This window comes from Cryptomeria japonica, chromosome 9, assembly GCF_030272615.1.
Source record: "Cryptomeria japonica chromosome 9, Sugi_1.0, whole genome shotgun sequence".
Taxonomy (NCBI): Eukaryota; Viridiplantae; Streptophyta; class Pinopsida; order Cupressales; family Cupressaceae; genus Cryptomeria; species Cryptomeria japonica.
Window position 1 is genome coordinate 145,321,043 of NC_081413.1, and position 72,089 is coordinate 145,393,131.

The following is a 72,089-nucleotide window of genomic DNA, read 5'->3' on the forward strand; positions in this document are numbered from 1 at the left end:
TAGACCCTCAATTAAAGGAAGAGCTTGACTATCAGGGTACTCATGAGACATCCATTGGTGAAAATCGTCAAATTGGTTATCCAATTTCAAAATTTGTTCTACAGAAACCTCATGGAGAGCTTCTTCATCATTAGGAGGATTAGAGGAATTACCCATGTCCTCGTTAAAAAGGCTATTCAAATTAGGTTCCATCTCCTTAGTAGTTAAACCTCGGAAAGACTTAATTCTATGGCTTCGTCTAACGGGAATAGTGTAAGTAGGGCTTATTGTTGTAAAACTCATGCACTAGAGAAGGAGAGAAAATTTTGATTTTAGAGGTAGCATTTTTTAGTAAAATCAGCCAATCTTCTGGATTTAAGCTGTTAAATGCAATCACGACAGTCTCTCGAAATTTCGGAAAAAATGTCCGGGACCGTGGCGCTCAGAGTGCAACACGGTCCTTGCAACTTTTTTCAAAATTTGCAGGGATGAAAGGTATGATGATTTTAAAGCCAATTTGAAAAAATTGAGTGATTTTACGATCTGTAGATAGGCCAAATTAAAGTTGCAATCTCAAAATTGAACCCTACCCAGATTGTCGAAAAATGCAAAATTTGAATTTTGAAAAAGAGAGGGAAACTGAAATTTTGAATTTTATGATTTTAGAGGGAATGTCAAGAGCAATGCAAATTTTGAAATTTAAAAATTGACTCAATTTCACGCAAAATTCAATTTTGAAAGCGGAAATCAAAGTTGTTGTAATTAAGCACTTAATTTCAAAAGTCACAAAATGCAAGAATTTGAATAAAGCACTGAAATTTTTAATGAATGTTAACGCACTTTTCAGATTTAGGACAGTAAGAACACAATTTTGACACAAAATTTCAGTTTCAATGATTTTTGAATGTTTAAAAGCCTTAATCCAAGCAATCACAAGACCAACTTTGACTGTAATTTTGAAGGTGTTAAAATTGATAAAATCAGCCAAAATTCTGGATTTTAGCAAAAAAATACAGTAAGATCTCGCTCCCAAAATTTCAGAAAAAATGTCGGGGACGATGGCGCTCGGCGCCACGGTCCTCGCAACTTTTTTCCAAATTTTCAGGGATGAAAGATATTGTGATTTTATTGCGGAATCCAAAGTTATAGCTGATTTGGAGATGTTTTGATCGGTGAAATTGTCGAACAAAGGTTGAATCAAGAGGGTTTCAAAAATTAGGGTTTTGACAATTAACCACTTAATTTTCAAAATTAAAACATAGATATGAATTGATAATTTGTAATAGAAGGACAGATCTAAAACAAGCATTAACAATTAAAAATTTCACAAGTTTAATTACTAAAAAGAAATTTTAGGGTTTTTATGCAATCACCTCTAAAATTTTGCAAAAGATCAAACATGGAAATGTAATCAATTTTTTCAGATCTAAGCATGAAAAATCAGAAAGGATGTTCACATCGGGTTCACCAAAATGTAAAGCGGAAAAATCGCGATCGAACCCTAGTTGCTCTCCCCTCTTCCAACTCCAAGGAGAGAGAAGGGAGGTTCACTAGGATTCGATGGTTTTCACTTAGGGGGGAGACTTTACATTCAAAAGAGGGGTTGAAACCCACAAGATCCAATCCCACGCAATGCAAGATTGGATGCTAAATGAGTTTCAAGGGTTAAGACAGCAAGGCTACCCTCTTTTGTAAAGAATGTGCATAGAAGAATTGAGCTAGGAATGCATAGAAAGTGACAAAGATTCGCTTTATAAACTGAGATAGGGATACAGTATGAAGCTGCGGACCTGGAATTAGCAGTAAAATGTCGATACGGCGCTGTCCTGCAAATTTGAGCAAAAGTTGTCGGGACGATGGCGCCCGGTGCCACAGTCCTCCGAAAAATCCGCGAAACGAAGGGGGATCTGTTCGTCTCTACACAAGGATTCCAGATCTTCAATCTCAGCCGTGTACCTGCAACCTACACACAGAAAAGCGAAGACAATTGGGGGGTTAGGGATTAGGGGTTTGCCTTTAGGTCAAACCCCAGTTTTGGAATTAACCAAGAAATGAGCAAGAGCTGTAAATGTAAATGACTGTAAAACAAGTACTAATACCTTGTCCTAAGGATGTTTGTATCATTATGTGCGAAGGTTTAGATGTTGTATGTTGTATGTTGTAGTAGTATGTGATCTCCTCTTCAATGGTTGAATCCTTGTCTTGAATGCAACACTTAGCCTTGAATGGAGACTTAGAAGGAATGCTTGAATGCTTGAATGCTTGAGTATAGTTTCCACGCCTTTTTCATCATGTATGTGTTATCTCCCAATGAGAGAGAAAAATGTAGTTTATATACTTGTCAATTAGGGCTGATAGACTGATTTTCCCGACCTTAGGCCGACCAGGAAAGTTAATTTCCAAATTGCAAACAAAAAGACCCGAGACCCCTTAGGAGGTTGGGCCCAAAATAGGACCCAGGGACCAGGGCGCTGGGCGCCATGGTCCTGGGGACCAAGGCGCTGGGCGCCCTAGTCCTAAGGGACCAGGGCGCTAGGCGCTCTGGTCCCACCTCCCGGGACATCAGGGTGCAAGGAGGTTCAGGCCAGGGTACTTGAAAAATGCAGTTTTTGGTGTCGTGAGCAAGCTTCGGGGTCTCCATTCAGGTTGCGTGTTGCGTCGCCATTGTGAAGACCAAAATGCAGTCGAAATTGCAAGTGTCGCAATTTTAGGATGCTACAGTATGCTATAAGCAAGGTAATCTATTTTGAGCACATAGAATCTACTATAACATTTCAAATGTAAAGTTGCAGATATTTGTAATTGTAATATTGTGAAGTTGAAAGAGAAACCTTTAATAGGGTAAAAGACTCTAATCAAGTCTATAAATTATAAAGCCTCTAACCAAGTGCAGCATTCAGAATAAATGTTGTAAAATCCTTTAGCAAGGTAGATCTAAAAGATCTTGTTACTCCTAACATGGTAAGCTATCAGAAATATCTAAAATGTAGCTCTAACCGAGCACTCTTTATTATTGCAGTAGTGAAGTTGTGGGTGCCATCCCCACCACAGTTTTTCTCTCTAACCAAGACTTTCTGCGTAACCAAAATATATTTGTTATGGAGTGAATCATGTATGATTGTTATCTATTTGTTTTAACTTTAATTTATGTTACTGCACTATTCTGTTTATGCATAACAGTAAAGTTATTATTCAAGAAAATTTTTGGAGTACTGATTCACCCCTCCCCTCTTAGTAAATTAGCTTTCCATGTTGGGCCTAACAGTTCATAGCAAAGCAAACATTGCTCATGCAGTTGGTATAGTAGCTAGATTTCAGAAAAGTCCTAAAGAGACTCATATGGTGGCAGTGAAGAGAATTTTCAGGTATCTTAGAGAAACTATTGATTATGGATTATGGTATCCATACAAAGGAAACTTCTCTTTGAAGGTGTTGGCAGAAGCTGATTGGGCGGGTAATGTAGATGATCAGAAGAGCACAATCGGTGGTGAATTCTTTCTAGGAGGAAGACCGGTATCCTAGAATAGTAAGAAACAAAGTTACATTTCTCAGTCTACAACAGAAGCAGAGTATGTGGCTACATCTATGAACTGTACTCAAGCAATATGGATGAGTCATGTATTAGAAGTATTCAAGGAGAATATGATAGAACTGGTGGTCATATATTGTGATAATACAAGTGCAATAAACATTTCAATGAATCCGATATTGCATGCTAGAACAAAGCATATTGAACTGAAGTATCATTATCTAAGAGAGAGATTGTAGGAAAAGAAAGTCAGGATGGATCATGTGTCAAGCAAGGAGAACTTGGATGACATCTTCACTAAGTCATTTCCTAAAGCAACCTTTGAGTATCTCAGAGGCAAGCTAGGGGTTATACCCCTAGAAAAGGTCAGATATTGTTGCAACATCAATCCAGTGAACTAATTTAAGATATTTCACTGTGGATTGATGAGAAAAGGGATATTCCTTAGGGGGACCAACAAAGATGAAGAAAACAATAGCAGCATAAGATGAATTTGACAGTTTGCACCTTTGGCATTGTTGTCAAAGGGGGAAAAGAACAATGAAAAGCAAAAAGAGAAGAACATACTGATGAAGGGAGAAGAATAAGTGAAACAAAATAGAAGAAGAAAAGAATAGTACAACATTCATAACATTTAGAGTTCTTTTTTTTCATGGTGAGCTTTTGGTGTTGCCATCAATGACAACATATACATGATCATATCAACTTTACCAGTCATCTTCTCATCTCATCATCATCTCCATCAGTTATGCCAACATATGTATATGTATATGTATATGTATATGTATATGTATATGTATATGTATATTTATATTTACATTTATATGTATATATGTATGTGTAATATAGTGTAAATTGGGTTCACTAGTTTAAACATGCAAACTAGGAAACAAACCCATTCACATCAACATACATTAACGAATAATCATAGGCCTAACTTGAAACCGTTGGGAGAGTTGTGCACTTGGTGATTGGTTATTCTTCTTTTATTATCTGATATGATTGGATAAGATAGAGCAAGAAATGATGCAAAAACTAGGGATTTTAACAAGAAACAACATAAATAGGAAGGTACAAAATTGTAAATCAGAAGAGAAGTTCAAATTTGGAAATGGAATACATAGAGGAAGCAATGTGTTCAGTGTAGACCTGAAAGTGCTAGACTATGTAAATAAGTGTCACTATCCAAGGGGTGGTTTTGTCAACTCGGGTGCTTGAAATTTAGATTAGAATTCTTTGTAGATCTTCCTCCTAAAATTTAGGATTAAAAGTGTCGAACACTTTGACTTTTGAAGAATGTCCAAGTTTTTTCGCTTATTTTAAATCTAAAAACTATGTGTTTCTATCTGCACTTTATGGATCTGCTACACTTTATCATTAGATTTGTCACCTACACACAAAAGAGGAAAAAGGTGTTGGGTTGTATAGAGGCTTGCTTAAGTTTAACCCTTGTTAGGTGTTAACCTCTACTAAAATAATGATGATTAGAAAAAGAGAGCTTACCTTTGTAGGGCAAAGGCTATATCTGAAGTAAAATGCTAAATTGAGAAGATTATACCTCAAAATTGATAATGTCGATGATTCAATGCTTTTGGGTAGGACTCTCAATGTTGATGCAATAACATGACATGACAAGACAAGATCAATCATGAAAACACACTTATATGAAGATTGTTGTAACTTGCTACTCCATAATGCTTAAATATAAAGGAATTTGATCATAATACTTCCTCTAGAATGATATCAATAATGCTCAAATTTGTAGGGATGTTTAGGATGAAAATGAATTATAAATATTCTCTTATATAGGTTTCACATGGTATTTCATAAATTAGGTTGACTTCTACAAGTCATTTTCAAACATCAGGATTGATAACAACTGGCAGACACAATACATAATTTGGGCCCATTTGAGGGGGGCTATGATGCCTGACGCCCTAGTCCACTAGGACTAAGGTGCCTAGGACCCTAGTCCACCTAGAAAAGGGGTGGAACAAGGTAGGTGTGGAGTGCACAATCTTAGGGCAAAGAATGTGATCACCTCATGAACACATGAAGATAGTTTGGTAGCGAAAGGTCTAGAGATGGGCTTGAAAAGAGCTATGAGGGGCACACTAAAGCAAGGGTCCAAAAAAGAGTGTGAAATTGTAAGGAGTTACAATTTACGACACTACTATATATATATAGACACACACACACACACACATGTATATATATATACATATATATACATATGTATGTATATATATATATATATATATATATATATATATATATATATATATACATATAATATGTATGTATATATATATACAAATATATATGTATATATACATATACCTATGTATATGTATATGTATATGTATATATACATACATATATGTATATATATGTGTGTATGTATATGTATGTATGTATGTATGACACTATAATATACACACACACACACACACACACATATATAGATATGCACACACACACACACACACACACACATAGATATGTATATATACATATCTATATGTGTGTGTGTGTACATATATGTATATGTACATATGTATACATACATATATATATGTACATATACATATACATATACATATATACATACATATATACACACACACATATATATATACATATATATATATATATATATACACATACATGTATATATGTAGATATATACATACATGTAGATATATACATACATATATATATATACATACATATATATATATATATATATGTATATATATATATATATATATATATATGTATGTATGTGTGTGTGTGTGTATTTTAATTCTAAAAGTTATCATTTATTATTTAGGTGAATAGATATGGCTCTAAAAAAAATTCTGTACACTATTACACCAAACACTCCACCCTTTACTACAACTATAGATTATACCTTTCAACATAATAATTTAATTACGAAATAACCTTATAAAATTGTCTGATTTTAAGTCATATAACATACTCATTAAATATTTGAGTGGCTCTTCATTAGATAACACTCAATTCTAGAGTCCCTTGGCATAGTTGAGTGAATTTCAAAGTAGGCTTGTTGGGAACAAATTCTAGTCAACATGGTTCGGATTGAAGAGCTTCAGGTTGAAAAATCTATATGCTTCAGTTTTTAATCGTTTTTATCCCTTTCTAAAACATAACGTGTATTATTTGTTTTCAACCACAAAACTGTATATTCTTTATTGATGTAATCATTAGTGTTTAATGAGCTTTATTAATATATGTTTATTCTAATCTTTATATAAGAATAAAAAACTATTTAAAATCTCTCTTTTACTCTTAATATATAAAAATATAGCAAGCTCATTTCTCAAGTAATTATTACCAAGTAGTAAGTACAACTCTCTTTTAATGATTCTATGGGTGATAATTTTTCAGTCTTTTGGACTGTTATGACTTCGTAACATGTGTTGTTTATTTTCAACCACAAAATCATATATTCTTTATTGCTCTATCTTCTCTTTGAATGTACTCCATGAACAAATCTATTCTAATGATTATATAAATATTAAACCCCTTTCCAAATCCACCTTTTAACTCAAATAATTATTACCAAGAACAAACTCTCATCTCCCCCGTCCACCCACAAGATGTCTTATGAGTGTTGTTGAGGTAAAGAAACAAAATGAAAGAAGAAATAATATCATGGGCTGATAGTGTACATACTTCTGTCGGCAGTCCAATAAGCTCAGAGACACTCCCTTGTCGTTTCGAACTTGCCTTCCCTGGTTAGCAATGGTGACTGAAAAGACATGTTAAACCCAACCACTGTCACCTGTTTGTGCTGTGACAATTGAAAATATTCACTCATCCATTCTTCGTACAAATGGGTGTTGATTATGTAAAAACCTGCCATATATTATTGACACGATTGCACTCACAAAATCATTCGAGTGAAGAGGACGACATAAAGTGTAGCACGTAATGGAGATACTCATCAATATGTCAATCCAAAAGGCTTTTTATTTTATGCTTTGTTTTCTCAGAAAACTGTTAACCTGTCCAACCGGAGGCTCTTGGATGCCCAGTACAAATCATAAATGATTTAGAACTTATTCTTGCATGACATATATAAGAGTAGGAAATGTTGTCTTTTCATGCAATTTAACTCTCAATTCATTTATCCCTAATTCCAGCTCACTGGAAAATAACTTTTATAAAATTATGCAATCATGAGGTCATATGACATAACTCACTCGAGATTTATTATATTCTTCTTTTTACAGACAGAGTTCTATTTTTAAATGACTCACTCGAGATTTATTATATTCTTCTTTTTACAGACACAGTTCTATTTTTAAATGACTACAAAATGGTTTGTAGGAGTTGGTCTCTTACCGTCCTTTATGAGAGAGAAGTAATGTCTTTTAACTGATGTACTAGATATTTTAGTCTATCGATATTCAGTTAAAATCTTATTTTTAAATTAGTTGTGTGGGATAGACAATTATTTAGGTATCTACAATTAAGGTGCGTGACTCATTATGCTACACATCAAAATAGAGTGTGAAGTATCTTAAAAATGACTTTATAAAGATTTGATCAACACTTAATCTAAAAATCTCTTGTAGTTGAACAAAAAAAATATCATTTGTTGTTAGTAGAATATTATATTTTTATGTAAAATTGTAGCTTATATGCAATCTAAATGGACCAAAGACCTATGAATAACCATAAATCTTTGTTATCTTTAATTTTTATATCCAACAACAAATAGACTAATAATTAAACACAAAAAATATTTATTGTTAGTTTAAAAACACATTACTATATAAAATACAATTTTATCCAACAAAACTTGGTTGAACACCAAAACCTATAGATGTTCCTTCACTTTTCATGGAAAAATGCAAGGTATTTATTGTGCTCACCTTTTTATATTTGTGATAGGACAAATTATTAATATGAAATAATGCAATCCATATGCATTGCCACCCCACTAGTTGTACACATAGAAATAGTATTTTTAGCTTGACAACAATATTTGTTTAAATCAAAATCTTATTTTATTAAATGAGTATCTTATTTTATAAATGACACGTTTATAATGGACAAGTCTAATATTTTATTTGAAACAAAAATATATATTTTCACCTATTAATGAATGTATTTATGCTTTTTATATATAATATTCATATGTTCTTATGTGTTCAAGTATGGGTCCATTTTGACAAACATTTGGTTGTTTTTTGATTTATATGTGAACAATTTATTTACAATAAATAGTATATATATGTGGTAAGATTGGATATTATAAGCACCAGTGGGTGCACAACTATTAGACCCTATACAACTATGACCACTCATCCTTAATAATGAGAAGTACAAAATATTCATATTTTGTTATAGTACAAATTATATTCAATCGATTTAACAAAGAATGTTGAAGTTTTCTTATTTTTATATTAGTTTTATTTATTAAATTATTATATTTAATAATTAATAATTTAATTTTAAATTAATTGTTTTACATTAAATTATAAACATCTAAACATCATTATAGTTTTTTTTTTCAAAATAAATGATATTTCTATTAATTGTAATTCCAATTGTGTGCTTTTTTAACCCTTCATGAATCTTTTAGTCTAGGATTGCATTACTTTCAAATATAAACACAAAGATTTTTTGGCATAGTAAGATGAGGACTATATCATATGATAAATTATAATGTAATATATAAAAGTATTATATAATGTTATAAAAAATAAAAGTGTATATCTTTATTTTTATATTTCATTTTATATAGATTTTTAAAAATACATCATATTATATAAAAATAAAAGGGTGGAGAATATCATATTTTAAAGTCTAAGTGAGGCATAATTTTAAACATAAAACAATAAAATCAAGGATGAAAAAGTTGCTAGTAGCAAGAGTTATAGACCCTATAGTAGTAAGTGAGTCACACTGATCTAGTTTCTACACATTTACAATAACCTTGAAACATTAATAATGATTTTTCAACTCTTAAGAGCTCCATCATGAGCTTCATCCTTGTTGGTTTGCACTTCCTCAAATGGCTAATTAACAATCTTGGGAGAATAAATATCTAGAACAAGGAAAAAAAACTTACCACCATTTGTCCATCCAAGGGCTATTCTATTGTGATGTCAAGAAGAAGTTGAATGCTACTAGGAAGACTAGACTATCCATGAATACAATGACTATGAGCTTTATATTACAGAGTATGAAATCCATCATATCAATGCACATTCTAACTTTGACTATATCAATTCCCTTGTAGAGAGGATAAGCCCTTGATGGTAGAAGAAAGGGAGGCTAGTGGCACTCTAGCAATTTTTTAAGGTGAATTCCTCTAATGGTCAAGAAGCACTTAGAGATGGGCTACTTCAAGTGTAACTTTATTAACTCCCACCTATATCTATAGTAACACAATTAAGCATATCATGAATTTAAAACACATGAAGAAACTAATATCAATAGTGCATATAGACAATAGGAAGAGTTCTCATCTTTCCAATTGCTAACTAAGCTTTCCACTTTGAAAGCATGTCATATTTGGGTAAATTCAGTAGGAATTTTGGACCAATATCCTAGGAGGACCATATTATAAGAGAAGGGAATCTATCTACATGGCTTGCAGAAATCATGGATCTCATTCTAGCCACTTGTAAAATGGAAAGGGGAGAAAGGGGTGTGATGTATAGGGGCTTGCCTAATTCAAACTCTGTGTTGATGTTCCCACCTCCATAATAGCAATTAGGATGATGATAAAGAATGAATGCTCTTCAGGGAATAGAGGAAAAGAAAATAATAATGATAATGATAAACAATGAAAGGATAGATCTTATCGCACAAACATGGAGTCCTTGTTGGATGTATGTTTTCACACAAATCACACACAAGGAGAAGGAAGTGTCTTCCTTAAGATTCAACAAAATTTAGTGCATACCACAACAATAATATTGTACATAAAGCATCACACAAATACTTGAGCATATGATTCACTACTTTCATGAAATCTAACTTAAAGTTGCAGATTGTAGGCTATGGATGGCATGCATTATATCTTGTCTCTTCTTTCCCAACCACTTTATAATGTGCTTGTTCCATTTATAAAGGAGAAATAAGGTTATTAATATATGAGACCAAACACATATACAAGTAAGCATATTGGAGAGGCCAATCAAGCAATGTCACATTTTTTAACACAACAAGGCCAATATTTGAATTTAAAAATTATGGAATGCATGATCTATATGCTAGTGCATCGTTCTAGAGTCTTGGCATAATTTGATCTTAAAGGGATGGGTTGTTAAAGGACTTGTTGGGTGAATATTTGTCACCAGCGTACTAATGACAAAATATATATTTCACACACAGCTATGATAAGACAAAGTCTTTCCTCTCAGCAAGGGGAGGTTCCCTATTGGAATCTTGGGTATTTCAACAACTTATGAAAACAAAATTTGGGTGTAAGCTTAGGGAATGTAATTCTCTTTTTTTAGAATTAATGTATTTTCCCTTCACTTGATGATATTTCTTACAACTTAATTTTAACAACTAAAGAACTTCTTGACAAAGATTCTTAATATCTAGACAATCATGTAAGATCAAAGTCTTGCGTGAGTGCAACTACTTTAATCATCACTATTTCAACTTGAATCTCAACGTGTAGCTCAAAGTCTCCAAGATGTGATCAATGATTCCTAAAACTACAATTAATTGGCAACAATACAAAGCCTCCTATGTAAACACTTAATTGTCAAAAAATTTCCCGAATATGTAGATAGCACAAAGTCTATTTACACAATTAGAAAGCTCTTTCATTAACATTAACAATTTCACCAAAAAGATTCAAGTGCATAAGAAATGATTATGAGAACTAAATAATCACAATCTTCGGCCCAAGACAAAGTTTGGAAACTAGTGGATTGCTATCTTTATTTCCTTGAATCAACTTTTACATCAAAAAGCACAAAGTCTTAGTTGAGACAAAAATTTGGCAGAGTTTTGCTAAGCATAATAAAAGATAAATATGTACAAATGAGGTCCTCCTTATATAGGAAAAGAGTGGAGAAAAATGTGGGCACAATTGACTAATTCAACTACACAGTCCCACTTGACTACAACTACTACATAAAATGAAAATGCAACTGCAAGAAAATTTGCAATAACTAAGAATGCAACTACTTGAAAAGATAGTGTTGATTGGGACACTTTATTCATCTTTCTCCTCCTCATTGGATTTTTGGAATTCCTCGAACTTAGCCAAAACAACTTCCATCTTGGCTTATCCGACATTGTGGTAGAACTAGTGATGATGTGAACCCGGGAAACTATATCTCCAACTTTCACATATCTCTTCCTTCCATCTTTCAACATTGATGTAAGAACTTCAAAACTAACTTGTATTTTGAGCAACTTATCAAATGCACTCAATGTGAAATCTTGTTTTGTACAGTGATCTATTAGGGAAATAATTTCTTGTATGATGGTGTCACTTGTCACAAGCTTTTGATTATCATCATATAAATAACAAGGAATCTCAACTATCCTTGTTGAAATATGGTCAATCTCATCATCACCTTCTTTCTTTTCCCAATCCAACTCCATAATCATTGACATTATTATTTCCTTTTTATGAGATAATAATGACAGAGTTTGGATGTATTTCTCTCTTGTCAAAATTACCTTGTTTTCTACGAGGATGTCAATTCTGAAATCCTTCATTTTACCCCGAAGAGTTATGCTCTTTTCAATATCTTCGACCTCTTGAGATAAAGAAGTTTTGACACCTTGCATTTGACTTTTAACAACCCCAACGTCATTCAACAACTTAATTGTTGAATCTAGAAGATGAGAGCCCTCTGATTTCAAATGGGCAATACATTCATCCACTACTCGGCCCTTGATGCCCACCTATTCCACATTTTTTTAGAGCCTCAGTATCAATTGTGGAAACAATTGGCTCAACCTCTTGAGAAGATTGTGTGACTTTGAGAAGAACACTGGTCAATTGCTCACATTTCTGCTTCCATTCATTATTTTCATCTCTTTCTTCATCAAACCTTCACACAAGAGAATTGAAAGCAGTTTGAGAGTATAACTTGACACTCTCATGTGTCTCCACTCCAAGTTCTACAGTTTGCATAGTATAACCTTCAAGTTGAATATTATCCTTGTTCTTATCTGAAGATGGCACCATGACCTCAGCATATTTTCTTGTTGTGGTAGGATCTGTAGACACTTACATTTAATTATTTTAATTAATTTAACTCTCCCACGTAGTTAATCTATTTAATTATGATTAATCCTTATTCTTCTCAATATTAATTAAATTTAATCTAATTAATATTGTCACTATAGTCCAATGATTGATTTATTTAATAAATCAATTTACCTTTATTCTTCTAAGGTATCCAAAATTAATTCTTCCTAAATCCCCACTTTAATTAATTAATCTCAATTAATTAATTAACCCTTGTGATTCCTACAAATCACCTTTTCCTAATCCATCATTAACCTAATTAACCCTCCTACAAATCCCACTTGCTCTAATCCCACCTAATCCCTCTTCTAATCTCTCTTATAATGGGTTGCTAGAGGCTAATCCCCATGATTATCCACAAAGTCAACTCCTTGTCCCCTCACTCAACCACTTTCCTTAAATGCTCTTTTCCCAGGTGAATGTGAGATTTTCAAAATGTTGGTATTTCAGTATAGTTTTGTCATTGATGTCAACACCTACTAAAACACTAGCACTTTGGAGATCCAGCAACATTCACCGGCAAGCAAGTAACTATTGCACAGTTACTGGTATATGGTTCACCGGTAGGATATAATGATCAGCGACACTTGGAATGATATGGAAGACACTTGGTAATATCGAAGACATTGTGTGGACATCTTATCTTAATGAATTAAATCATTGGTATATTCATATTTACATATTTGCTTTTACTGGCAAATAGGTCTAGGGTTACACCAACAAGTTTATCTTTTCCAGATTAGCATGGCACACTATGGAGATGATTAATTATTGTTGTAAATGCATTAAGCCGACATGTTCAATCGGTTATTGCATATGATATTATATTGTTTGTAAAATGTTTTTATTGTAATATCTTGTAGAGACGACCTACTAAAATTGGTCTTAGGTTATGGTATAAATATAAGATCTTATTTGTAAGATCAAATGTGGAATGCGAAAAAGAATTGTGTGAAGGTATATGCGAGATTAAGCAATGCAATACACACAGACATCATTTGAAGGTGAAGATAGGTTTTTGTGGAAGCATATCAACATTATACCAGTACTAAATCCAGCATATGAAGATGCTATTTTTGTGTAGTACATTCTTATTAGATTTAACCATCCAACTATAGTCAGTGTGACTCCTATTTTGTGATTGAGCAGTGAGCTCTAGGCTGTTGGCCTTTTTGCATGTGCAAACCCCAATTATGTACACTTACTATCTACAGTAGTATCATATGATTGTGGGTAAGGTTTCCCACTGTGGTTTTTCCCCTTACAGGGTTTCCATGTACAAATATTGGTGTTATGTGTTGTGAATGACTTTGTGTTTATGTTTCATGCACTAATCTTTACCGGTATAGCAATTAACTGTTAAAACTATCTACTGGCATACTTAACTAGTTTACCGGTATTAAGCATTAAGTTGGTTAATTTGTTTTTGGTTTGAATTTACTTGACAATTGATTCACCCCCCCCCCCCTCTCAGTTGTCTCCAGGACCTAACAATTGGTATTAGAGCTTAGTCCTCTTTTGCAGAAGTTTAACAGCTTGAGGAGATCCAATGTCTACTAACTATTTCAGGAAGGACAGTCTTAAACTTGATGGAACCAACTATGGCATATGGAAGATCAGAATGGAGACACATCTAAATTGCATTGGAAAAGACATCTGGGAAGTTACAAAGAATGGTTATACTGTTGCTATACCTGGTCAGCCTAGTCCAGCTAACTTGACTAAAGATGAAGAAAATGATTGCAAAGCAAGAGAAGCACTTTTGAGTGCATTATCAGATCAACAAATCATGGGACTATCAGATATGTCTACTGCTAAATCTATTTGGGATCATTTGGAAACACTGAATGAAGGAGATTCCATAGTCAAAATTGAAAAACTTGAAAGCTTCTGAGTCAGGTATGAACATCTGAAAATGGAAGAAGATGAAATGATTTCTGCTTTTATGGAAAGAGTAAATGAAGTTGTTTTGGGTATTAAATGTTGTGGAGGAACCTTAAGTGAGGATGAAATTATTTCAAAAGTTTTAAGAGGATTTCCACTGGCATATAAATTGAAGGTTACTGCTATAAATGAGTTGAGAACAATGCCTAATACATCAGTTACTAGGGATACATTGATTGGGAAACTTTTAGCTTTTGAAATTGAAGAATTTGGTCCTGTTGCTACTATTAAGACAGATTTAGCCTTTAGAGCATCAACATTATCTGCTCCATCATTTGAAAAATCTGATTGGAAAGCCTTTTATGCAAGAGAACTTGAAGAAAGTAGGAAAGAAAATGAAGAACTTGAAAAACTTGAAGTACTATTTGCAAGGAAAATGCCTAAAGGTCCAGTTGGAAGTAAGTATGAAGGTAAAGCACCCTTTAAATGTTTTTTCTACAATAAGATTGGTCATATGGCTTCAAGATGCCCTAATAGACATGCTAGACTAAGAGAAGAAGCTAGAAGAACATACAAGCCTAACCCAAAATATAAGAGATACAGATTTAAGAAGAACAAAGACAAATCTTGTTACATTGTCGATGAAGGTGTGAATAATGATTCTGATGAGGATCCGACAGACAATGGATGGGTTTTTGTTGCTATAACAGAAGATCAACTGACACCTACTGCTCAACCGGTAGAACAAGCCCTAGAAGCTAAAGTTGAAGTAAAGGATGAATGGGTCATTGACTCAGGATGCTCACATCATATGACAGGAGACAAAGGTAAATTCTTGAATTTTCAAGAATACAATGGAGGCTTAGTAAGAGTTGGAGATGACAAAGCCTATTCAATCAAAGGTAAGGGTACAATATCTCTTGATGGTAAGCATAACACTGACAATGTCTACTATATTGAAGGATTAAAGCATAATCTTTTAAGTGTTGGTCAATTAGTTGAGAAAGGATTTCAGTTACAATTTAAAAATGGAAAATGCAAAATCATGAATAGAACTGGTTTAGAAATTGCAACCGGTAATCAGACTAGAGGTAATATCTTTCATTTGAATAATAGTGAAAAGGCATGCTTAATTGCACATATAGATGAAAGTTGGTTATGGCATAAGAGACTCTGTCATGTAAACTTTGATTGCATGGTAAATATCAGTACTACTAAGGTAGTTAGAGATCTACCTAGTATTGTCAAACCTCAGAATACAGTATGTAAGGAATGTCAATTTGGAAAACAAGTTAGAGCTGGTTTCAAAAGTATTCCAGAAAAATCCAATAATGCTCTTGATTTGATTCACACTGATTTATGTGGTCCAGCTAGAACTAAAAGCTTACAAGGTGATAGATATTTCATGCTAATCATTGATGACTACTCTAGAATGTGTTGGGTTACTTTTCTTAGAGAAAAATCAGAAGCACTTGGAAAGTTCAAACTGTTCAAAGCAATGGTTGGAAATGAAACCGCTAAGAAAATCAAATGTTTAAGATTAGATCAAGGAGGAGAATTCACATCTAAGGATTTTAATACATTCTGTGAAGTGAATGGAATCAGAAAAAAACTATTAGCACCTAGGACACCATAGCAGAATGGAGTTGTTGAAAGGAAAAACATAACTATCTTGGATGTAGCAAGAAGTATGTTATCAGAAGCAAATTTATCACATGTTTATTGGAGAGAAGCAGTCAGTACAACGGTCTATACATTCAACAAAGTTCACATCAAAGGTGAAACCGGTAAGACCCCTCATGAACTATGGTTTGGTAATACTCCTACTCTTAAGTATTTCAGAATTTTTGGAAGTAAATGTTATATTAGAAGAGATGAGTATATTGGAAAATTTGATCCTAGAAGTGATGAAGGAATATTTCTTGGTTATTCATCTAAGAGAAAAGCATATAGATGTTTTAACAAGAGATTGCAGAAAATTGTTGAGAGTACAAATGTAAAGATTGATGAACATTTCAGAGGAACTTCAAGGTATATAGACTCTGAACCAGCAACATAAAGTTTGACAAATGAACCTACACTAAAGCCATGGTATAGAATGAAGATCCAATTACCCCGATACCATCTGAGGATTCCACAATAATTAAACAACAACAACAAACAAAGACACCCCGGTATGTAAGATTGAATCATTCTGAAGATCAGATAATTGGAAACAAATTTAAAGGAGTTATGACAAGAGGAAGATTGGCAAATGAAGAGGTATGTCTTATTTATCAAATTGAACCATCATCTGTTAATGAGGCATGTGAAGATAAATTTTGGATTAAAGCTATGGAAGAAGAATTAGAACAAATTGAGAAAAATAACACTTGGACATTAGTTCCCCAGCCTAAGGATAAAAATGTAATTGGAACCAAATGGGTATTCAAAAAAACACTTAATGAAGATGGTAAGGTTGTCAAAAATAAAGCAAGACTAGTGTTTAAGGGATATTCTCAGAAGGAAGGAGTTTATTACAATGAAACCTGTTGGTCTCAAAATTTAATTCCCTTCAATGTCCTTAAGATAATATGGTCTAAACTGGGTGCAGAGAAAACATCAAAGATAAGGAAATTCCAGAGACAACATATGACAAGGTTTGATTTAAACCTTCTACACTTCGGGCTTCCTTAGAGCCCAGGTGGGTATACCTTTGTGAATTAACTTCACACTTTTAAACAATAAACCCACAGCAAACCAGTCCAGAAAACCAGTGGATTCATTCACCTTGAAATCAACTGAAAACAATGAATAGAAATTGTATTTAACTTCAGCATTTTGATCAACAAAGTATGCAATAAACAACCTCGATTAACACCAGTGCCTTATCCAAGGTCACAAAGTCACTTAAATTCAAATAAAACTTCTAAAACAATATATCCTTATGCTTCCCGTCGGCTTGGTTTCCACTAATCTTGATATATGCCTGGCACATACAAGAATTCAATCATTCTAGACTAAGCTATAGTCCTCAAAATTCAAAGTTCCTTCCAAAGAATTTACTGGTATAAGTGATCCCGCGTATTTAATTCCCCTCCTAAAGAGAAAAGCTAACAAACACTTATACTGAGATTGCTTTGCAATTCCATTCAAACTAAATAACCCTGGATTATTCAGAATAAAGACAGTAAATAAATTTGTGAACAAACGTGAAGACAACACATAACTTTTACTCAGAACCGATGGCCTGTATATTGATATTCATTTCAAAAAGTATTAAAATGAATTCTGATTCTCCATTAGACTTAGAAAAGATCAAATAAATTTCTGCAGCGTTTTCTTACAAAATTTTGTGATCCCCCCTCCTCTAGTCCTGGTATCCATTTATAACAACATGGATGCACAAAGCTTCGGACTTCTCGAGGAAAGTTTGTTACAATTATTTCCAAAATTGATGTCGTTACAATTTTTGCGTAAAGCAGTCATGTGCTCTTTTCAGCTTCCGTAGTCTGTTCAACAGGTTGTTCAGTTGCAACCTCTTCTGGCTTTTCAGGGGTGCTCTCCAACTGCTCCGGATCATGGGTGGAATATTTAACTTCCCACTCATTATATGTCTCTTCTGTCGGCCATGAAAAATTAATCACATCATCTTTACTTTTAGTCAACCTTTTCCAAGAATTTCTCAGTTTGTTGACTTCTGAATTAAGAAAACTATAGTGTGACTTAATTTTTTCTATTTCCTGTATTGTTATAACAAAGAAAGAGGTATCATCAAGATCAATGATTCCCTTTACCCTTGCTGACAATTTGACTTCTATCTCTTTAAGCCATATTTGCTTATCTTTCAACTGATCCGGATTAGCAAAAATTCCTGGGAGCAACTCACAAACTTGATCAGTGTATTCCTTCTTAAGCAATTTAACCCTTCTTTCCACATTATCCACTTCTGTTGCCAATTGCAATAAGATCTTAGCGATATCAGAAGTGGATTTGATAATGGGGTTAGCTCTTGCTTCATCACAAGATACACACATGAACTCTAGATCTTGCTCCCTAGGCCTCCATCTGTCAAAAATGGGTGTCAAAATGGCCTTATCCCTCTTTAATTCATTCCATATCTCCATGACCTTTCCCACACTATTGTGAAGCAGTGAGGCATTTATAGTGTCTGCAAAACTAAAGATTGTGGCTTTTATTTTCTCCTCATACTTTCCCGCATAAAAGGCCTGAGTTTGCTTTAGGTTCTCCAATTCTTGGGGAGTTATCTCAATCATTTGAGAGCTGGAAGGCGCGGGAGATGGTGGGAGCTCAATAATGGGGCTAGTAGGTGGGGGTCTTGCAGGAGAAGAGGCGATCATCAATGTTGAAGACTCACCTTGTTGGCGTTGTCCCATCAGCTGGCTCTGCAATTTGGCAATGATGCTATCTTTGCCTCTTACCTCCTCCTTGACACTGTCATAGGCCCTCAAAACTGTTTCCAATTTAATCTGGAGGGCCTCCTTTTCTTTGGCTTCCTTTTCAGCCACTGCAACACTGAATTTGGCAGTCTCTAACACAATGCTAGCAGCCTCTACTACCCCTGTACTCTCTACTCTTTTAATCATCAATTCACCAAGGTGACTTGTCCCTGAGGTGTCTTTACCTTTCTTGTCCTCATTTCTTTTGAGGGACCACATGACTAATGCAGCATTGTCCTTACTGAATGTAACCCCTTCCATGGGTTTAGTCTCTTTTCGTACTGCATCTAGCACCAGAGCATCAGCAATATTCCATTATGATAAAATGAGCACTCCAGCTTGTGCTACTAGATCCCTTCCCTGTTCAGGAGTGATGGTTTTGAATTCTTCCATCATCTCCTATTTTATTTCTTCCTCCACTAAGGCTGGATCTTTATTAGGCTGCTCTACCTTTTTTGCTTCACACCTAGCATTATATTTATCTATATGCTGCTTCTAGATAAATTGAATGAATGCTTCAGATGTGACAAAGCTATCATCAGCTAAAAAGGCACTACTGGCCTTCTTTATCTCAGGATCCCACTCCTGGCCTTTAAGTTCAGTTGAGGTGATGTCCATTTGTGCTTCAGTGGGCTCTTCTGGCATCCCTTCTTCCACCTCATCATAAGTGTATGCAATCTCTCCCAAGCTGCACAACTGAGAGAGGTATTCAGTTGCTGCTTGTTCATCTCCTATGTGGATAGGGGATTGGGATGGAGAATACAAGGGTGTATTTGATTGCACTCCCTTCCCCACCCTTTGCTTCTTTGGGCTGTCCTAGATGTCAATGACATCTTGTACCTTCCTCTTTCCTTTGGATGAAGAGGGCTCCCCTGTTGTAGACACCAGCACACTGTAACCTGATTTCTTATGTAGGGTGTAGTCACCAGGAGGGATTGCTTTAGTGGAAGCTGACTTGCCTAAAATCATTCTTGCCTTTTCAGGGTTATTCTTAATTACAGCTTCCCTCTTCTCCTTTAGTGCTTGCATCACATCTTCAAAGCACACTATCAAAAATTTTATTTTCTCTTCCAATGGGAAGAAGCTAGACAATGGGTCATAGCTTGCATCAAATTGATGCACAAAATCCAGGGCTTTCTTGTAAACCACCCATTTTTCTTTCCTCAACTCCTGTTCATCTAAGTCAAATTCATTCCTGATGAGGTCTTCAGGAAAGTGGAATTGATGAGGCCTACCTCTGCATGCTACCTTCTTCCGGAACACACCATTGTAGAAGACCTCTGGATCAACACATCTGGACACTGCAGTGGATAAATGGTAGGGTTTGAGAAAATCCTCAAAACAATTCCAGCCTCCCTTTGTAATTACAAATTGGTGGGCTACTGTAGCTGCAGGGAAAATTGTCCCTTTACCTCTGCCTGTTAGCTCTGCCTCTTGTAGGCCACCAATTTGTCTAAGGATCTTAGCTGTTCCCACTTTGAGGGGGACCTAGTAGGGTAACAAAAATGGGGTGCCTCTGAAACCAAAAACTCTGAAAACTGTGGAGACTAGATATAAGTACATATCACCCCAGTTATGAACTATCTTGATATTCTCTGCGAATTCTTTTGGCCTTAAGAATTCCAGAAGAACCTTGGGGACTCTTGGGTTATCAGAACAAAGGAGAGTCCTTATTTTGGATCCAAAATATTTATCGAATTTTAGAAAACTAGCATCCTCTCTGTCCCATGACAACACAGTACTCCATAGTTGTACTGGCATCTTCTCTCCTTCCTTCTCTTTTATCAGGTCCATTCCACTAGCGAAATAATCACCACCTTTGAAGAGAAAGAGGTGCATCAAGAGTGAGTACCATCCAAATGGCCTATCCACCTTCCCATTTTTTATTCCTATCAACCCACCATGGATAGCATTGGCAACATAAGAAGCATAATCAAATGTAATAGCAAGAGAAGGATTCAAAATTTGAACAATCTTTAACAAGTAATGGTTTGGCATATTTGATTCAGCATCCTCTCCTAGAACTTGGCAAAGTGCCCAATACATCCCTTTCGCCCTCAAGGTAAACATACTCAATGAAAAAGGCTCTTGCGTGTTGGGCCCTACAACTGCTAACCCTCCTATTTTCAGAAAAAGTTCTTTAAGAGGCCCATTCCTAAGATGACTCCTCTGTGCACTATACACCTTGGCTAATTGTGTGAAGTTTATGGGTTCCAAGAAGTTTGTAAACTCATTGAGCCCAAACGCTGTTCTTAGTTCTTCTGCATTGATTTCCACGAGGGTTTTCCCATTTACATCCCGGATGCACCTTGTGATTGAATCATAATTTAATGCCATTTGGGTTAGCAAGTCTGTATCCATGAATACTCCTGAGACTACTAATTTCCCAACATCTAGTTCCCAAACACTGTTTTGAGGAGCAGGAGAATTTCTCATTCCAAATCCGACTCTAAACAGCCCCAACTCGGACATTCCAACCTGTGGGTCTCTCAACCAATTACCTTTGTCATATAATCCTTCTCCAATTTTCAGACGGGGAGCCCTGGGTACTAACTCCTTGGCCTTAGATGCCTGGTTAGTTGACAGTGTCAACTGCTCTAAAAAGTCATCACATACACTTCTTTCTAGATAATCAACCTTGCCAAAAAATTTCCTTTTAGGAGCCATTTGAAAATGCAACAAGATGAATATCACTTCTTAAACACTCCTGTAACACGAGAATAATTTCACTTATTACACCACACAAGAATAGCTGCAAAATAAGAAAGAACCTGATGCTTGCTTGAAGGAATTCGCTCTGCAACTGATTCACCTTCTCTGTATTTGAAAAAGATAACTCTGCGTTATTCTTCTGCAAAATCTTTTAAAAGATATCTACACTTGGTTGTTAAGAAATCAAATGCTTGTACTCTGGGCCTTAACTATGACATTGATTCCGCATGCTTTGGCCGTCCTTTTAAAATCGAATTCATACGAGAATTCATATTTTACCTCCAACGGGTCGCAGCCTTCCTGCAAGTGTCTCACTGTTAATTTCATTTTGACGGCTTTGTCTTTAGTCTGGGTCCCGTCTTTCTATTGGCTACATAATACCACGTGGCATCTGACCATTGGCTTAGAAAATCCCTTCGCATTCTGTTTTGATACTGGCCGAATGTCTCCCTTTATACTGTGGCAGGCCCATATTTTCCCTTTTTGGCCATGTCATCATCATGACACGTGGACGGCCCTCGTTAACTCTCGCTATTTCGCGGGTTTAAGAAGTGAGCACCTCACCCTTGCGAAATAGCACCGACCATCAGATCATCCTTCAAGTTGATCACCTTTTAATCCTTCGAAAAGGTCCTCAGGAATGGTGGGCCCGCTAAGTCGTCACTAACACCTGACACCTAGTCACCTGCTGTGCTGATTTGTCGCTCTGTTATTGGCCAGAAGAAGAACCATGGGGGGTCCCACTTTCGTCTCAACAGGTCTGTCTCTTATGTCATCATCAAGACATGTGGATGGCTGATATTCATTCTTGCTATTTCGCGGCTTTAAAGGGTGAGCACTTTACCCTTGCGAAATAGCGCCGACCGTCAGATCATCTCTACAGTCGATCGGTATTTAACCCCTTAAGAAGGCTCTCAGAGACGGTGGGCCCACGGACACGTCATGGACACCTGGCGCCTTGTCACTTTCAGAGCTGACTTGTCAATTTTTCATTTGCTGGAAGGAGCCATGGGGTCTCAATAAATTGTAAGAGCTGTCCCTGCCAAGTCATCTCCACCTGTAAGCCGACTCATCTTTGGGGCCCACTTTTGAACCCTTGGTCCTGACCCGCTGACTGTGGTGACTTGTGCCAGGTGCTACCTTTTAATATGCCAGAAGAAAGCCACGAGGCTCCAACTACCTCTGACAGATATACCTTTTACTTCCTCCATCATGACACATGGACGACTGACATTTATTCTCGCTATTTCGCGGCTTTAAAGGGTGAGCACTTAACCCTTGCGAAATAGCGCCGACCGTCGGATCCTTTCTCAAGTTGATCAGCGTTTACTGGGCCCGACACTTTAGAATGAAATAATACAAGGCGAAATTTTTTCAAATAATCAACATAACCACCTAGGTAAATAACAAGGGGGGACACTTCCTACGACCCCACAACCCATGACTTAAGTGAAATAAAGTAACGGCAAAATAGAAACCAGAGGGCTTAACAAGGAAAGAGTCTAAAAAATTAAAACCCTTAAACCCCTAAGGTTTAGAACAAAGCTGAAGCACTTAGGATTACACCTCATTCAGAAAATTTTCAAGGTACCATAGCCAATTATGGGGAAAGAAGAACCCAATTTTGAAAATAGTGATAACAGCGGCTCTGACTGGGGATGGTTGATTGCGAGATCAACACAAGAAAACTCAGAAACTCTGGAGAAATAGACCAAAACATAGACCAAAACCAGAAAATAGGAAAGAAAACAAAATGTATACAAACAAAGGACCTACCGTGCATGGACATTAGGAGAAATAATGCTTCAGGAATTGTCCATGCACTGGAAATTCCTGCATTTCATCATTCATATTCTTCAAAAAATATGAATCCTTTCCATTCAGGTCACAAACCACAAAAGGGCCAATCCATAGTGATTCAAATTTTTTATGCTTTCCTTTATCTTGTCCTTTTGCATTCCACTGAAGAACCATGTCATCAATTTGAAACTTCCTTAATGATGTCCTTTTATCAAACAGATACTTTGACTGCAACTGGATCTTCTGATTTTTCTTATGGGCAGAAGTCCTAAGCTCCTCCATTTCTACAATTTGGATAATTCTGTTTTCCATCGGTTCAGATATCTCCATGTCCTCATCCTGCAAAAACTTATACACTGGAAGAAGGTTATTTACCGGTAATCTGGCTTGGGTACCATAGACCAACTCAAAAGGTGACATTCCAATGGATTTTTTAACTGTTATCCTATCTGCCCACAAGGCTAACTTCAACTTTTGATCCCAAGACCTCTTGTTTTCTTCTAAGATTTTCTTGATGATATTTAACAAGCTTTTGTTGCTGGATTCTGCCTGTCCATTCCCCTAAGGGTGATAAGGTGATGAGTAGGACATGAGAATACCGTGACTATTGCAAAAACCTACAAATTCTTCTGATCTAAAACACATAGCATTATCCATTACCAATTTCGCAGGTGTTCCAAATCTAGTCACAATACTATCCATCAGGAAATCAATGACAATTTTACTAGTAGCTCTTTTTGTAGGTATGGCTTCTATCCATTTGGTAAAATAATCAGTGGCCACTATAATCCATCCATGACCTCTTCCTGACTTTTCAACAATCTCTCCAATAAAATCAATACCCTATTAGACAAAAGGAGCTTCTACAGAGACTGGATTTAGGGGTAAGGCTCCTTCATACTTGAGCTTAGAAGAAAATCTTTGACATGGATCACATCTTCGAACATATGCATGGGTATCTTTAAATAAGGTAGGCCAATAATACCCAGCCCGTATTATCTTACCAGCAGTAGTCTTAGCAGAATAGTGGCCTCCACATACTCCATCATGCATTTCAATTAACACCTGTTTGGCTTGAAATTCATCCAAACGCATTAGTAACTCTCCATCTTTCTTTCTCCAGAAAAGATCACCCTGAATGAGCACATACTTTTGAGACTTGAGCTTTAAAGTTCTCTTCTGATTTTGTGTCATTTCCTCTGACAGCATATTACCTTTCAATACTTGGATTATCTCTGTGTACCATGGTTGTCTCTCAATACTAGTAACCAAAGTATCTTTAACCTCAACATTGTACACTTCTACATTCATGAGATTTGACTCAGTCATGAGCTTAGCCAAACCTAACCCTCTCACCAATTTAGTGATCTTTATTTCCAAATTGAACTCTTGAATTCTATTGATCCACCTACATCTCTTCCCAGTAACCTCAGACTGAGACAAAATATCTTTAACTGCAGCATGTGGAACATATGCAATGATGTTTGCATTCACCAGATATGGCCTAAAGGCTTTAACAACTTTAACCAAGGCATAAGCTTGTTTCTCCATGGTTTCGTATTTTAATTCTGTCGCTTGCAAAGATTTACTATAGAAAGCTATGGGATGTTCATATCCTTCATTGTCCTTTTGTAGTAATGCTGCAGCCACCGTGTGATATGAAGCAAAAGAAAACAGAGAAAAAGGCTTACCATAATCCAGGGATTTCAACACTGGTGCTTCCTGGATTGCCTTCTTAATCTCATTAAAATCTTTTGAGGCTTCTTGATCCCAATGAAACTTTGCATCTTTCTTGAGCAACTTGACAATAGGCTTCACTATCTCGGCAAAGTTTGCAATGAATCTCCTGACAAAATTCACTTTGCCTAAAAAGGATTGAATACCTTTCACATTTTTAGGTTCAGAGACTCTGTTAATTGCTTCAATTCTTTCAGGGTCTATTCTTACCCCTTCCTTGGAAACTATGTGTCCCAATAACTTTCCTTCAGTGACCCCAAAATGACATTTCTTGGGATTCAGTGATACACCAAATTCCAACGCTTTATCGAACACCTTCTCTAGATGTCCACAATGATCATCAGCTTTCTTTGAGAAACAAGTTAAATCATCTTGGTAAACCACCATAATGATATTTATGAATTCCTTAAAAGCCACATCCATAGCTCTCTGAAATGTAGCCCCTGCATTTTTTAATCCAAATGGCATTCTCACATATACATAGGTTCCCCATGGAGTAGTGAAAGCTATTTTAAACTGTTCAGACTCCTTTACAAGCACTTGATTGTATCCCGAGTAACCATCCATCATGGACAAAAGATCACAACCTGTCACTCTTTGTAGCATTGCTTCCATGTTTGGAGATGAATAATTATCTTTTAGGGAAGCAACATTCAGATTCTTAAAATCCACACACAATCTGATGTCTCCATTCTTCTTCCTTACTGGGACCAAATTAGAGACCCATGAAGAATGCCTTATTGGTTTAATAATTCCCCCTTCTCTCAATTTTGTCAACTCTTGTTGCATTTTTGTTTCTAGTAAGGGGTTGATAGGTCTCTGTTTCTGTCTGAATGGCTTAGCATCTGGAAGTAAAGGAACTTCATGCTGAAAAAGATCTTGTCTATACGCCTTTAGGTCTTCATAAGACCAAGCAAAGACATGCTTATACCTTTTCAATAAATTGATAAGATTAGTCCTAACATGAGGGGGTAATTTCTTTCCAATATATACCAACTTGGGGGATGATTCTGTCCTCAGGTTGACCTCCTCCAACTCTTCTAACTTGGTGGTAGATTGCTGGTGTAAATGACTGTCATTATAACTAAACATACTTTCTAACTCCACCAACCCTTTAGGTATCTCGTTAGTTTCCAACTGGACAATATCATTTCCAAACACTGTCTCTCTGTCATCCACCACTTCCACCAATGCATTGCAATCAATTTTTTGTCCATCATAATCATCAACACATTGGATAAACCTAAGAATATCTTCATCATTAGCAAAAACTTGCCAATTATATACATTATCAGGGATAGCGGGCCTAACTTTTATTTCCATAGTGGAAATACCAGTTAGTGTTGCATCATCTTTTTTTAAAGCAACATTAGCTAGGAAATCTGCCATAATATTTTTTGCTCGCTCTATCCAATTGATAGAAAAGGCATCAAAATATTCAATAATATCCCAAATAGCATGCTTATATTGCTTCAATTTATCATTCTTGGATGCATATTTAGATCTTACCTGAGAGACAACCAGCTCTGAATCGCCCATCACTTTCAACAATCAGATTCCATGCCTTTTTGCAACCTCAAGTCCTAATAATAGGGCTTCATACTCTGCAGTATTATTTGTGCACTGGAATGCCAATAAGAATGAATATTTAAAAGTTATACCTGATGGGGATACAAAAAGAACCCCTGCTCCAGATCCTTCTTTGGAGCAAGCTCCATCAAAATACATTTGCCACAACCCATACTGCTGTGCTTGTAACTCGACTACAATTGGGTCAGTGTTCTTCAACTGAGGTGATACTGGCTGAAGTCTGAAGTTATCTAAATCCACATCAATCATACAATTAAGCATACTAGGGTCCACCTTTTCAATTACCTTAGGAGCTCGTGGCTCCCTGTATAGTTTGACCTGATTGCCACCAATAGGAATAGTAGCATAAGACAAGTCCAGTTGAACATTTCCCCCTACTGTTGCTGTCCACTGCCTAGAAAGCAACATGCCATAATGGGGTTTAGTATCAGTGACAATAACATCCATTTTATAAGTAGCTTCAGGAAATGCAGCTATTTTTACTTCTACATCTTTCATTGTACCTATCACAGGCACTTCTCTGTTATCCATGGCATAACATTTCCCATACACAGTAGTTACTGACAATCCTAATTATTTCATAACACCATAGGGCATTACATTAGCAGCTACTCCTGAATCTATCATGCAGTTTTTAATTAACCGGTTATTGACTAGCAAAGTAACATAGAAGGGATCCACCTGAGAAGGCTCCTGAGTAATAGTGGTTCCAACATATACCTCTGGGGTTTGGAACTCTTGATCCTTTCCAACTTTATCCGATCCGATGGATAATACTAAGTCGTTATCAGATATACTAGAGAATAAAGACAAAGCTGCATCCTTATGTTCTTTAATTTTTAGCAATTCTATTAATGGAACAGTGACTTTCATTTGAGTTAAAGCTTGGGCCATATCAAATGCAGAATTATTACATTTTCCAGTATTGACCTTAACGTTTTCTGTTTTGAATTGACTGTCCTTCTTCTCCATTCCTGCCTTTTGCACATCACCAGCACTTTGGTCGTCTATGCTTTTAGGTAAGTCCTTAACTTGTTCCTCTTTTTCTTGACTGGCTTTAAGAATAGCAGTAACACTGCTTGATGCCCCTTTATTTGTGACTTCTTTTACAAACATAGAACCAGACTCACCTTGATCAGTGTCTCTCTTGGTGCTTCTCAGATTGTAGTTATGTTTTACTTTAGCGATTGCAACCTTAGTGAGATTTTTAACTTCTTCCTCACTAGGCCTCCTAAGATGAACGTCTTCATCTTCAATTGTTACCACATTCAAGGTGGGATGCCAACTTAAGGCTAACTGTCCTTGCACTAACCTTTCATTATCCAGCACATCACTGTATTCACTTTGCATAGATTCCTCATCACTTTCTATGATGGTTTCAAACATATTAATGTCAGGCTCTGCTTCTGGCCTCATAGATTCTTCCAGAGCTTGAGCCACTGCACACTGATGGGGAGAATGTGGTCCATCACAAGCAATACACCAAGGAGTATTTTCTATATTATTAACAGTTTTCCCTTTCAAAGGATCTGGTGTGTCTTGGCTTTGGGCAATTTTAGGCTTTTCAACTTGGGGTTTACCATCCTTCCAATTTGTATTGTATGGCATATCATGTAATCTAGGAGGTCTATCCTGCCAGTTATAGCGAGGCTTATCATTTTTGTTGACCTTAGCAGTCAAATCTTTCATAGCAGTAACTAGTTTTTCTATTTTATCCTCCTCTTTAGCAACTTTGTTAGGTTGCTGTTTGATTTCATGCCATAATCTTCCATCTGTCCTTCTTCCTAATTTTCTAGATGTCTTTCTATTACTTTTTACATTTATGGCAATTCTAAAGGCATCCCTCAGGTTATGAGGATTTTTATCTCTCAAGATATAAGCCATCTTGGAATCAAATGCATTGTAATATGTATTAAGGCACATATTGTCATCTAGCCTCCTTACCTGATACAATCTATGCATAGCTTTTTGGAACCTAGCATTGAAATCAGTGACTATTTCATTTTCAGATTTTCTAATATTATTGAACTCATTCAGCATGAAACTCACATTAGTCTTATCACCGTACTGTTCTTGAAAGCAATTTTTGAACTCTTCCCATGAACCTATGCTAGCTACTGGAAGACCTCTGTACCAATCTCTTTCATCATCAACCAGGGATTGAACAAATAGTTTCATAATGACATCTTCATCTGCTATCTCATAATCATTTATCAGATCCCCAAAAGATTTCAAATGTTCTTCAGCACTGACTGCATTGTTCCCAGCAAACTTATGGAGTTTATCTCTTAGCTCAGTGGGAACATGATTTGGATACCCTGGGATCCCATCAAAAAACAATTGCCTATATTGTTCTAGATTAATTGGCCTTCTTTGGAAAGGGGAAACAGTACTATTATTCCCCATGATCATTTTAGCTTTTGGGATTGGGGATTGAGATGTTTGGGTGTACTGTTTATTTGAAGGTATCTGGCTTGCTGAGGCAATGTTAGTATGTACTGCAGGTTGAGTATTGACCTGAGGAAAAGAGATGTGTTGGGGATTAGGCTTGCTAAGATCTTCCGATGGGAATGTAATAGGGGGAGCTTTTAAGTAGTTTATCTTTCTTTTAACTTCCTGATTTGCTGCTTCTAACTCAGCCTTTTCCAATTCCATTTGGAGGTCTTCCTTTTCCTTTCTCATCCTTTCCATCTCTCTCTCATGTGCTAGGATCCTATGAGAAATCCCTTCTGCAGTTTTAGACTCTACTTCATCATCTACCCATATCTGTTTCCCTTTGTCTAAATTGACTTTAGGAAGCTGGGAGTCATTAGATACTTCCTTAATTGGCTGGGCTACTGACTTAGAAACTGGTCTAATCTTAGGGATTAAGATCTCCCTAATCACTGGGCCCTCTTCATCACCTTTTTCCTTTTCCTTAGCAAGAACTTCAAGATCAGCTATCTGCCTAAGAAGCCTATCTCTCTCCATTATTTTGGCTTTAACTTCCTTTTCCTTATTTGCCTCCTTTTGGGCTCTCAGGGATATTAAATGATGAACTCTTTTGTTTAACTCTTCAATCTCTTGAGACATTTTATCCTCATCAAGATAATTTTCTTCAGAGTCTGATGCATTAATTTGATCTATGTCAATCAGACTAATGTTCCCATCTACTATCCTAGGAACAGAGTGCCTAATTGCATTTGAACTGGTTCTATCTTTTACAGAAACACTAACATGAGATAGGTCTCGACTTAAAATAGGTGCATCATCAATATTTCCAAACAATCCTGAATGGAAACCTAAAATATCATGCTCTGAATCTTTAGAAGATGAATTTGACTTGGCATAGACAGGTTGATCAGGCATCTTACCAGTATTGTTGCTTTTTTGCACCCACGCAGCATTTGATGGCTCATGCATCACAGATCTCTTCTGGCCTCTTCGTGACTGCTCTGGCAGACCTTCTTGCAAGGTTTCACGAGGATGTTTCTTCATGAATGATCTTGTGTTCTTATTTCCTTGCATCTTGCTTGTCTTTCTTTTAGAAAATTCGTATTCTCACAAGGACTGGTTCAATAGTAACAGAGTCGCCACCCACAAAACTATGGGAAAAACAAAAACAAGCAGTTTTACTCACAACACAACAATACTCTCCACAAGTCTCGGTGCAGATCTATATCTTTATCTTTGTTATAACTGGTCCCCAGCAGAGTCGCCACTTTTGTTGGTCTCAAAATTTGATTCCCTTCAATGTCCTTAAGATAATATGGTCTAAACTGGGTGTAGAGAAAACATCAAAGATAAGGAAATTCCAGAGACAACATATGACAAGGTTTGATTTAAACCTTCTACACTTCGGGCTTCCTTAGAGCCCAGGTGGGTATACCTTTGTGAATTAACTTCACACTTTTAAACAATAAACCCACAGCAAACCAGTCCAGAAAACCAGTGGATTCATTCACCTTGAAATTAACTGAAAACAATGAATAGAAATTGTTTTTAACTTCAGCATTTTGATCAACAAAGTATGCAATAAACAACCTCGATTAACACCAGTGCCTTATCCAAGGTCACAGAGTCACTTAAATTCAAATAAAACTTCTGAAACAATATATCCTTATGCTTCCCGTCGGCTTGGTTTCCACTAATCTTGATATATGCCTGGCACATACAAGAATTCAATCATTCTAGACTAAGCTATGGTCCTCAAAATTCAAAGTCCCTTCCAAAGAATTTACTGGTATAAGTGATCCCACGTATTTAATTCCCCTCCTAAAGAGAAAAGCTAACAAACACTTATACTGAGATTGCTTTGCAATTCCATTCAAACTAAACAACCCTAGATTATTCAGAATAAAGACAGTAAATAAATTTGTGAACAAACGTGAAGACAACACATAACTTTTACTCAAAATCGATGGCCTGTATATTGATATTCATTTCAAAAAGTATTACAATGAATTCTGATTCTCCATTAGACTTAGAAAAGCTCAGATAAATTTCTGCAGCGTTTTCTTACAAAATTTTGTGATCCCCCCTCTTCTAGTCCTGGTATCCATTTATAACAACATGGATGCACAAAGCTTCGGACTTCTCGAGGAAAGTTTGTTACAATTATTTCCAAAATTGATGTCGTTACAATTTTTGCGTAAAGCAGTCATGTGCTCTTTTCAGCTTCCACAGTCTATTCAACAGGTTGTTCAGTTTAAACCTCTTCTGGCTTTTCAGGGGTGCTCTCCAACTGCTCCGGATCATGGGTGGAATATTTAACTTCCCACTCATTATATGTCTCTTCTGTCGGCCATGAAAAATTAATCACATCATCTTTACTTTTAGTCAACCTTTTCCAAGAATTTCTCAGTTTGTTGACTTCTGAATTAAGAAAACTATAGTGTGACTTAATTTTTTCTATTTCCTGTATTGTTATAACAAAGAAAGAGGTATCATCAAGATCAATGATTCCCTTTACCTTTGCTGACAATTTGACTTCTATCTCTTTAAGCCATATTTGCCTATCTTTCAACTGATCCGAATTAGCAAAAATTCCTGGGAGCAACTCACAAACTTGATCAGTGTATTCCTTCTTAAGCAATTTAACCCTTCTTTCCACATTATCCACTTCTGTTACCAATTGCAATAAGATCTTAGCAATATCAGAAGTGGATTTGATAATGGGGTTAGCTCTTGCTTCATCACAAGATACACACATGAACTCTAGATCTTGCTCCTTAGGCCTCCATCTATCAAAAATGGGTGTCAAAATTGCCTTATCCCTCCTTAATTCATTCCATATCTCCATGACCTTTCTGACACTATTGTGAAGCAGTGAGGCATTTATAGTGTCTGCAAAACTGAAGATTGTGGCTTTTATTTTCTCCTCATACTTCCCCGCATAAAAGGCCTGAGTTTGCTTTAGGTTCTCCAATTCTTGGGGAGTTATCTCAATCATTTGAGAGCTGGAAGGCGCAGGAGATGGTGGGAGCTCAATAATGGGGCTAGTAGGTGGGGGTCTTGCAGGAGAAGAGGTGATTATCAATGTTGAAGACTCACCTTGTTGGCGTTGTCCCATCAGCTGGCTCTGCAATTTGGCAATGATGCTATCTTTGCCTCTTACCTCCTCCTTGACATTGTCATAGGACCTCAAAACAGTCAATTTAATCTGGAGGGCCTCCTTTTCTTTGGCTTCCTTTTCAGCCACTGCAACACTGAATTTGGCAGTCTCTAACACAGTGCTAGCAGCCTCTACTACCCCTATACTCTCTACTCTTTTAATCATCAATTCACCAAGGTGACTTGTCCCTGAGGTGTCTTTACCTTTCTTGTCCTCATTTCTTTTGAGGGACCACATGACTAATGCAGTATTGTCCTTACTGAATGTAACCCCTTCCATGGGTTTAGTCTCTTTTCGTACTGCATCTAGCACCAGAGCATCAACAATATTCCATTATGATAAAATGAGCACTCCAGCTTGTGCTACTAGATCCCTTCCCTGTTCAGGAGTGATGGTTTTGAATTCTTCCATCATCTCCTATTTTATTTCTTCCTCCACTGAGGCTGGATCTTTATTAGGCTGCTCTGCCTTTTTTGCTTCACACCTAGCATTATATTTATCTATATGCTGCTTCCAGATAAATTGAATGAATGTTTCAAATGTGACAAAGCTATCATCAGCTAAAAAGGCACTACAGGCCTTCTTTATCTCAGGATCCCACTCCTGGCCTTTAAGTTCAGTTGAGGTGATATCCATTTGTGCTTCAGTGGGCTCTTCTGGCATCCCTTCTTCCACCTCATCATAAGTGTATGCAATCTCTCCCAAGCTGCACAACTGAGAGAGGTATTCAGTTGCTGCTTGTTCATCTCCTATGTGGATACGGGATTGGGATGGAGAATACAAGGGTGTATCTGATTGCACTCCTTTCCCCACCCTTTTCTTCTTTGGGCTGTCCTGGATGTCAATGACATCTTGTACCTTCCTCTTTCCTTTGGATGAAGAGGGCTCCCCTGTTGCAGACACCAACACACTGTAACCTGATTTCTTATGCAGGGTGTAGTCACCAAGAGAGATTGCTTTAGTGGAAGCTGACTTGCCTAAAATCATTCTTGCCTTTTCAGGGTTATTCTTAATTATAGCTTCCCTCTTCTCCTTTAGTGTTTGCATCACATCTTCAAAGCACACTATCAAAAATTTTATTTTCTCTTCCAATGGGAAGAAGCTAGACAATGGGTCATAGCTTGCATCAAATTGATGCACAAAATCCAGGGCTTTCTTGTAAACCACCCATTTTTCTTTCCTCAACTCCTGTTCATCTAAGTCAAATTCATTCCTGATGAGGTCTTCAGAAAAGTGGAATTGATGAGGCCTACCTCTGCATGCTACCTTCTTCTGGAACACACCATTGTAGAAGCCCTCTGGATCAGCACCTCTGGACACTGCAGTGGATAAATGGTAGGGTTTGAGGAAATCCTCAAAACAATTCCAGCCTCCCTTTGTAATTACAAATTGGTGGGCTACTGTAGCTGCAGGGAAAATTGTCCCTTTACCTCTCCCTGTTAGCTCTGCCTCTTGTAGGCCACCAATTTGTCTAAAGATCTCAGTTGTTCCCACTTTGAGGGGGACCTGGTAGGGTAACAAAAATGGGGTGCCTCTGAAACCAAAAACTCTGAAAACTGTGGAGACTGGATATAAGTACATATCACCCCAGTTATGAACTATCTTGATATTCTCTGCGAATTCTTTTGGCCTTAAGAATTCTAGAAGAACGTTGGGGACTCTTGGGTTATCAGAGCAAAGGAGAGTCCTTATTTTGGATGCAAAATATTTATCGAATTTTAGAAAACTAGCATCCTCTCTGTCCCATGACAACACAGTACTCCATAGTTGTACTGGCATCTTCTCTCCTTCCTTCTCTTTTATCAGGTCCATTCCACTGGCAAAATAATCACCACCTTTGAAGAGAAAAAGGTGCATCAAGAGTGAGTACCATCCAAATGGCCTATCCACCTTCCCATTTTTTATTCCTATCAACCCACCATGGATAGCATTGGCAACATAAGAAGCATAATCAAATGTAATAGCAAGAGAAGGATTCAAAATTTGAACAATCTTTAACAAGTAATGGTTTGGCATATTTGATTCAGCATCCTCTCCGAGAACTTGGCAAAGTTCCCAATACATCCCTTTCGCCCTCAAGGTAAACATACTCAATGAAAAAGGCTCTTGCGTGTTGGGCCCTACAACTGCTAACCCTCCTATTTTCAGAAAAAGTTCTTTAAGAGGCCCATTCCTAAGATGACTCCTCTATGCACTGTACACCTGGGCTAATTGTGTGAAGTTTATGGGTTCCAAGAAGTTTGTAAACTCACTGAGCCCAAACGCTGTTCTCAGTTCTTCTGCATTGATTTCCACGAGGGTTTTCCCATTTACATCCCGGATGCACCTTGTGATTGAATCATAATTTAATGCCATTTGGGTTAGCAAGTCTGTATCCATGAATACTCTTGGGACTACTAATTTCCCAACATCTAGTTCCCAAACACTGTTTTGAGGAGCAGGAGAATTTCTCATTCCAAATCCGACTCTAAACAGCCCCAACCCGGACATTCCAACCTGTGGGTCTCTCAACCAATTACCTTTGTCATATAATCCTTCTCCAATTTTCAGACGGGGAGCCCTGGGTACTAACTCCTTGGCCTTAGATGCCTGATTAGTTGACAACGTCAACAGCTTTAAAAAGTCATCACATACACTTCTTTCTAGATAATCAACCTTGCCAGAAAATTCCCTTTTAGGAGCCATTTGAAAATGCAACAAGATGAATATCACTTCTTAAACACTCCTGTAACACAAGAATAATTTGACTTATTACACCACACAAGAATAGCTGCAAAATAAGAAAGAACCTGATGCTTGCTTGAAGGAATTCGCTTTGCGACTGATTCACCTTCTCTATATTTGAAAAAGATAACTCTACATTATTCTTCTGCAAAATCTTTTAAAAGATATCTACACTTGGTTGTTAAGAAATCAAATGCTTGTACTCTGGGCCTTAACTATGACATTGATTCCGCATGCTTCGGTCGTCCTTTTAAAATCGAATTCATACAAGAATTCATATTTTACCTCCAACGGGTCGCAGCCTTCCTGCAAGTGTCTCACTGTTAATTTCATTTTGACGGCTTTGTCTTTAGTCTGGGTCCCGTCTTTCTATTGGCTACATAATACCACGCAGCATCCGACCATTGTCTTAGAAAATCCCTTTGCATTCTGTTTTTATACTGGCCGAATGTCTCCCTTTATACTGTGGCGGGCCCATATTTTCCCTTTTTGGCCATGTCATCATCATGACACATGGACGGCCCTCGTTAACAGTCGCTATTTCGTGGGTTTAAGAAGTGAGCACCTCACCCTTGCGAAATAGCGCCAACCGTCGGATCATCCTTCAAGTTGATCACCTTTTAATCCTTCGAAAAGGTCCTCAGGAATGGTGGGCCCACTGAGTCGTCACTAACACCTGGCACCTAGTCACCTGCTGTGCTGATTTGTCGCTCTGTTACTGGCTAGAAGAAGAACCATGGGGGGTCCCACTTTCGTCTCAACAGGTCTGTCTCTTATGTCATCATCAAGACACGTGGACGGCTGATATTCATTCTCGCTATTTCACGTCTTTAAAGGGTGAGCACTTTACCCTTGCGAAATAGCGCCGACCGTCAGATCATCTCTACAGTCGATCGGTATTTAACCCCTTAAGAAGGCTCTCAGAGACGGTGGGCCCACGGACACGTCATGGACACCTGGCGCCTTGTCACTTTCGGAGCTAACTTGTCAATTTTTCATTTGCTGGAAGGAGCCACGGGGTCTCAATAAATTGTAAGAGCTGTCTCTGCCAAGTCATCTCCACCTGTAAGCCGACTCATCTTTGGGGCCCACTTTTGAACCCTTGGTCCTGACCCACTGACTGTGGTGACTTGTGCCACGTGCTACCTTTTAATACGCCAGAAGAAAGCCAGGGGGCTCCAACTACCTCTGACAGCTATACCTTTTACTTCCTCCGTCATGACATATGGACGGCTGACATTTATTCTCGCTATTTCGCGGCTTTAAAGGGTGAGCACTTAACCCTTGCGAAATAGCGCCGACCGTCGGATCCTTTCTCAAGTTGATCAACGTTTACTGGGCCCGACACTTTAGAATGAAATAATACAAGGCGAAATTTTTTCAAATAATCAACATAACCGCCTAGGTAAATAACAAGGGGGGACACTTCCTAAGACCCCATGACCCATGACTTAAGTGAAATAAAGTAACGGCAGAATAGAAACCAGAGGGCTTAACAAGGAAAGAGTCTAAAAAATTAAAACCCTTAAACCCCTAAGGTCTAGAACAAAGCTGAAGCACTTAGGATTACACCTCATTCGGAAAATTTTCAAGGTACCATAGCCAATTATGGGGAAAGAAGAACCCAATTCTAAAAACAGTGATAACAAAACCTTTGCACTGGTAGCTAGAATTGAGGCAGTCAGATTATTCTTGGCTTTTGCAGCACACAAGAACTACAAAGTTTATCAAATGGATATTAAATGTACATTTTTGAATGGAGATCTTGACGAGGAAGTATACATTTGAAAACCTGATGGATTTTCTTTGACAGATGACAATGATATGGTTTGCAGGTTAAGGAAAGATCTGTATGGACTAAAACAAGCTCCAAGAGCTTGGTATGCAAGATTGGATAAGTATCTTTTGAAGATTGGTTTTAGTAAAAGAAATGCAAAAAACAATTTATATTACAAAATAACTAATGATGACATCTTGATTATAGAAGTATTTGTTGATGATATAATCTTTGGAGAAGAAGATGGATTATGTAAAGAATTTTCTATTAAAATGCAGCAAGAATTTGAAATGTCTATAATTGGAGAAATAAAATTCTTCTTAGGATTGCAAATTTCACAGACTAATAAAGGTATATACTTGAGTCAATCCAAATACTTAAAAGAAATTTGGGATGGAGAACTCTAAACTGGTAAGTACACCTATGACTACAAATGACAAATTATCTCAAAGGGATGAATCTAAACCTGTTAATCCAACTAGCTACAAATCTATGATAGGAGGTTTACTGTACTTGACACAAACCAGACCTGATATTATGAATGCAGTATGTATTGTTTCAATATTTCAAAGTAATCCTAGAAAAAATCATGAATCAGTAGTAAAAAGGATTTTCCGGTACTTACAAGGGACTATAAATCTTGGATTATGGTATCCTAGAGATAAAAACCTTGAATTATGTGCATACACAGATGCAAATTGGGCAGGAGATGTGGATGATAGGAAAAGCACCACCGGCGGAGCATTATTTCTTGGAAACAGACTAGTTTCTTCGTTGAGTAAGAAACAAAGTTGTACATGTTTATCAACAACAAAATCAGAATATGTTGCAGCAACAACTAACTGTACACAGGTACTATGGCTTAAGCAAATGTTGAAAGACATAAAGGTAAAATGCAAGGAACCTATTACTATATATTGTGATAACACTATAGAAATTGATATATCTAAGAATCCAGTACTACATTCTAAAACAAAACATGTTTCTATCAAACTGAATTTTCTAAGAGAAAAAGTTGAAGAAAAGGAGATAAAACTGGTTTATGTGAATACTAAAGAACAGCATGCAGATATTTTTACAAAACCTTTGCCCAAGGAGACTTTTGAATATCTCAAAGATCAGGTTGGAGTCATACCACCACCGGTAGAGACTTATGAAGTTGATGATTGTCATCAACCGGCAGAATTAACAGACAAATCTTTTATTCTGGTCTTTGATGAGGAAGCTACTTCTCAAGGGGAGTAGTTCGTATATTGAATTGATTGGTATTTTGTATATGACTTTGGTATTTGATGTCAAAGGGGGAGAGATATCTATGGAAAAACACATTATCTTTTGAGACATTATCTTTTGAGGAGAGATTGGTATTGAAAAACTTTGGATAACACATGTTGCTCCCAGGGGGAGAGATTGTTGCTTGGGAGAGATTATTACTCTTTGTATGTATTTTGATTTCTGGTTATGATCTTTTTGGAGATTGTTGGTTTTTGGTATTTGGCATTTCTGTTTTGGCACTTTGATGGTTTTTCCATCTTGTGTTACCATCAATGCCAAAGGGGGAGATTGTTGGTATTTTGGTATGGTTTTGTTATTGATGTCAACACCTACTAAAACATTAGCACTTTGGAGATCCAACAACATTCACCGGCAAGCAAGTAACTATTGCACAGTTACTGGTATATGGTTCACCGACAGGATATAATGATCACCGACACTTGGAATGATATGGAAGACACTTGGTAATATCGAAGATATCGTGTGTACATCTTATCTTAGTGAATTAAATCATTGGTATATTCATATTTACATATTTGCTTTTACCGGCAAATAGGTCTAGGGTTACACCGGCAGGTTTATCTTTTCTAGATCAGCATGGCACACTATGGAGATGATTAATTATTGTTGTAAATGCATTAAGTCGACATGTTCAATCGGTTATTGCATCGGATATTATATTGTTTGTAAAATGTTCTTATGGTAATATCTTGTAGAGCCGACCTACTAAAATTGGTCTTAGGCTATGGTATAAATGTAAGATATTATTTGTAAGATCAAATGTGGAATGCAAAAAAGAATTGTGTGAAGGTATATGCGAGATTAAGCAGTGCAATACACGCAGACATCATTTGAAGGTGAAGTTAGGTTTTTGTGGAAGCATATCAGCATTACACCGGTACTAAATCCAGCATATGAAGATGCTATTTTTGTGCAGTACATTCTTATTAGATTTAACCATCCAACTCTAGTTAGTGTGACTCCCATTTTGTGATTTAGTAGTGAGCTGTAGGTTGTTGGCCTTTCTGCATGTGCAGACTGTAGGATTTGAGAAATACAAATCCACAGAACCCAAAAGAAACCTGCATGCAAGAAACCTGTCACAGAGAAAGAGAGAGAACGAATACAAGGGTTTTGGCTCTGACAAAGAGAAAAGATATATTATCAGAGAAAAATGAATCAAGAATATGAATAATACAAGAGATCAATCCTTATAAAGGAGATCAACACCAAAAGGAAAATCTAACCCTAAGGTGTGAGCATTTAATAATTAAATATTAATTATTAAATGACTAATGTATGCATAAAGAGAAATCTTAAGAGGAGAGCAAAGTTAATTAATTATTTTACTCTAACACCCCCCCTTAAGATGAGCTACAATACAGCTACAAACAATGCAGAAAAAAGCAAAGGAACTACAATGCAAAAGAGGGTCCCGGCAACAAGGCCTGATGAGGTACCCGAATACAAGAAAATCTCTATAAAGCGGAGTAAAGGAGAAAACCCAGTGGGAAAAAACTCCTCTCCAAAAAGAGATAAAGAATCATGCTGAAAAGAAAACATGAAGGAAGGAAGGCCTCACTGAGACCCCCCAAGGACAACTTCCTTCACCCCAAGCATTGAGCGCAACTGAAGATAGCGCGGAGATGCCAAGGGTTTAGTGAAGATGTCTGCAACCTTCTCCTCTGTAGGAATATACTCCAAGATGAGAGAACCATCCTGAATCAACTGTCTGATGAAGTGCATGTGGATTTCAATATGCTTTGTCCGCTGATGCTCCACTGGGTTGCGAGAAATGTGAATGGCACTCTGGTTGTCACACCAAAGAATAGTGGGACAATTTGGAGGAAACCCAAACTCTGTCATCGACTGCCGAAGCCATAAAACCTCCTGACTGGCTAACACTGCTGCACGGTACTCAGCCTCTATAGATGATAATGCAATAGCAGATTGCTTCTTACAAGACCATGTGATAGGACCAGAACCAAGGCAAAAAACGAAGCCAGAAGTAGACTTCTAATCATTGACATCACCAGCCCAATCGGAGTCAGTGAAGCCAATGATGTGAGGGGATCCTGAAGAGTAGTGAATGCCATAATGTGTGGTGCCCTGAATATATCTCAAAATACGTTTGGCTGCTTGCCAATGGCTCTCATGAGGATCATGGGAGAACCGAGAGACAAGGCCAACCGCAAAGGAAAGATCAGGACGAGAATGTGTCAGGTACAACAGACTGCCAACCAACTGCCTGTATAAAGTGGGGTCTACTGAAGGAGTAGAGCAAGTGGAAGACAAAACAACACCTGACTGAAATGGAGTGGGGCCAAACTTGCAATCAAGCATGCCAAATCGCTGAAGCATATCAAGAGCATACTTCTCCTAAAAAATGGAAATCCCATCTGAAGACTGAATAACCTGTAGACCTAGAAAGAAGTGCAAGAGACCAAGATCGGTCATCTCAAACTGCTCCATCAAAGCTCTCTGAACACTCTAAATCATGGAGGATGAGCTACCTGTAATGATGAGATCATCTACATATAGCACTAGAATCAAAAGATCACCCTCCTGATGCTGAATATAGACTGTGTGATCGGAATGACAGCGTGTGAAGTGCGAGGAAAGCAAGAAGGAGTCCATCTTCTCATACCAAGTCCTGGGGGCTTGTTTGACACCATATAATGAACGTCGAAGTCTGCAAACCAAAGAAGTGTCCTGCACAAAACCCTGAGGCTGCTCCATATAGATCTCCTCATGTAGGTATCCATGCAAGAAGGCACTCTTCACATCCATCTGAAACACTGTCCATCCCTGTGAAGCTGCAAGTGAAAGTACCAAGCGTATAGAATTCATCTTGGCGACAGGAGCAAAGGTCTCAGAGTAGTCAATACCCTCTACCTGAGAAAACCCCTTCGCAACAAGACGGGCCTTATACTTATCAATAGAACCATCTGCAGCATACTTGGTACGATACACCCACTTGCACCGAACCAACTTTCTTCCCTTAGGAAGAGGACAAAGATCCCAAGTATGATTCTTCATCAAAGAAGAATACTCCTCATCCATGGCCCTATCCCACTCTGGGTGTCCTGTCGCCTCTGAAAACTTTTGAGGATCATTTGAAAGGGTATGACTCAAAAGACTAGAACCAGATGTCTGAGCACGAGTGCGACGAGTATCTGAAGGTCTCCTGCCAAAGAACCAGCTGCATCAACAGTATCACGAGCCCACTTCGGCAAAGACGGAGCAACTGGTGGTGGTGGAGATGGTGGATCATGATTTACATCATCCTCAAGAGATAAGTAATCCTCAAGAGATGAAGAGGAAGGAGTAGGCAATGAGGGAGAAGCTGGTGATGGAGAATCCATCTGAGGATAGCACTCATCAAACTGGACATCCCACCGAAACAAGACCTCTCTAGAATCAGGATCAAACAACCTGTATGCCTTAACATCCTCACAGTAGCCAACAAATATGAGTGGTCAGCTCTTCCTCTCCATGGCTATCCGCTGAGCATCAAGAATAAATGCCCAAGCCTCACTACCAAAAACTCGGAATGTAGAAACATCAGGCTTGACATGGGTCCAAGCCTCCTCAGGAGTTATATGTCGTAATGCCTTATGGGGCATCCAGTTCTGAATATAATTGGCACAATTGACTGCCTCAGCCCAAAATGAAGAACTCATAGCTCGAGACTGTATCATACAATTTGCCATCTCCTGTAAGGTTCTGTTCTTTCTCTCAGCAACACCATTCTGTTGAGGGGTATAAGGAATTGTACACTGATGCTGTAAACCATGCTCAGTGCAAAAATCTCTGAAAGCCTGATTTACATACCCCCCCCCATTATCTGTGCATATCCTCCTGATAGAAAGTCCAGATTGCTTCTCCACAAATGTCTTAAACTTCCTGAAAGAGTCAAAGACATCAGACTTGTACTTAAGAAAGTACACCCATGTACGTCTGGAGAAGTCATCAATAAAAGTGAGTACATAACGGGCCCCTGAAAAAGGAGTCGGAAAGGACATAAGATCACTGTGTACCAACTCTAGGGCTGCCCTAGCACGAGAGGCTCGACCCTTAGGAAAAGGATCTCGATGATGTTTGCCAAGGACACAACCACGACATACACCATCTGTACAAAAAATCTATGGAAGCCCAATCACAAGTGCCTGTGTACTCATCTACTGTAGATATCTGTAATTGACATGACCAAAACGCTCATGCCAAAGCCTGCTCACTGAATCTGCATGTGCTATAAGAGAGGAACCAACAGTGTCTGAACTTTCAAAGCCATCAAAACTATATAAGTGAGATGCAGAATCCACACTCCCAGTAGCCACAGCCAAGTCAGGATCATGAAGATCTCGAATAACCACATCATGTGGAGAGAACTCAACTGTCTTACCAGAGCCAGAGTGGCAAATCTGATAAACGGATAGAAGGTTTGTCGAAATGTCAGGAACCAAAAGCACATCCTGAAGACAACCACCATCCAATGAAACAGTACCTGAACCCTGAACAGAAAGTTGTGCTGAGTCACCAACTGCAATATGTCTAGTGCCTGTAGGAGCAAGAGCGGTGACCAAATCCTGTGTGTGTGTCATATGGTGAGAGGCACCAGAATCTAGAATCCAAGTGGACGCTGAGGACAATGCTCGTGCAGAAAGAGCATGACCTTTCCCTATGGGCTGTGAAGGAGGCTGTGGTGCACTGATATTATGCTGCTACATGGCTTCCTCTAAAGCCTCTAAATGTTTCCAACACCTGGAAACGGGATGTCCTTCCTTGCCACAAAAACTGCAAGGATCACCTGATTTCTTCTTAGTCTTGGAGGAAGACTCACCAGACTTTGAAGATTTGCCCTGTTTAGAATTGGACTGTGGTTTTGAATCAAACTTAGGTGGTGGCTTGGAGGGATTCTCACTAGCCTCTGAATCTTTCTTAGGCTTTGGTTTCTGCTTCTGTTTTCCTTTGGAGGACTGGGCTACCAATGCTTGGTTCTGTGAACCTGAAAGTGAATCCAACTGCTTAAGCTTAGCTTGCTCACGAGTCAGACGATCACAAAAGACCTCAAAAGAAGGCATGACATGTCGAGCACCCAAGGCATCCATGGTGGAATAGAAGTTCGAAGAGAAGATCTGAAATGGACCCTGAAGCTTGGAGAGAATCAGGAAAATGCACTCTGTATCAGTCTTAGTCTTACCACAACCCTGCAAGATTGATCTTTGTTGTTTGAACTTCATCAGAAAGTCCTCAATAGAAGGAAACGAATCAGGTACCAAGAAAGTTAACTCTGCCTCAAGCTGCAAAGCTCTGAACTCGTTGACAGTACCAAAAAGTCCTTCAAACTCGAGGAGTGAGACAACCCTCAAGATGAAACTGAAGACTATCGGAAATGTGTAAAGCCATCAATCCCATAGCCTGATCCATATTGTTCCTGTGCTGCATAATCTCAAAAGGACGTGTCAACTGAAGCTGAACCTCATCCAAATAGGACCATAACCCTTTTGACTGGAGAAGAGTCATCATGCGACCCTTCCAAGTGTGGTAATTATGCGGTGTGAGAGATTCAATAGGTCTGTCTGCCATCCTGTGAACTGTGCTTCAACTGCTCTGAATTTTTAATTATTATTAAGTGGTCTTTCAGAACTAGACAGAAGATGCAGAAGGGGGTTTGATTTTTTTTGTAGTGGTGTTTGTAAATTCTAGTTTTCTGATGTAAATAACAGAAAGCAAGAGAAAACACCCCCCCCACAATGCAAAAAACTAATCCCCAGTACAAACTGAAAGCCAGAAAATGATAGAAAGCAATAACGGGTTGAGACAAAATTTGGAGCACCTGAAGATTTTTCTAATGAAATAGACTATAGAGCTGGAAAGAGAACAGAACCACCTTTCCAACGCCTATTCGCTTTCAAAAAACGGAGTCCGTATGCAAAAGATATGGCTCCTGGAGTACAAAAAACTTGTTCTGACTTTGACTGGCAAAAAACACTACAAAATGGCAAAATCAGAAAAAAAAGTCCTGCATTAATTAGATCAGGCTCGGAACCAGCTTTCCAACGCCTATTCATTTTTGAAAAACGGAGATCGGACGCCCAAGTTATGCCCGTTTTTGTAAAACTGCTCCTAAAGGGACCCAGATGGGCCTTTAAGCCCTCAAGGGCTTAAAAAAAAAAAGCCCCTGGTCCTCTGGGCGACCAAGGGCGGGCGCAGGGGGCGGTGGCGCGGGGGCGGCGCTGCTGGCGGCGGGCGGCGCGCAGGTGGCGCCCGGGCGGCGGGGTCTCGGCAGGCGGCGCGGCGGGCGACAGGGGGCGCGGCGGGCGGCGGCTGAGCGCGGGGCTGCGTGTGGGCGGGTTACCGCCAGCGGCAATGGCCGCCGGGTGGCCGCCGGGCTGGGCGGTGGCTGCGTTTTTTTTTAACACTGGCTGCGCCCAAAAAATTTTAAAAAACTGCATTTTTTTTATTTTTTTTTATTTTTCCGTCTCGGTTTTTGTGCCCTAGGGTTGTACGACCTTGGGGCCAAAAAAAATTTGCCTCTTGGAGCAACTGTGTCCAAATCGGATGAATTTTATATGGAAATAGGGGTTTTTGGGCGCTACGAGCTCAACGGTGAGGTCCGTTTGGGCTCAAAGTGCACCGAAAAAAAAATACCCCCTATTCCAAAATAAAAAACAGAAGACAAATACAGATCTGATGCAACCAAAACCTGGATCTCAAAATCTTTCAAAAGTCTGAACAAGTTGCAGCAGATCCAGCTTTGATACCATGTAGGATTTGAGAAATACAAATCCACAGAACCCAAAAGAAACCTGCATGCAAGAAACCTGTCACAGAGAAAGAGAGAGAACGAATACAAGGGTTTTGGCTCTGACAAAGAGAAAAGATATATTATCAGAGAAAAATGAATCAAGAATATGAATAATACAAGAGATCAATCCTTATAAAGGAGATCAACACCAAAAGGAAAACCTAACCCTAAGGTGTGAGCATTTAATAATTAAATATTAATTATTAAATGACTAATGTATGCATAAAGAGAAATCTTAAGAGGAGAGCAAAGTTAATTAATTACTTTACTCTAACACAGACCCCATTTATGTACACTTACTATCTGCAGTAGTATCATCTGATTGTGGGTAAGGTTTCCCATCATGGTTTTTCCCCTTACAGGGTTTCCACGTACAAATATTGGTGTTATGTGTTGTGAATGACTTTGTGTTTATGTTTCATGCACTAATCTTTACCGGTATAACAATTAACTGTTAAAACTATCTACCAGCATACTTAATTGGTTTACCGGTATTAAGCATTAAGTTGGTTAAGTGTTTTTTGGTTTGAATTTATTTGACAACTGATTCACCCCCCCCCCCCCCTCTCTAAGTTGTCTCCGGGACCTAACACAAAAATCTCACATTCCTCTAGGTATCCCTTCATCTAAGGAATTTTTAATTCTTTTTTATTCCTTCAATTTCCATGCTTCATTTTTGGAGAATGTTTAAATTCTCCTTCTCATCATTCAAGGAATATTTTGATTCATTTTTGTCTTCCCTAGGTGCATTGGGAAGCCTTCCCAATAAACCTTGAGTATGGAGACAATAAAATCCTTTATGGCATATATCTTGGACTCCACACTTGTCTTGTCAACCTCTCTTGATCCATGTGTGGGCTCACATACAATCTTGGCCCTCCATTTCTCCTCCTCTTCCTCTATAAATTGGAGACTCCGGTCCTTCATTTCCCATCTCCAAATATAGTAAGTTAATGTTGCCCTTTTGAGTCCAAGCAATCATCCAAGCACCCAAACTAGAGTCAAATTTCCCCACATCCATCACTTAGCCATTCATTTTGCATACCCATTCCATCCTTAATCCATCCATATCATCATCCCTTTAGCTATCTTGTGCACAATTTGGAGAGCCAATCACATCTAATAAAGGAGCAAATCCAATCAGGTTGGTCACTATTCCAACCTCATCCCGCTCAATCCAACAAACAAGTGAAGGCCTATGAAGGTATAATGGTATTGGTTAAGTTAATTTGAATATTTTATATTTATTTGTGTTTTAACTTGCCATTTAACCTCATCCTAGTTTTCCCTTGGTTTGGGATCCACCAACATCCAAGAAATAGTCTTTGGCTATTTAGTGCTTTTGGCTTTGGGAGGAGCGAACTGCTCAAAATCAAATTCATCTAGTGAAATCACTTGTTTCTTCCTTTTAGGTGCTACTATATCCATCCATGGTGGTAAATCTGCTTTGGTAGATGGAGTTGTGGCCTCCTTCTGAATAGCAGCCGGTATCTGAGACACATTTTGACTTGAAGACGTAGCAGCAAAAGATGAAATTATTGTTACTAAGGTTGTGGTAACAGATGGTGATTTTGTTGATGGAGAAACAATATCTATTATTGATGCCTCCTTTGAAACAACTATAGATGGTGTCTTAGTGGCAACAATAGTACTTACAATAGGTGGATCTTTAGTTATGATTGTTATGGAAGGTAGGCCCACTGACTGTTTCTCTATATTTATCTGCTCCAAAGATTCAATAAAATCCAGAATTGAAGACTCAATAATGGATGTAGGAACATCATCAAAACTCAAGAGACTAGACAATGTACCATATTGCTGATCACCCTCTTGTTGTGGTGATTCTATATTCAACCCCCCATCATCATATTCTTCTTCTTCTTTATCCAAATCTGATTCAATAGAATGAATGATAACTTGTGTAGGAGTTGATACTTCTGAAGTGGTGAGAGTATAAATCACACCTTGATGAGTTGGTTCTTCAACTTGCATTTCCTCTTCATCTAGAATTTCTCCTTCTTCTTGTTCTTTTTCTTTCTCAACCTCTTCAACAGTTGGCTTCTCGGGCTCTTTTGCTTGTGTCACTTGTGGAACTGATGCATATTCACCTTTCTTTAATCCTTTGATAGTGAATTTGATTTTAGGTCTTTTTCCCTTAGATTGTATCAAAGGGATTGATGAAGGTTCTTGCACATCTTCATTGCTCTTGGTCCTTAATTCAGCTATTTTGCCAACTAGACCATCACTATTATCATCATCACCAGATCTTGAAGGAAGCTTCTCCATTCTAATCCGCTTTTTCAACAACCATCCATTAGTATTAGCTAGAGTAGGGGAAATTCTTTGGGTAATAGACTTATTTTCCTTTATGGACCATTGGATGAGTGGCAAGGGAGAATCGACAATCTTTCATTCAAAGTGGACAAGATCTACTATGTCATTGATATCTTTCATTGTATCTAGGATTCTAGCTAAATCCATGTTCTCAATCTGTTCCAAAGTGAGACGATTCAAATTCATTCTCCTCACATCTTCCTCATTTTCACAATCTGCCCAGACATCTTCGAGTTGATATACATGTGTATAGATCCTCTTGATTTTGTTCTTCATCCCAAAAAAATCAAAATTATTATGAGCCTTGAACCTTCTCAATGGTATTGCATTGCATTTCTTCCTACATATTTTTGGCCTTTGGGTTGGTCATCATTGAATATCGGCCAATGGCTTCTTGAAATTTTAGGCCAGTCTTATGAGCTTGTGACTACCTCTCATGTACATGAATCAATTGTCGACATAATTCCATGAGAACAATTTTATCTGAAGGATACCTTGGTAGTATGAATGGTTCACTCATAAAACATCCTATGCGGATATATGTGAAAGTAAGAAATTGAAGGAATACACAACCAAAGAAAGAAATCATGTTGTATGCTGCTTCTAAAAGTCTTCTCTTCTCTAAACCTTTATCAAACATACACTTCCAAACAACAAAGAAGGCATCATTGACCCTTCTGAAATGACTTCTCTGATTATTGATTGTAAGCTAATCATAATAGTTCCAAACATGTACTAACCTTCTATCACCCTTTGTAGTCAAACCTGGATACTGCCTCATAGAGGTGGTTGCATACACAAGGTACGAGGTCATATAGAACTTCAGTGTTGTTTTGACCTCTTTCAACTATGTAAAAATTACATCACTAATCTGCTCACCCCAATCTATTTTGGTTGCCCCTTTTCTGATTATGCTCATGTAATAGCACATCCAGTTCTGAAAGTAATGAGGATCTCTCAGACCTTTCACTCATGCTAGCATGGTGACCATATCATTGTATTCTTCATTGAAATCACTCCTATGGAAGTATTTAGGCCATCTTGAAGTGGTGGAAACCCTGGTTGAAGATAAGAAAACTGTATTAATCATCTTCTTACATCACTCTTCATCCTTCTCATAATACTGTTGAGCACCATCTTTGGTTATGTCTGCTACTTCTTTTGTTGGCTTTCTACACTCTAATGAGAAATTATGGTGTTGTCATTGATGGCAACAATTTGGCAACCACCTGGCATTCATCCGGTAAAGCCACCGATAGGCACCAGCACCAGCATAGACATCTACATACACCGGCAGACACTTCACCGATAGCGGCTACAATGCATATCGGCACCCCAGCCGACACGGAATAAACTTTTGTTTATTGTATTTAATGTAATTATCTTTTATAAAGCCAACATGGCATATTGTAAAAGACTCATATATATGTATGAGAACTTATAGGTCATTTGGAGTAAGTAAGAAGTATGGTAGAAGGATAGAATGAATGAATGATATTTTTGTATAAGGAGATATAAGTTGACAGTGAAGGTTTTGGTTATAGAATGAGCTTAAACTGGTACTGAACCTAGCATAGTTGATGCTGATTTGAAGCAGTACATTGATTGGATTTTCATAATCCATTTTGTAAGTCAGTGAGACTTCTATCTTGTAAATTGAGTAGTGAGCTCTAGGCAGTTGGCCTTCCTGCACGTGCAAGCCCCTCATTATAAGTTAAATTTATTCATTGGCCAGTGAGTGAATATTGTGGGTCACAAATCCCACCGAGACTTTTCCCACACCGGGTTTCCTCGTTAAACATCTTGTGTTATGGTGTGTTTTCTATGTTGTCTTTAATGTTCCTGTTTACTGCATTAATTCTTATTTACCGGTACACTATTTTGGAATGAAAAATACTTAATAAGGTTAAATATTTTGTTAACTGGTTAGATACTAATTCACCCCCCCTCTCAGTATCTTTGGGACTATCATTAATCCTAACAATTGGTATTAGAGCCTGGTCCTCTATTTTCAAAAGCCTAATAGCTTGAGGAAGATTCTAACACCGGTATAGATGGAGAACTTAAGAAAGCAATTGGAAGGAGCTCTTGTAGACGATGATTCAGAGAAGTTGAAGAATATCAAACTTGAAGATGATCTAAGGACTACACAGGAATTCATTCAAGGACTTCAGGGGAATCTTACTATTGCTAGAAATAAAAATAAATAAATTCATGAGAAGATGCAGAATGATAATGATGAAAAGGAAACTCTTAATGAACTTATGAACAAGATGAGACAAGAAAACAATACTATGAGGAATGAAATACAAGATATGACTATGAGATTTTGTAAAGACATTGAAGATAGGAAGAAGAGTGAAGATGACTTGACTAGGAGACTCAATGATGTCGGAAATGAAAATCTAAGACTCAATCATGAAAATGATATGTTGAAGACAAATCTGATTCACATGCAACATGATAAAACTGAACTTATGAGACAAATGAGAATTCTGGAAAATAAGTTGGATACAACAAGTCAACACAAAGAGAAATTTAAGAAAAGTTCTGAGGAACTTGATGATATGCTGAAAAGTTAGAAAGCTAATGGAGATACTAATAGACTTGGATTTGAAGTTGGAGAAAGTTTTGGTACTGCAAACAATCATGATCACAGTAAACTAGTAGGACAACCTAATGCTTACAAATTTAATGGAAAAAGCTTTAACTCTAACAAGTATGGTCATAGAGAAAATCAGTGTAGATCTAGAAACAATCAGAACATTAATGCACCCACCAGTCAATGTTCCAAATGCAACAAAGTTGGTCATAATTTAGAAAACTGTAGAATCAATGTGAGATGTTATGTTTGTGGAAGATTTGGGCACTTATCTAATCAATGCAGAACACAAACTGGTATAGGATATGGAAAGGTTATTCAGAAGAATAATGTGACTTGTTATGCTTGTAACAAAATTGGACATATTGCAAAAATTTGTAGAAGCAAGACTTCACTGGCAAATAATAAAGGACCAAGTTTGAAAGGCAAAGAAAAGGTTGATGAGGTAAAGCAAGAATTTTCAAAACAATGGATTAGAAAGACAAATCAAAATAATGATGAGACTATTCCTTCACCAGTAGAACAAAGTATTACTCCACCTGCAGGAGATTCTTCATCCCACTGAGAAGTAACCCTTTGGGGGTATTGTAGCAAGTTGAATATCATGCAGATTACCCTCGGTTGATGATGAGAAGATAAATTCTTTCTTTACCGGCAAATGTGTTAAGTTTTCACTTAACCGGCGAGCATTTAATGCGGTTGTTAAAAGAAATTTTATTATAAATCATTAGTTTTCCTTCATTTTTGATTCACCGAGCATTCAAATTAGTAGAGAGCACACAATCTGAGCGAAGACATTCAAAGTGAAGGTGTGAAGCGGTTTCTTTCAAGCATTTAGACATTATCAAGAAGCTTAAGGCATTTTTCAAATGGCTTCCTCTTCTGCTCTTGAATTTATTGCAAACCCTATTGTTCTAGAAAATTTAAAACGCCCTAGGGCCATATTTAAAATTATTCCCAATATAGCTAAACAAGATGATTCCATAGGCACATTTTCAAATATTCCTAAAGGTTTAGCTTATGCTGAAGACCCTAGGATATATATTCACTGCAATATTGAAGAATTAGGTTTTGAGGAAGTGTTAAAGATGTTTAAAACTGTAATTTGTGATGAAAATGGCAATGTCAAACCCAAGCACAAGGTTATTGAGAATTTAGGTTTTGTGGAAATCTTAAACATCCCTGAATTTCTGGAGGAAGTTGTGAGAATTGTCCTAAGTAGGACACATGGAGAATTTATTTGGTTAGATTCAGTGTGCAAATTCACCTGGCAAGCAATTAGGGCAGTGACAGGTCTGCCCTCAATCAGTAGCAGACCTGAAAAAACTAAGAAGGTTCCTAATAACAAAGTCATGACCTTAACTGGAGAAACATCTGATAGTAGATCTCTGAGAGTGAATGACATCAAGGAAATTAATGTGAGATTCATAAGTATGATTTTAGGTTATAAGACTACACATGCAAACAGACTCAATTCAGTTTCTAGTCTTTGCATTAATAGTGCTTATGAAATGGTAAACAATAATGCAAAAATAGATGTGTGTGAATGGCTGAAGGATGAACTAATTGATAACTTGGAGAAGATAAAAGGTGATAAGAAAGGGACATTTCGTTTTGGCAATCTCTTAGTATGTTTAATGTTGTATTTCACAAAGGAAATTCCCGGTATTGGATAGAAAGACTTTGGATATGACATATCGGTAGGCAAACAATTGCAAGAAGCTTTCATCGACATGGGTACTGCTAAGAAAAACAACATAACTGAATATTTCGAAGCTTTCGAAACCAAAATGAAAACAAGAGAGAGACTACCACAAAGTGTAGTAGATAAATATGATAAGGAAATCTGTTTTGTAATTGAGAAAGATGAAACATGGATGGAAGCTATATTACCTAGAACTGTATGGGTAACAGAAATGGGTTATGAGGTAGATATCAACATTGTTGAAACTTATGCAAAAACTTTGTTAGATGCACTTAGAGATCCATCAAAAGAAGTTTCTGGTAATGCTGAAACAATTGAAAGTGGTCTTCAAACAATGAAACAAAGGAAGAGAAGAGAAAAGTATATAAGAGATGCTTCTAAGAAGGTAAAGGAAATAAAAGAAAATGTTATGAACATTACTGGTATAAAGGCAAGTGAACTTGAAGGACTGCAACTGGAGGCACACATTTCACCGGTTGGCACATCATCTGACAGTGAGGTACCTACGGAGATCAAGAGAGTTGATAGGAAGAGAAAACCCTCACCGGTACCCTCTCCTCCACCCAAGAAAAAAAGAACCTTGAGAAAGAAACAAAAAGCAGTAAGGCAACTGGCAAAGAAACTTACACCCAAGAAGAAATAGAAACAGGTTATATACCTCCTTTAGATAGTTTGCTGAATGAAATAACTGATGATGGTAACTTGGCAAATGTGAGAAAATTGTATAACACATTCACTGATTCAAAAAAGGAAAGTATTGAAAATAATATAATTCTACATCTGGACATATACAAGAAAGTGTTAATTGAAGTTGTAGATGACTTACCAAATGAACTGTATGGAAGGTTAGATGCAAAGAGGATTGCAGAAATGGAGTTAGATAAGAAACTTAAAATTGAAAAACTTCTAGCTGTACATCGAGTTAACTCTAAAGAGGAAATTGATGACTTAATTTGTGAGGCTAACAGATCAGTTTTTGCTAGCGGTCAACAACAAGTGAGCTTAATGGTTGCTAGAGTTAATGAAATTGCAGTGGAAACGACTGATAAATGGGATATCTTTTTTGTAGAAAAAGAAAAACAAGAGCTATTGAATAGGTCAAAGAAAACATTTAAGGTATATCAGATAGATAAGGACAAAGCAAAAGGTAAAGTTGGTGGAATACCAAACATCAAAATAACTGACAACTTACCACCACCCTTGGATACTGCAATGGTATATTTTGTTGATCCACCGACTACTGACAGTATAGGTACATCACATGAAGACACTAACCCTAAATCAAAAATTCTATTCACCATGAATGTGGACACTCAAGAAGTGAAAATTATTGTAGATAAGGATAATACAGAGGTAAAGAATGGTATTGTTGATAGTGGAAACATTGTTGAGCAACCGGCAAAGAATGTTGAGGTTGAAATGCAAACAGAGCAGACAAAGCATACACTACAAACAAAACAACCATTGGACACTAGTATGAATACTGGTAGTATAGATTTTGGCACTGAGAAACCTACAGAGATAGAGATACCGACAGCTGAGAACACAAAGAAACCGATAGAGGCATAGGTACATATTGAGATAGTGAAACTGATAATCACTGAGAAACCTAAACCATTATAGGTTGAAACACAAACTTAGACTGATCCACTGGAGGATAATACAATCAAATTGGTAACTAATGTTGGAAGCACTAAGGTAATCAAGGCAGTTGGTCAGACATCCAGTACTTCTTTAAGTGAATTAAGGCCTACTAGTGTGACAAAGGTACTCTTAGACTCTATCAAGAAGATAACTAACTGTAATGCATTGGCTTATAAAGAAATTGATGATACAATACCTATTCTTAAGATGATTGCACCAAAATGTAATATAGATCATGTAAAGGATTATTTAGGTCAGTTGGACACATTGTCTAAATTTATTGCTAGAAATATAATAACAGTTGATAAGGTGAATGAGGATACATTCAAAGAGAAAATGGAAAAAGAAAAGGAAAAATTCTTTGAGGACAGAATAAAGAAGTGCACTGAACATATTAACACACTTTTACCAGTACTGAATAAAACAATTTTGGAATATAAGGAGCTGTATAGAGAAACATGCAAGCAAAAACTGTTGACATAGGACATTGAAAAGGAAATAAGAAGAGTACAGAAGGAGATAGATGATATAGCTGATAACCTTATTGGTTCATCCGAACCTATATTAGTTATTGAGCAAGAAATAGCAGGATTTGAGGAAAAGTTGAAGAAATTTGAGAAAGAAAAAGCAAGGATCAAGGAAAATGCTAGAGAGCTTAAGCATAAACTTAGTCCTAAATTGGACAATCTCATCTCTCTACGAAATGAGATATTCAAGACATTACTTCAAGGAGAAAGATCACCAGAGGAGCATATGCATCATCTCACTAGCACGATCTAGTGAACTGAGGCAACCATGAATGACAACAACAAATTCATGTAGAGTTTAAACTTGGTTTTGGCAGACATATTTCAGATTGTAACCAACCGGTTACAAACCTTAAGGTGAAATATTGCACTCAGTTGACAATTTTGGACAACCTTTGTCATTGATGTCAAAGGGGGAGTAGTGGATAGAGAAAAATGATCATTCAGAGGAGATCATCTCCTCAGGGGGAGCACATATTTCTGGTAACTTTTTGGACTTCACTTTTTGGAAACAGTTTTTGGATTTTTCTCATGAGTGTTGCCATCAATGCCAAAGGGGGAGATTGTTGGCATTATACACTCTAATGAGAAATGATGGTGTTGTCATTGATGGAAACCTTCTGGAAACCACCTGGCATTCACCTAGTAAAGCCACCAGCAGGCACCGACACCGGCATGGACATCTACATACACCAATAGACACTTCACCGACAGTGGCTACAATGCATACTAACACCCCAACCGACAGGAAATAAACTTTTGTTTATTGTATTTAATGTAATTATCTTTTGTAAAGATGACATGGCATATTGTAAAAGACTCATATATATGTATGAGATCTTATAGGTCATTTGGAGTAAGTAAGAAGTATGGTAGAAGGATAGCATGAATGAATGATATTTCTATATAAGGAGATATAAGTTGACAACGAAGCTTTTGGTTATAGAATGATCTTAAACCGGTACTGAACCTGGCATAGTTGATGTTGATTTGAAGCAGTACATTGTATTGGATTTTCATAATCCATTTTGTAAGTTAGTGAGACTTCTATCTTGTAAATTGAGCAGTGAGCTCTAGGCAGTTGGCCTTCCTGGATGTGCAGGCCCCTCATTGTAAGTAATATTTATTCATTGGCCAGTGAGTAAATATTGTGGGTCACAAATCCCATCAAGGTTTTTGTCACACCAGGTTTTCTCATTAAACATCTTGTGTTACGGTGTGTTTTCTATGTTGTCTTTATTGTTCTTTTTTACTTCATTAATTCTTATTTATCGGTACACTATTTTGGAATGCAAAATACTTAATAAGGTTAAATATTTTGTTAACTGGTTAGATACTAATTCTCCCCCACCCCCCTCTCAATATCTTTGGGACTATCATTAATCCTAACATATTCCACTAAAGAACCCTTAAACACAATGTTAAAGAAATCACTATCTAGTGTCATGACAATATTTTGATTTACATTCTTTAGCTATCTTGTATTAGGATCAAAATGATCTGCCACTGCAAGTACAAAATCTGGATCATGAGCTGCTATTAGGAAATAAGCATACTTGTGCAACTCTGATTTGATTAAATTTTCCATATTTGAAGGGGCTTTCTCAACTTGATCAATGAACTCTTGCATGTCCACATGACCGATCTTTGTATCTCTTATCTCTTTGACATTGGAGTTGACTGAGCTCTTTGGGAACATATTCAAGTATTTATCATACTTGTACTTCATTTTTTTCATAGATGGCTTTCTTGGTGAAGGCTCTAACTGACTTGAAGAAGGCTTTCATTTTCCTTGAGTAGGCTTAGATTTTGCAAAGTACTGCATTCAATACTAATCATTAGTATTTTGAAGATCATCAACATCAGAAAGGAAAATTTCAGCAATTGGAACAAGAATTGAGAGCCAAAAGGGGACATCACATAACACCAACATATATGAGGAAAACCCAAGATGGGAAAAACCTTTGTGAGAAATGTTGTTGGAGTCTATTGCTCCAATCTAGCCTCACAATGAATCTCTGATTACAATGTTTAGGACACCAACCTAAGGAGCACCAACCCTTGATTTAGGGCATTGACCCAAGGAGCACCAACCCCTACACCTAGCTACAACTCAGTGTTCTGCTATGAGTATATTCAAATACAAAAGTAATAGTCTTGTTACAAGTGGATTTTGTAACTCTTCTACAAATTCCTTTACCAGTTCTCTGCTTACCAATTCACAGCCAATTCTCTGCTCACCTTACTGCTGCACCTTGCTCTCTGCTGCATCCTTCCTAATTCTACCTTTTCTCCTTCTCTACCAGTTCTGCACATTGTCGATTCTCTCTTCTCTCTGCTACACCGCTACTCTCCACTGGTAGTACATTGTCAGTTCTCTCTTCTCTCTGCTACACCACTACTCTCCATGGGTACTACATTGTCGGTTCTATTCTTGCCTTCTCTAGAGTCTTCTGCAACTCTTCTCTATCGGTATGGTCACTCTGAGTTCTCTCCTCTGTCAGACCTAGTGGCTGACTGTCGTTTGCCTCATTGATGTCAGTCAAACACTTCAAGCCTATTCTTCCTCACACTTAGTCTCTTATTCTTCTTCTTGATGAGAACTTGACTAATTTCACTCCTTCAACAGCAATGCTCTCTCATCCAAGGGTTGCCTTCATCGATTTTGGGTTGCATATTTATAGACTGGTTTTCCCACCAAGAACCAATTCAAACTTCAGGCGGTTAGGGTTTCTTCATCGACCTCAAGGAAAACCAAATCAAATCAGATCTCCCAAGATCTTATCACCTAGATTGATGAATTGTAACTCATCAATCAATACTGCCATTGTCATGCCTTCTAGAACATGCCTTCCTCATTTAGCAGTTTACATTTGACCTGTTAGCAGATTTCTTGGTTGATCACCAAGAATAGCTTCATGGTTCCATTCACCTACCTCGATATGCTCAAATAGTATTTATTGGATCTCTGTTGTTCATTTGACCTTGAGCCACAAACCTTTTTTGTGCATCATGTGAATCATGTAGTCAACATAAATGTCAACCTGTTACCATCTACCTTACCACCTGATACTTCACTAACTCAACATGCCACCCTGTGCATGCATGCCACTTCACCTCCATGTGGCCCTTGTGTCAACATCCACCTTTGCTTGATCATCTATGTCAGTATGGATGGGATCATTGGCCAACTCCATTACCGAGTTCATCTACTGGCTTACTAACTCTATCGGTTAAACCCTTAACCTGTCTATCATCAACCTTGCATCTCTCTTCTCTTTTGGTACACCACACAACTGGTCAGTACTCTAGCTAACCTACCTTATTCACATCCTCTTCAGATGGGAGTCATCTGCATCTACACCTTGTCCATATTACCGGTAGACATACATACTGGTAAACACTTTAATGACATGGTGTCATTAGCCTTCAACTGACTCCATCTTCAATCAGGCCATTTTCCTTTATCTGCAGCTGCTCATCCTTGCCTTCTTCATCATCAGACCGAACATCATCTCAACCGATTTGTTAGAGTATCCAACCCATCACTCTTCATATGTCTCAGCAACTCATCACACCTTCTCTGGCGGTCTAGTGCATACCCCTGATTTCATGCACTTGAGGCATCTTCGTGATTAACCGGTAGATCCAGTGTGAGCCTTCAACCATCTGCCTTTAACTCTTCTGTCTTATCTCATAGAACTATGATGCACACTTTTCATAATAGGAGATAAGCTCCACTTATTGGTGGAAGTGGACCCTTGTCATCTGCATCCTACAATGCACCAATGTGGCTTCCCTATTTGTGTAACATATCTTCAAACAGACATGTGATTCGATTGGGGCACATATACTATCGGTGATATCTTTAAATGGTGACTAGATCTTTACCCGATGGGAGTCCTATTGTTTTGTGTCCACACAACATACTAGTGAGCTGTACATCCTTCTCCTCTAGTGTTGATGCGATTCTTGGTAACAGTCTGCCTCCTCATCACAAACAACATCCAAGTACCTTTCTCACTCTACTTGTACACCAATCATAAGCTTGTCAGTTGGTAACTACTCACTGTCAACACAACACTTACCAGTTGACACCATTTCCTTACTGTTGATAGACTATACCGGTAACCTATCCATTTCATCAACACAAGTCAGACACTAACTTGTATAATGGTGACTCCAATGGTCGTTGTACTGAATGACATACTCTCCCTTACTGGTGACCTGCAACACTAGTTGACATCAATGACTATACATCAACTATACTCCCATACCATTTTTCCTTCTATATCAGTTGACATAAATGACAACACAATGCCAACAAAATATCCTATCTTATTGCAAGAGAAACATTTCAAAGGCAACTGTCCATCATACTTACCAAGTCCTTTAGGCAATCTCTGGGCAATCAATACTTCAAGCTCATCCAATTATCTTTCTTTCTCTTCCATCTCTCTTCTCTCTCTTTCTTATCTAGATATTTTGTTGGCATTGAAGTTATCATTCATGTCAACATGTGTGTGTGCATCATTGAGTTGATTGATGTCAACAATTGAGTTGATGCAGCAAATGATGAGGTGTCACAAAATAAAGATGCAGTGTATATAGAGATGCAAATATCATAAGTGTCATAGAGTACAAGTGCAGTAAGCTTGACAAATAATGTGCAAAGTGATTGCTCCACACCTAGAAGACTGTGATACAAAGGCATCTGGGACATTTGATTGGCTAAGTACAATGATGCAAGATGATGAGGCCTCAAAGGAAGATCAAATTGGCTCATATGGTGTTGCATCAGAAAGGTAGAGTTGTGCAATTCATATGATTATGCATGGTGGTTGCAGAGAAATAGGTAGCAGGTGTGCATAACACAAAAAAAGGAGAAGCGCATAACACGTAGGTTATGCAGTAAGTAAAATTGCAGGATACAGAAGAACATGGAATATAGAGTGCAATCAGTGTTGGAGTTGATCTACATATGCCTCCAAGTGCATTTGACCCATCAGCTTTGATTCATGAGGACTGCAGATTCAAATACATTGATTCATGGTAGTTCGACCAGAATGACCGTTAAACTCGATGGCCTTTGTTGCTCATCAGAGTATTGCACTTAACTAGAAAGGCCAAGTTGGATTCGAATGGTCCCTATCTATCTAGATGTTTGCATATGTACATGTGTTGGTAGTGGTCTAGAGTTACGCATTGGTGACTTTTATATGTGGGGCCCTACATTGTGTGTGGTAGCAAAGATGGTGTGGTTGATGATGTGAGTGTTGAGTCGAATCGTCTATGTGACATGGCAGCAGAGTCTTATTTGGCTATTTGTCTGCATGGATGGCATTTTGTCCATATTCTTAGTGTGGGTCCAATGTCTTGGAGGTGGTGGCATCCTCCTATCCTGTACTGTGATGGTTGCGAGGAGTGAGATGCTGTGGGGCAACCACAAAAAAAAGTGGATAGTGTCCCCCCGCTATCTCGCAAAGTTAAAGACTGTTAAGATGTAGGCATGCGGGGTAACAAGAAGATAGAAGTTAAAGGCTTCCCGACATCCCATGCTATGAAAAGTCAAGGTCAAAGATCCCCCCACTATCTCATGACATGTTGTTGAGCATTGGTTGACCATTTGGGACAAGAAAAGTCAAGGGGAAATGTGTCCCCCACTATCCTGCACCACGCAAAGTGTGTGCATATTATTCATGCGAGATAACTACAGGCTGAGCATAGCAACCCCCACTATCCCATGGCTTGTTTGTGATAAGACTGAAGGTCTTGTAGGGTAACACAAGAAGAAGCAAGAGATGCTTCCCTCTATCCCATGACATGTTGGATATGTGAAAGGTGACTATGCGGGGTTAAAAGGACAAAGGCAGGAATAGTGCTTCCCACTATCTCATGTCATCAAAGCGTGACAAATGATGGTCCTGCGAGGCAATGCAAGGTAGAGTGAGATATGTATCCCGATATCCTGTGATACTAAGAAAGACAAGATGATGGTTGCATGGGGAAACATGATGATAGAAGAATAATGTTCCCGCTATCTGACACCATTCAAGGTGGGTGTGCGATGGTCATGTGGGACAAGACAATGAAGCAAGAGAAGGATCTTGCTATCTCATAGCCTTTTGATGGAAGTAAAGAGGAACTTGCGGGGTAAGTTAAGGCAGAAAGATGATGCATCCCACCAGCTCGCATGACAAAAATGGGTAAGTGAACAATGATGTGGGGTAAGTTAAAAGGCAAAATGGCGAGTATCCTGCCATCCCGCAGTGACAGAGTTTAAGGACATCATAACCACCAGAGATGTTTTAGTCAACATGTCAGCAGCCTGATAGATACAAAGATCCATGTGGTGGTCAACTAAGTTTGACTAGATGACCTCGATGATGATTAAGAAGACTTTTTATGCCACGGTTGTCTGTCGATAGACTCGATGGTACACATGGACGATGATTGGACATTGACCAGGATTGACCAGGTGACTTGGATGTTGAAGGGGATTATTTTAGCCACATGACTGCATGCCGATAGGAAAAATGATCTATGTGGTGATTGATTGAGCTTGACCAGATGTTTTGGATGTTGAAAATGAAGATATGTGGCTCCCAAGTGGTCAAGGATGAAATCTGATATGCAAAAGTTGGTGCTTGCAGAGATTTTAATCATGTGGTTGTCTCCTCAAGGCAGGTCGAAAAAGGATGAAGAATGCATTAATGGTGACTACATTGTAGGTTGTTTATGTGGCTCAAGGTGATCTACACAGAGATGATCAAATCTCATCGAATAGATGAAGATTACTAAAGTTAGTAATCAAAGTACAGAGCAAACTAGGAAGAATGTAGCAACATTTAAAGATCGTCTTGTTGGAGGGAGAGTTGTTGAGCTTTTTGAGACTCAAGGAAATCTACCAAGCTGAGGGTCATTAATTATAGTAACCAAACTTCAAAATTATGATCTGAATATAGATGGTTTCCAAGAAAATATATTTATTATGAACGGATATATGTTTGAGTGGTGTGTATAGAGAATTTGACCAGTTTCCAGACATGATCTCTAAGAGGCTGACAAGATTAGATTTGAATCTATTATAGGAGGGAAACTATTATTGGTGCAGAACTGATCGAACATAGAAGTGGTTGATGATATTTTGACAGCTATAGATGTGGAAGCCAAGTTGGCAGTTGTACACCAATGGTTGGTGATAAAAAATAGAGATACACATTCAAACAAAAATAAGGAAGGAGTAAGAGAATGTAGTGAAGCTAAGTGTGAAGTGTAGAAAGGAGTGAGTGGAAGAAGAAAGTCTTCGAGTTGCAGTTGTGTGGGAGCTGAAAGTGAAGGAAGAGAGTAGAATGTAGTAGTGAGGAGAAACTGTGTGGATAGATAATAAAGTACAAAAATAGAGAGATACGAGCAGAGTTGAGGTAGATAACACAATGGGTCATATACACTATGACATGCACAAAAAGAGGATTGAATTAAGCAGAGGTCAATGGGATGGATGAAGAGATAAGAAGATGACAAAGAGAAGAGAGTAGAGAATAAGAGAAAAACAACAAGGTGTTACAAAACCACATTTGTAACAAGGTGATTAATTTGTATTTATAATTTATCTTCATTGTAATCATCTTAGTGGGTGCTCAGAGCTAGGGGTTGGTGATCCTTTGGGTTGGTGCACATAAAATTTTAGGGTTGGTGTTCCTTTGGTTTGGTGACCATAAACTTGTAGGGGTTGGTGCTCCTTTAAGTTGGTGGTGTAGAAGCACCCAAGAAGACAAGGTGGAGCAGGGTCACTGATAGGCCCTATGGAGGATTTCATGAAAAATGAAGACAAAAAAGACCTATAAGGTCTTTAAATAATGTAACATTTCCATGTGAGCCATAAAATGTAGTGAAATGCAATGTAATGGTCAAAAAGTGTAAAATTGCCATTTTGAGAAATTAGGCCTAGAAAAGGCTAAAATTGGGTTTTTGGGGTAGAAGTGTGTTTAGGTGGATAAAATATGTTTATAAGGTAATCTAATGACCATTTTAATGTTTTAGAAGGTTCAAATATAGGTTTGGCAAGTTGACATACATAGTTGTCAAACTTGACAACTTTGGAGCAACTTTTTGTTGTCAAAAAGTTGTTAAGAATGCAAAAAGTTGTCATAAGTTAGTTATAAGTTGGTTTTAGGTTGGATTTCAGCATAGAAGGCCTTGAGAGTTATAAATGGATGAAATTGAATCATTTTTTTTGTGGTTGGTAAAGGTGTTTTGATCGGGTTTGGAGTTTTGAAGCAATAAAAATCTAATTTTCATGTGTATTTTCTAGGTTTTCACGTAGAACAGTCTGATTTTCCATTGTTTTGAGTGCTTTTATGAATTAGTTTTCATTATTTCATGGTTGGAGATGTTTATATAATGAACTAAGTTTATTTTGGCTTTGTTTTGAAGTGATTTGGTTTTGTTTTGGTGAAGATGTCTAATTTCTTGTGAAAACAGTCATATCCCTGCCCTAGGGTTAATAGTGAGCACGAAAATGTTTTATATTTTATTTTCATATTTATCTAACCCCAAAAATGGGTATGATGGTGTATTATATTGTATATTTACATAATTTTTGGTTTTAGCAGTCCATGCACAAGATGGCATGTGCATTGTGGGAGTAAAGGTCTGAAATTTTAGGGGCAAACTGTTGCAAAAAATATAGTCCTAATACGGGGGCCATATCTCACATTTCCACCGTTGGATTTTTTTGAGGTTTGGATATATTTTGTATAACCAAGTTAAAAAAAATTTCACTGGAGAGATAGAATAAATTTGTTCATTTGCAAAAGTTATGGGTGACTGTGTAAGGGTCTATCAATATGGCAGCAAGGTGGTAGTTTCGCAATGATTTTTCTTTGTCAATGCATTGAGGCAGTTTGTAAAGTCTCAAAGGGTTGTGTTTCTCTTGATTGATTATTATGACACCATTTGTGTCAAATGGATCATCAAATAGTCTTTCATTGTTAAGTTTGATTTGGGTCCTTTGATGCTCTGCATCAAAGTGGTATCAGAGCAAGCGAAAGGTCTAGGATATAGGGGTGAAGATGGAGTTAACAAAATCTGAGAAAGAGATAGTAGGTGATTACAAGAAGTGGAAAGAAATAATGTTTGGTGGAAATAAGAAAATAGAGGAAGAAGAGTTGAGGAAACAAGAAGTAGAAAGAACAAAGAGAGAAGAAGAAGAAAAGAAACGAGATGAGTTGAGAAGTTTAAGAAGGGCTTTAGAAGCAAATGAAGCAAGATTGAGGGAGCTTAAAGAGGAACTAGATAAAAAGAGAGAGGAAGATGAACTTAGGGAAGCACAAATGAAGTTGAAATTGGAAAACTTAGAGGGTACAACAAAGAGCTGGCACTTGAGGGTGCACAAGAAGGTAGTTTGGCCTATGAAGAGGCTAGTTACAACAAAGAAGAAGGCTCATGATGAAGCCTTGATGATGGGTGAGGTTATAGTGACATGCCAAGGAGAATGACATTTTAAAAATGAAGAGATTTCAATGGGTTTTCTGGAACAAGATTATATTGTAATCAATGAAGAAGATGTTTTTGTTTATCCTAATGTTTTGTATGCATGTTTGCTGAGTGTTTACAAGGATGATCATGTTGGAGGTGCTTACCTTGAGTACCATTTTTTTGAGAGGAGGTGCCATGAGTTGCCAAAGAATGTACAATTTTTTGCAGGGAATACAATGAAAGTTCCAATGAATTTGAAAACTAGGAAGAGGAGGCAGCCATGGAAGGGGACCTTGCATTCTTTTTATCCCCGGGAGTATGGTGCAGGAGCACCCAGGAAGACAAGGTGGAGCAGGGACATTGATAGGCCCTATGGAGGATTTGATGAAAAATGAAGACAAAAAGACCTATAAGGTCTTTAAATGATGTAACATGGCCATGTGAGCCTTAAAATGTAGTGAAATGCAATGTAATGGTCAAAAAGTGTAAAATTGCCATTTTGAGAAATTAGGCCTAGAAAAGGCTAAAATTGGGTTTTTGGGGTAGAAGTGTGTTTAGGTGGATAAAATATGTTTATAAGGTCATATAATGACCATTTTAATGTTTTAGAAGGTTCGGATATAGGTTTGGCAAGTTGACATACATAGTTGTCAAACTTGACTACTTTGGAGCAACTTTTTGTTGTCAAAAAGTTGTTAAGAATGCAAAAAGTTGTCATAAGTTAGTTATAAGTTGGTTTTAGGTTGGATTTTGGCCTAGAAGGACTTGAGGGTTATAAATGGATGAAATTGAATCATTTTTTTGTGCTTGGTAAAGGTTTTTTGATCGAGTTTGGCGTTTTGAAGCAATAAAAATCTAATTTTCACGTGTATTTTCCAAGTTTCCATGTAGAATAGTCTGATTTTCCATTGTTTTGAGTGCTTTTATGAATTATTTTTAATTCCTTCATGATTGGAGATGTTTCTATAATGAACTAAGTTTATTTTGGCTTTGGTTTTGTTTTGGTGAAGATGTCTAATTTCTTGTTAATAGTGAGCATGAAAATGTTTTATATTTTATTTCCAGATTGATCTAACCCCACAAATGGGTATGATGGTGTATTATATTGTATATTTTAATACTTTTTGGTTTCAGGAGGCCATGCACAAGATGGAAAGTGCATTGTGGGAGTAAAGGTCAGAAATTTTAGGGGCAGACTGTTGCAGAAAATATAGTCCTAATACGGGAACCATATCTCACATTTCCATTGTTGGATTTTTTTGAGTTTTGGATATATTTTGTATAACCAAGTTACAAAGAATTTCACCAGAGCGATTGAATAAATTTGTTCAGTTGCAAAATTTATGAGTGACTGTGTAAGGGTCTATCAATATGGCAACAAGGTGGTAGTTTTACAATGATTTTTCTTTGTCAATGCATTGAGGGAGTTTGTAAAGTCTCAAAGGGTCGTGTTTCTCTTGATTGAGTATTATGACACCATTTGGATCAACTTGATCATCAAATAGTCTTGTATTGTTAAGTTTGAGTTGGGTCCTTCGAAGCTCCGCATCAGTTGTTACCCATAAACTTCAGGGGTTTGTGCTCCTTGGGTTGGTGCCCTAAACATTGTGATCTATTTTACCTATGAGGCTAGATTGGAGCAGTAGACTCTAGCAGCATTTCTCACTGAGGTTTTTCCCCACCGTGGGTTTTCCTTATATGTTCATGTGTTATGCAGTTACTCTATGTGTATGTGATTAAATGTGTTTGATATCTCTGCTCATAGTTTTGTGACTACTGTTATTAAAGATTAGATCATTTAGACAGTTAAAAAATTATTATCACTGATTCACCCCCCTCTTGATGGTCCATTGTGTTCCTTCAATTGGTATAAGAGCACTAATTTCCTGGTTACAAACGATTCCTCTAGCTTGGGTAGATTATTGTTTTTGAGCACAATGGTTAAATTTAAGTCAATCCCTGCACCTATGTTTGATGGCACAAACTATGTGATTTGGTGTCCAAGAATGGAAGTCTATTTGTCTGCCTTAGGTTCTAATATTTGGAAGTCTGTTATAAATGGATAATTTGTCCCTACTTGTCCACCTATTGATCCTGAAGCTAAAAGAAGATATGAGTGTAATGCAGAAGCCATGAAGACTATACTCAATGGGTTACCTGATACTGTTAGATCCCAGAGACAACTGAGAGGGGGGGGGGGGTGAATTAGTTGTCAAATAAATTTAAACCAAAAACAACTTAACCAACCTTAATGCCGGTAGATAGTTTATCAGTTAATTACAGTACCAACAAATATTAATGCATGAAACAGAAAGACAATAGAATCCATAACACATAACACCAATATTTATACGTGGAAACCCTGTAAGGGAAAAAACCATGGTGGGAAACCTTACCCACAATCAGATGATACTACTGTAGATAGTGTGTGTATACAAATGGGGTCTGCACATGTAGAAAGGCCAAGCGCCTAGAGCTCACTGCTCAAACACAAATAGGAGTCACACTGACTACAATTGGATGGTTAAATCCAATAATGATGTACTGCTCAAAATAATATCTTCATTTGCTGGATTCAGTACCAATGTAGTTCTGATTGTTTTTACAAAAACCTTGCTTCACCTTCAAATGATGTCTGCGTGTATAGCTCTGCTTATTCTTGCATATACCTTCTTTCAATTTCTTATCCTAATCACATATCGATCTTACAAATAAGACCTTACATATATACCATAACCTAAGACCAATTTTAGTAAGTCGGCTCTAAAAGATATTACAATAAAAAAAATTTACAAGTAAATCAATAACTGATTTAACATGTCAGCTTAATGCATTTACAATAACAACAAAATCATCTCCAAAGCGTGTCATGTTGATCTGGAATAGATAAGCCCGTCGGTGCTTATTGTGGACCTATTTGTCGGTAACAACTAATATGCAAATGAACAAATCTCCAAGAAAAAGTGTTCAAACGATGTCTTCGACATAACCAGGTGTTTTCCATGTCATTCCAAGTGCAGGTGAACAATATATCTTGCTGGTGTACCAGATACCAGTGATTGTGCATAAGTCACTTGCTTGTCGGTGAAGATTGCTAATCCTCCAAAGTGCCAAAGTTGATAAGTGTTATAGGTGTTGATATCAATGACAAAACCATACCAAAATACGAACAATCTCCCCCTTTGGAATTGATGGAAACACAAGATGTAAAAACCATCAAAGTGCCAAAATAGAAATGCCAAAAACCAATAATCTCCCAAAAGAGATCATAACCAGAAATCAAAATTCAGATATAGAGAGCAATCAATCTCTCCCAAAGTAACAATCTCTCCCCCGGAGAGTAACATGTGTTTTCCTTGCATTTTTCCACATCAATCTCTCCCCCTTTGACATCAAATGCCAAAGGCAATACAAAAGCCAGGTTCAAATACAAAATACCAACCAGATCAGTATGCCAACTACTCCCCCTGAGAAGTAGCTCTCCTCATCAAAGCCAGATTAAAAGATTTCTCTGTTAGTTCTGTCAGTTGATGACAAATATTAACTGTCTAAGTCTCTACTAGTGGGGGTATGACCCCAAGCTGATCTCTGAGATATTCAAAGGTTTCCTTAGGCAAAGTCTTAGTGAAAATATCTGCAATCTTCTCTTTAGTATTCACATAAACTAGTTTTACTTCTTTTGCTTCAACATTCTCTTTCAGAAAATTCAATTTGATAGAAACATGTTTAGTTTTAGAATGTAGTGTCGGGTTCTTAGATATATCAATTGTTGCAGTGTTATCACAATATATAGTTATAGGTTCCTTGCATTTTACCTTTATGTCCTTCAACTTTTGCTTAAGCCATAATACCCGTGTATAGTTAGTTGTTGCTGCAACATATTCTGATTCTACTGTTGATAAAGATGTACAACTTTGTTTCTTACTCAACCAAGAAATTAATCTGTTTCCAAGAAAAAATACTCCGCCGATGGTGCTTTTTTTGTCATCCACATCTCCTACCCAGTTTGCATTTGTGTATGCACATAATTCAAAGTTTTTATCTCTAGGATACCATAAACAAAGATTGGTAGTGCCTTGTAAGTATGGGAAAATCCGTTTTATTGCCGATTCATGATTTTCTCTAGGATTACTTTGAAATCTTGAAACAATACATATTGCATTCATAATATCAGGTCTTGTTTGTGTCAAATACAGTAGGCCTCCTATCATAGATTTGTACCTAGTCAGATTAATAGATGTAGATTCATCCCTTAGTGATAATTTATCATTTCTAGTCATAGGCATGCTTACCGGTTTAGAGTTCTCCATCCCAAATTTCTTTAGTAACTCCTTCAGGTACTTGGATTGACTTAAGAATATACCTTTATCAGTCTGTGAAATCTACAATCCTAAAAAGAATTTTATCTCTCCAATCATAGACATTTCAAATTCATGCTGCATTTCAATAGAAAAGTTTTTACATAATCCATCTTCTCCTCCAAAGATTACATCATCAACAAAAACTTTTATAACCAAGATGTCATCATTTGCCACTTTATAGTATAATTTGTTGTCAACATTACCTTTAGAAAAACCAATCTTCAAAAGATATTTATCCAATCTAGCTTACCAAGCTCTTGGAGCTTGCTTCAACCCATACAAAACTTTACTTAACCTGCAAACCATATCTTTATTATCTGTCAAAGAAAATCCATCAGGTTGCTCAATGTAAACTTCTTCTTCAAGATCTCCATTAAAAAATGCACATTTAATATCCATTTGATATACTTTGTAGTTCTTGTGTGCTACGAAAGCTAAGAATAATCTGTCTGCATCAATTCTAGCTACCAGTGCAAATGTTTCATTATAATCAATTCCTTCTTTCTGAGAATATCCCTTACACGCTAGTCTTTCTTTATTTCTGATTACCTTCCCATCTTCATTAAGTTTTTTTCTGAATACCCATTTTGTTCCAATCACATTTTTGTCTTTAGGTTGGGGAACTAATGTCCATGTGTTATTCTTCTCAATTTGTTCTAGTTCCTCTTCCATAGCTTTAATCTAGTGTTTATCTTCACATGCCTCATTAATTGATGATGGTTCAATTTGAGAAATAAGACATACATCTTCATTTTCCAGTCTTCCTCTTGTCATAACTCCTTGATACTTGTTCCCAATTATCTAATTTTCAGAGTGGTTCAATCTTACATATTGAGATGTCTTCATTTGTTGTCGTTCCTTATTTATAGTGGAATTTTTAGATGATACCAGTGTAACTGGATCTTCATTCTGTACCGGTGGATACAATGTAGGTTCATTTGTCAGTATCTCTGTTGCTGGTTCAGAGTCTATATACCTTGAAGTTCCTCTAAACTGTTCATCAATATTCACATTTGTACTCTCAACAATTTTCTGCAACCTCTTGTTAAAACATCTATATGCTTTGCTCTTAGATGAATAACCAAGAAATATTCCTTCATCACTTCTAGGATCAAATTTGCCAATATACTCATCTCTTCTAATATAGCATTTACTTCCAAATATTCTGAAATATTTAAGAGTAGGAGTAATACCAAACCATAGTTCATGAGGGGTCTTATTGGTTTCTCCTTTGATGTAAACTTTGTTGAATGTATAGACTGCTATACTTACTACCTCTCTCCAATATACATGTGGTAGATTTGCTTCAAATAACATACTTCTAGCTGCATCCAAGATAGTTCCATTTTTCCTTTCTACAACTCCATTCTGTTGTGGTGTCTGGGGTGCTGATAACTGTCTTCTAATTCCGTTCACTTCATAGAATGTATTAAATTCCTTAGATGTGAATTCACCTCCTTGATCTGATCTCAGACATTTGATTTTCTTAACGGTTTTATTTTCTGTTGGCATATGCACACTCCAATGAGACATTGTATGTGATTGAAGGTTTTGTCATTGATGGCAACCTTGCAATCCTATGCCACCGACAAAGGCATTATACCAACATCAGTAGATCACACTCTACACCAACACAAAAGAAAGGAAGTATACCGGCATAGAGGCCGACAGGATTTTGTTATATTATATTTTGTTTATTATTGTAAAAATGTGTAAGCCGACTTGGCAAATTGTAAAATGACTCTTATATATAAAAGAGAACATTGTAGACATTTTGGAGGATGAGTAGAAGATTTATAGGAAAATATTAGGCAGACCTATTGTGCAAAATATAGGTCAAGGGATATATGTAAAGAGTAGAGCAGGAACCAGTACTGAATCAGGCATTGAAGATGCTATTGTAAAGAAGTACAAGATATTGGATTTGTATAATCCTTATTGTAAGTCAGTGAGACTTCCCATTGAGCAGTGAGCTCTAGGCAGTTGGCCTTCCTGCATGTGCAAGCCCCTATTGTAAGTAATATTCTCTTATTGGCCAATGAGTGAATATTGTGGGTCACAAATCCCACCGAGGTTTTTCCCACACTGGGTTTCCTCGTTAAAATCTTGTGTTATGGTGTACTTTTCATGTGGATGTTCTTGATTCTGTTTATAGCATTATTTCTTGCATACCGGTACTCTATTATATTATGTTCAACATGTTTTAAATTAAGAAATTCTAACAACCGGTCAGATATTGATTCACCCCCCCTCTCAGTATCTGTGGGATCCCTAACAATTGGTATCAGAGCCTGGTCCTCTATTTTCAAAAGCCTAACAGCTTGAGGAAGATCTTGACACCGGTAAAGATGGAAAATCTGATGAAGCAACTGGAAGGAGCTCTTACAGACTATGATGCAAAAAAGATGAAAAATATCAAACTAGAAGATGATTTAAGGGCAGCTCAGGACATCATTTAGGCACTTCAAGAAAATTTTACTGTTGCAAGAAATAAGAGAAGAGAACTTTGTGAAAAATTGCAAAATGAGAATGATGAAAAGGAATCACTTAATGATATGATAAGCAAGTTGCAACAAGAGATCATGACAACAAAAAATGAAATGCAGGATATGACTATGAGATTTTGCAAAGAGATTAAGGATAGGAAGAAGAATGAAGAAGAATTGACCAGAAGACTAAGTGATGTAGCAAATGAGAACACAAGACTTAGCTATGAAAATGACATGTTGAAGACAGATCTGATGCATACTCAGAATGACTCAAATGAACTGATGAGACAAAAAGAAGTCTTAGAAAGAGAACTAGAAACTGCAAATCAATACAAAGAAAAATTCAAGAAAAGCTTAGAGCAACTTGGCACCTTGCTGAAGAATCAAAAACCTAAAGGTGACACTTTTGGAATTGGCTTTGAAGTTGGTGAAAGCTCTGGTACTACAAATACTCATGATCACAGCAAACCGGTAAGATAGCCTAATGCTTATAAATTCAATTGTAAATGCTTTAATTGTAATAAGTATGGTCATAAAGCAAATGAATGTAGATTTAGAAATTATCAGAATATCAACACACCCACCGGTCAATGTTCTAAATGCAACAAAGTTGGTCACAACTCTGAAAATTGCATAATGAATGTGAGATGTTATGTTTGTGGAAGATTTGGACACTTATCCAATCAATACAAAACACAAACCATCATAGGTTATGGGAAAGCTATTCAGAAGAATAATGTAACTTGTTATGCATGTAACAAGATTGGGCATATTGCTAAATTCTATAGAAGTAAAGGAACACTGGTAGACAACAAAAGTTCTAGCTTGAAAGGTAAAGAAAAAGTTGAAGAGGTTAAGCAAGAATTCTAAAAACAATGGATTAGAAAAGCTGATCTAAATATTGGGAATACTCCTCCACCGGCAGAACAGAGTGATGCTTCACCAGAAGGACAGAGCAGTTCTCCACCGATAGGAATTTCTTCATCTAATTGAAGAAAATTTCCTTGAGGGTTTGGCAATCTATTGATACATGTGCTATTATTCCCTCAGTTAGAGATAAGAAGTTGGAAATTACTTATTACCGGCAAACAATGTTAAGTGAATACTTAATCGGCATGCAATTAATGTGGTAGATGGTGAAAAGACACTATAAAATTAAGGTTTTGGCTCCATTTCATTTCATCGAGATTTCAAATTTTTGAAGAGCGTGAAGATTCCGAGCTAAGGCATTTCGAGCAAGAAGCAAGAACACTCCAAGAAATCATCCATCCTAAGGCAGTAAAAGGTATTTAATCATGGCATCCACCTCTGCAATTGAATATATAGCAAACCCTACTGTTGTTGAAGTAATAAAAAGACCTAGGCCGTTATTTTAGTTAGTTCCCAAGATAGCAAAGAAGGATGATACCTTAGGTGCTTTTTCTCAAATTCCTAAGGGAGTTGTATATGCTGAAGACCCTAGAATATACATCCACTGCAACATTGAAGAGTTAGGAGATGAAGAAATTAAAACCATGTATAAAACTGTAATATGTGATAATACCGGCAATGTAAAGGATGAACACAAGCTCATTGAGACCCTAAGATTTATAGAGATCCTTAGCATTCCTGAATTTCCAAAGGATGTGATTAGGATACTCTTAAGCAGGGTACATGGAGAGTTTTTATGATTAGATGCAATCCACAAGATCACCAAGGAAGCTATGAAAGTTGTCATGGGATTACCGACCACCGGTAAAAGACCAGATAAAACCAAGAAAGTTTCCAATGACCTAGTTATAAACCTAACTGGTGCAAAATTCGACAAGAGGTCTCTAAGAGTTAATGATGTA